General features: G+C 40.4%; 3 protein-coding genes, 1 long non-coding RNA gene and 1 pseudogene across 5 annotated transcripts in view; 2 read left to right on the forward strand and 3 right to left on the reverse strand.

Moving 5' to 3' along the window:
- The window catches only part of LOC115224247 (DNA topoisomerase 3-alpha), a 70,200-nt gene extending 54,721 nt beyond the window's left edge, over positions 1 to 15,479 (reverse strand). Inside the window, exons 1-6 of one of the 2 annotated variants that reach the window (XM_029795050.2) lie at positions 15,245 to 15,479; positions 12,079 to 12,212; positions 10,908 to 10,983; positions 10,011 to 10,119; positions 8,227 to 8,278; positions 4,162 to 4,253 (exon numbers count right to left, since the gene is read on the reverse strand). In XM_029795050.2, the coding sequence (XP_029650910.1) occupies positions 4,162 to 4,253; positions 8,227 to 8,278; positions 10,011 to 10,119; positions 10,908 to 10,983; positions 12,079 to 12,212; positions 15,245 to 15,370 (589 nt within the window). In that variant the 5' untranslated portion in view covers positions 15,371 to 15,479. Of the gene's footprint in view, positions 1 to 4,161; positions 4,254 to 8,226; positions 8,279 to 10,010; positions 10,120 to 10,907; positions 10,984 to 12,078; positions 12,213 to 15,244 lie in introns of those variants that run through there. The other variant, XM_036513371.1, reaches the window with a different exon arrangement.
- LOC115224582 lies at positions 12,903 to 13,021 on the forward strand (annotated as a pseudogene).
- A 12,584-nt stretch (positions 15,480 to 28,063) lies between the features above and the next one.
- LOC115224194 lies at positions 28,064 to 55,852 on the forward strand. The gene is made up of 2 exons (XM_029794951.2): positions 28,064 to 28,347; positions 55,443 to 55,852. Exons 1-2 carry the CDS (start codon positions 28,274 to 28,276, stop codon positions 55,831 to 55,833), a joined length of 465 nt encoding a protein of 154 aa, XP_029650811.1. The 5' UTR covers positions 28,064 to 28,273; the 3' UTR covers positions 55,834 to 55,852.
- Positions 55,853 to 56,145: 293 nt separating this feature from the next.
- Positions 56,146 to 59,948, reverse strand: LOC115224195 (histone H3.3A). Its single transcript, XM_029794952.2, has 3 exons — positions 59,791 to 59,948; positions 57,752 to 58,106; positions 56,146 to 57,161 (listed from the first exon to the last, which is right to left on the reverse strand). The coding sequence occupies exons 2-3, from the start codon at positions 58,031 to 58,033 to the stop codon at positions 57,033 to 57,035; spliced, it is 411 nt and encodes a 136-aa protein (XP_029650812.1). The 5' UTR covers positions 58,034 to 58,106; positions 59,791 to 59,948; the 3' UTR covers positions 56,146 to 57,032.
- A 6,355-nt stretch (positions 59,949 to 66,303) lies between these two features.
- The window catches only part of LOC118767846, a 23,071-nt gene continuing 17,285 nt past the window's right edge, over positions 66,304 to 72,089 (reverse strand). The window contains exon 3 of the long non-coding RNA XR_005003745.1: positions 66,304 to 66,400. This is a non-coding gene — a long non-coding RNA (uncharacterized LOC118767846). The remainder of the gene's footprint in view (positions 66,401 to 72,089) is intronic.

A 72,089-nucleotide genomic window follows, 5' to 3' on the forward strand; every position in this document is an offset into this window, starting at 1 on the left:
TTGGTAGACGGAAACTGAAAGAAGCCTGTCGTATATATGTATATATATGTATGTGTGTGTGTTTGTGTGTCTGTGTTTGTCCCCCTAGCATTGCTTGACAACCGATGCTGGTGTGTTTACGTCCCCGTTACTTAGCGGTTCAGCAAAAGAGACCGATAGAATAAGTACTGGGCTTACAAAAGAATAAGTCCCGGGGTCGAGTTGCTCAATTAAAGGCGGTGCTCCAGCATGGCCGCAGTCAAATGACTGAAATAAGTAAAAGAGTAAAGAGAGTAATTATCTGAGGCAGGATTTACCTGGTGGCACCAGTCGATACTGTGCTCTCCCCATACAATTATCAATACCACACCTTGCACAGATGAGGCAGCCTGTTACTTGGTAATGTCACTAGTGTCAGTGCCACCTAAAAATCATCCAGTATACACCGTAAAGGGGTTGGCATCAGGAAGGGCATCCAGCCATAGAAACTATGCCAAAGCAGACATTGGAGCTTGGTGCACTCCTTTGGCTCATTGGCCCCTGTAACCATCCAGCATGGAAAACAGATGTTAGCCCATTTGTTAACATATTTGGGCCGATGCCAGTGCCGCCCCGACTGGCTTCCGTGCAAGTAAAATGTCACGTAAAATGCACCAATCCGACCATGGCCACAGCCAGCCTCGCCTGGCACCTGTGCAGGTGGCACGTAAAAAGCACCCACTACACTCACGGAGTGGTTGGCGTTAGGAAGGGCATCCAGCTGTAAAAACATTGCCAGATAAGACTGGAGCCTGGTGCAGCCTTCTGGCTTCCCAGATCCCCGGTCGAACCGTCCAACCCACGCTAGCATGGAGAACGGACGTTAAACGATGATGATGATGATGATGATGATGATGATTTCTGTTGAGAAACTCTATCTTTATTTCAATTAATTTTAACCCTTTAGTATCCGGATTACTCTGTCAAATGTAATGTTTGTTTAATTATGGTGTTTTGAATTAACCATGCAATATCTTATAGCTTTGAGGTTTCAATGACATGATTGTTTAGTATTAGAATAACTTTGGAGGGTTGAGGAGAGACGCCAGATCTGGTCAGTTTCAACATAAAACTGTTTTGAATATTTTGGCCAGATACGACCAAAATGAAGAATTTAGTAAAATATTGGGTTGTCCGGAAAGTTTGTGCCGATTTTTAAAGGAAAGAAAAAGGTCAATAAATACTTGCCATTACATTTTTAATCAACCAAGTATGAACCATTTTGTTGCACAATGTGTCTCCATCTTTGCTTTAACTTGAAAATACCCTCTTCCCTGAACTGAGGTGGTTTCATGGCAAAGAATTCATCAAGGTATCTTTTTACATCATCCGAGGAATTGAAATTTTTACCATTAAGACTATTCTGCAGAGACCTGAATAAGTGGAAATCTGAAGGAGCAATATCTGGTGAATATGGAGGGTGGGGTAACACATCCCAGCCGAGCTGCAGCAATTTTTGTCTGGATCTCAAAGCATCAAGTGCCGAAAATGAACTTTCTTATCTTCCATTTTAAAGGGTTACAGAATTAACACAGGTTATAGGAACATAAACCTTCTTTCACGAAAAGATAGCTTAAACTGTGCTCTAAATGGAGGTGTAGTCAAATCCTATTTTATGGACTCAACTATGTCCTAAAATAAGTTGAAAGGTAAGCTACTATAAATTGGCACGAACTTTCCGGACAACCCAATATCTTTGTTAATATTCTGCTGGTGTTAGGAACATAAATTAAGACTAAGTTTTGGTGGAAGATTTTAATTCAGAACTTTTGAAAGCAAGACATTTGTACTACAGACCTGGGTTGGTCTCAGGCAGGTTGGTATCAAAAGGGTTAAACAATGATGATGGGATCAATAAGGGCCTATCCAGAACTTAGGTCTATCTGATAGCTTATACCCCTCCAAGAAAATTATCGGGTGGAGTCGGAGGCCAATAAAATATGTCCTAGTCAGCAACTGTTGAATCGATGAAACATTCCTGGTTTTGGGTAAAAGAAAATATAGGAGGATCAGTTAATTATGATTCTACTCAACATGTTCCCCCCTCAGATTCACACACTTGTAGCAGTCCTTCAGTTTTTCTAAGCCCTATAAAAGAGCTCCAACCAGGCCTTCCATGAAATCCTTAAAACCAGGAACTTTTCAGCACCCCCTTGTATCTAACCAATTATCCCCTTCCCATAAAATTCACTAGTTGTCAGTGTTAGACATCATGATCATTCAAAGTCTACCAAGGAGGACTTTGCCCTCCATTCTTTCGGTGGGGGTCAATAAAATAAATAGTCAAGCACTGTGAGCCAATGTGACACACTTGGCCTACTCCTAAAATTTCAGGCCTTATGCTTATAATCATCATCATTTAGCGTCCGCATTCCATGCTAGCATGGGTTGGACGGTTCAACTGGGGTCTGGGAGGCCAGAAGGCTACCACCAGGCCCAGTCTGATCTGGCAGTTTTTCTACGGCTGGATGCCCTTCCTAACGCCAACCACTCCGTGAGTGTAGTGGGTGCTTTTTACGTGCCAGACGAGGCTGGCAAACGGCCACGGTCGGATGGTGCTTTTTACGCGCCACCAGCACGGGGGCCAGGCGAGGCTGGCAATGGCCACGTTCGGATGGCTCGCTTACATGCCACCGGCACTGGTATCACAGCCACAATTTCCATTTATGTTGATCGATTTTGATTTTGATTCTGATTCTCACTTGCCTCAACAGGTCTTCACATGTAGAGTTTTGTGTCCCAAGAAGGAAAGGTATGCATAAGTGGACTGGCTACATCCCAGGTAGAGGCCATGGGTTATGGTCTCACTTGTCCTGCCAGGTCTTCTCACGCACAGCATACTTCCATAGGTCTCGGTCTCAAGTCATTTCCTCGGTGAGACCTAAAGTTCGAAGGTCGTGCTTCACCACCTCGTCCCAGGTTTTCCTGGGTCTACCTCTTCCACAGGTTCCCTCAACCGCTAGGGTGTGGCACTTTTTCACACAACTATCTTCATCCATTCTCGTCACATGACCATACCGAACTGGGGTTGATATAATCGACTTAATCCGTTTGTCTGTCCTTATTTGTCCTCTCTGTGTTTTAGCCCCTTGTGGGTAGTAAAGAAATAGGTATTTCATCTGTCTTCACGTTCAGAGTTCAAATTCTGCCACAGTCAACTTTGCCTTTTGAGGACCAATAAAATAAGCAGCAGTTGAGCACTGGGGTTGATGTAATCAACTTACCCCCTGGTAAGTTAATTACATGTTGGCCTTGTGCCAAAATTTGAAATCATTAAGATGACAGAGAAAATATCTACTTGCCTTAAATGGGGATTCTAGAACCAACATGGTGAAGGTCAGAGTCATATTCTAACAAATGGGGGAAAAAAAAAGTTATAGCCATTTTAACCCAGATTAACCCAGTCGAAATATTGAAAATAGTTATATAAATGGGGATAACAAACATATGGAAGCATCCAGTAAACCTCTATTGCAGTAAACAAACCAAATACAACTGTCCTAAATGAGGACAGTGGATTAAAATGGGTTAATAACATCTCTTTAAAAAATTCTAAATTATTTTAAAAATTGATTATCAGGCGCAGGAGTGGCTGTGTGGTAAGTAGCTTGCTAACCAACCACATGGTTCCGGGTTCAGTCCCACTGCGTGGCATCTTGGGCAAGTGTCTTCTGCTATAGCCTCGGGCCGACCAAAGCCTTGCGAGTGGATTTCGTAGACGGAAACTGAAAGAAGCCTGTCGTATATATATATATATATATATATATATATGTATGTGTGGGTATATGTTTGTGTGTCCGTGTTTGTCCCCCCAACATCGCTTGACAACCGATGCTGGTGTGTTTACGTCCCCGTCATTTAGCGGTTCGGCAAAAGAGACCGATAGAATAAGTACTGGGCTTACAAAGAATAAGTCCTGGGGTCGATATGCTCGACTAAAGGCGGTGCTCCAGCATGGCTGCAGTCAAATGACTGAAACAAGTAAAAGAGTAAGAGTATTATTAAAAAAAATAAGAATTTGAGGAACTACACATTCATGTTATATCTTAATGAATGCAAGAAGTTATTTTTCCAAAAAGCCCTTTCAAAATTCTACCAACTTTGCCAACCACTTTAGTTTTAAAGGCTAAAAGATTTACTAACCAATTCGAAGGTCAAGCTCCATTCTAGCATCAACAGCCATAGAAACATTTTCATCAGGAGCAGCAAGGTTCTGGCAAGCACGATTTACAGCTCTGTCAAAAAATGGAATTGTATTGAAAATTTATAGTTATCTATCAATCTGTATACATATATATACATATATATATATATATATATATATATATATATATATGGCACGTAAAAAGCACCCATCCGATCGTGACCGTCTGCCAGCCTCGTCTGGCACCTGTGCCGGTGGCACATAAAAAGCACCCACTACACTCACGGAGTGGTTGGCGTTAGGAAGGGCATCCAGCTGTAGAAACACTGCCCGATCAGACTGGGCCTGGTGCAGCCTTCTGGCTTCCCAGACCCCAGTTGAACTGTCCAACCCATGCCAGCATGGAAAGCCGACGTTAAATGATGATGATGATGATGAATATTAGGGAATATTATTCCAAACTTACAGGGGAAAATTCAATTTAGAATTATTAAATCAAATTTCACAAAATATATATATATATATATATATATATATATATATATATATATATATATATAAATTAGAAAAAACCACCTTTTATCAATTCAATAATGAAAAAATTAAATTATACCATATAGAAAAAAATTACATCCTATAGAAAAAATTAAATATAAGATAAAAACATATACCAATGATTAAGTAATGTGCAAATAATAAATAAAACACATATGTATATATATAGAGTCGTCTATATAGCAACCATATAGCTCTAGGGTAGGTCAGGAGAATTGTGAGAATATTTGGGCGTGTGTGTGTGTTTGTATATATATGAAAAAAGCACCCAGCTGGTCCATGCAAAAAGCACCTATGCTGGTGCCACATAAAAATCATCCAACACACTCTGTAGAGTGGTTGGCATTAGGAAGAGTATCCAGTCATAGAAACTAGAGGAAATCAGGCTGGAAGCTGGTACAGCTTGCCAGCTTTGATGAAACTGTCCAACCCATGTCAGCATGGAAAACAGACATTAAATGATGATGATGCCTGTATGTGTGTGTGTATGCATGCATGCATGTACATGTAAATATATTGAGTTGGTCAAAAAGTCCATTTGGATTTTTGCTGACATTAAACTTCAAGCACTCCAATAAGTAGCTAATTTCAGCCTGTCCCTTGCATATGTGTTTTAAGCTTAAAACACTGAATGGACTTTTTGGCCAACCCACTATGTATGTGTACGTGTGTGTGTGTGTGTGTGTGTGTGTGTGTGTATTCTTTTATTTGGCTCAGCCATGCAGCTGCAGTCATGGAGCACCACCATGGATACACACACAAATATATCCAGCTGTTGAAGGTGGACATCCACTACATCACTCTCAAGACCTGCAAATCACAGACACAGTTCTTTCGTCCCCAATTTCAAAGTCTCACCCTTTGTTATTATGGTCATCTTTAGTGCAGTGAACTGACAGAATTGACAGCATACCAGTCAAAATGCTTAGCAGCATTCTGTCTGTCCTTACATTCTGATTTCAAATGCAGCTGGGGTCAACTTTGCCTTTCTTCTTTTTGGGGTTGATGAAACAAGTACCAGTTGAGTACTGGGGTCAATGTAATCAACTCATCCACTCCCCAGAACTTGCTGGGCTTGTGCCAAAACTTAAAACCAATACGATAATTATTCTCAGAGGCAAAAGTGGCAGAGTTTCTTTGGAGCAGTGGGCCTCATGGAGGCAAAGTGGCCGAATCCTTTTTAAGTGTTAGGCCTCATGGAGGCAAAGTGGCCGAGTCCCTTTCAAGTGTTAGGCCTCATGGAGGCAAAGTGGCCGAGTCCCTTTCGAGTGTTAGGCCTCATAGAGGCAAAGTGGCTGAGTCCCTCTCGAGTGTTAGGCCTCATGGAGGCAAAGTGGCTGAGTCCCTCCTGAGTGTTAGGCCTCATGGAGGCAAAGTGGCTGAGTCCCTCTCGAGTGTTAGGCCTCATGGAGGCAAAGTGGCTGAGTCCCTTTTGAGTGTTAGGCCTCATGGAGGCAAAGTGGCTGAGTCCCTCTCGAGTGTTAGGCCTCATGGAGGCAAAGTGGCTGAGTCCCTCTCGAGTGTTAGGCCTCATGGAGGCAAAGTGGCTCGGTCCCTTTTGAGTGTTAGTCCTCATGGAGGCAAAGTGGCCGAGTCCCTTTCGAGTGTTAGGCCTCATAGAGGCAAAGTGGCTGAGTCCCTCTCGAGTGTTAGGCCTCATGGAGGCAAAGTGGCTGAGTCCCTCTTGAGTGTTAGGCCTCATGGAGGCAAAGTGGCTGAGTCCCTCTCGAGTGTTAGGCCTCATGGAGGCAAAGTGGCTGAGTCCCTTTTGAGTGTTAGGCCTCATGGAGGCAAAGTGGCTGAGTCCCTCTCGAGTGTTAGGCCTCATGGAGGCAAAGTGGCTGAGTCCCTCTCGAGTGTTAGGCCTCATGGAGGCAAAGTGGCTGAGTCCCTTTTGAGTGTTAGGCCTCATGGAGGCAAAGTGGCTGAGTCCCTCTCGAGTGTTAGGCCTCATGGAGGCAAAGTGGCCGAGTCCCTTTCGAGAGTTAGGCCTCATGGAGGCAAAGTGGCCGAGTCCCTTTCAAGTGTTAGGCCTCATGGAGGCAAAGTGGCCGAGTCCCTTTCGAGTGTTAGGCCTCATAGAGGCAAAGTGGCTGAGTCCCTCTCGAGTGTTAGGCCTCATGGAGGCAAAGTGGCTGAGTCCCTCTCGAGTGTTAGGCCTCATGGAGGCAAAGTGGCTCAGTCCCTCTCGAGTGTTAGGCCTCATGGAAGCAAAGTGGCTGAGTCCCTCTCGAGTGTTAGGCCTCATGGAGGCAAAGTGGCCGAGTCCCTTTCGAGAGTTAGGCCTCATGGAGGCAAAGTGGCCGAGTCCCTCTCAAGTGTTAGGCCTCATGGAGGCAAAGTGGCCGAGTCCCTTTCGAGTGTTAGGTCTCATAGAGGCAAAGTGGCTGAGTCCCTCTCGAGTGTTAGGCCTCATGGAGGCAAAGTGGCTGAGTCCCTCTCGAGTGTTAGGCCTCATGGAGGCAAAGTGGCTGAGTCCCTCTCGAGTGTTAGGCCTCATAGAGGCAAAGTGGCTGAGTCCCTCTCGAGTGTTAGGCCTCATGGAGGCAAAGAGGCTGAGTCCCTCTTGAGTGTTAGGCCTCATGGAGGCAAAGTGGCTGAGTCCCTCTCGAGTGTTAGGCCTCATGGAGGCAAAGTGGCTGAGTCCCTTTTGAGTGTTAGGCCTCATGGAGGCAAAGTGGCTGAGTCCCTCTCGAGTGTTAGGCCTCATGGAGGCAAAGTGGCTGAGTCCCTCTCGAGTGTTAGGCCTCATGGAGGCAAAGTGGCTGAGTCCCTCTCAAGTGTTAGGCCTCATGGAGGCAAAGTAGCTGAGTCCCTCTCGAGTGTTAGGCCTCATGGAGGCAAAGTGGCTGAGTCCCTTTTGAGTGTTAGGCCTCATGGAGGCAAAGTGGCTCAGTCCTTCTCGAGTGTTAGGCCTCATGGAGGCAAAGTGGCCGAGTCCCTTTCGAGTGTTAGGCCTCATGGAGGCAAAGTGGCTGAGTCCCTTTCGAGTGTTAGGCCTCCTGGAGGCAAAGTGGCTGAGTCCCTCTCGAGTGTTAGGCCTCATGGAGGCAAAGTGGCTGAGTCCCTCTAGTGTGTTAGGCCTCATGGAGGCAAAGTGGCTGAGTCCCTCTAGAGTGTTAGGCCTCATGGAGGCAAAGTGGCTCAGTCCCTTTTAAGTGTTGGGCTTCACAGAGGCAATGAACGAGACCTTTGGCATTAGGTCGTGCTTGAGAAGACTCATCAAGCAGAGTAAAATTGCAATCGTGGCAAATACCGGTGTCATGCAAATGGCACCCATGCCAGTGGCACATAAAAGCACACATTACACTCTCAGAGTGGTTGGCATTAGGAAGAGCATCAAGCTGTAGAAAACCATGCCAAATCAGTCTGGAGTTTTGTGCAGCCCTTCAGCTTACCAGCCCTGGTCAAAGTGTCCAACCCATGCCAGCATGGACAACAGGCGCTAAATGATGATGATAATAAAAGAGACAGAAATGAGGAAATACAAGTTAGATTTGTGTACTTACTGTGGGGTTATTTCTGAAAACCTTGCCCGGTAGATGTTTATGTTAGGTTTCACTGTTAAAACAAAAGACATAAAAAGCATTTGACAATGTTGCAGAGGAGATAACGTAAATGTAAACGTCGCCCTTTTCAAGCCTTGCCAGGCTCATGGGCCCGGTTTCTGTGGCGTATGTGTTCCCCACAGCAGGACGGGATGCCAGTCCATCGCAGTGTTACTCTCAAGAAACAGGAAGAGAGAATGAGAGAAAGTTGTGGCAAAAGAGTACAACAGGGATCGCCACTACTCCCTGCCGAAGCCTCGTGGTGCTTTTAGGTGTTTTCGCTCAATAAACACACACAACGCCTGGTCTGGGAATTGGAACTGCGATCCTCCGACCGCGAGTTCGCTGCCCTAACCACAGGGCCATAGCGCCTCCACGCAGAGGAGATAACTCTGTTAGAAAATATTTCAGCAACTTTGAAGATCATTAAGATGAAATTTTAAATTTTAAAGGGATAATGAATTAACTGCTGAGACTTAACTGCAAATGATGTAGCTGCTTGGTTAAGACACTTGATTTTCAACCATATCAAGGTTCACCTATCGCGGTTTATTATTTTAGCTTACGTCGATTCCTCTGTTGTGTTGTTGTGCATTTATAATAAAATAAATTCTTTTATTTGTTTCAGTCAATTGACTGCAGCCATGCTGGAGCACTGCCTTTAGTCGAACAACTCAACCCCAGGACTTATTCTTTATAAGCCTAGTACTTATTCTATCAGTCTCTTTTGCCGAACCACTAAATTACGGGGACATAAACACCAATGTCGGTTGTCAAGCAATGGTGACAGAACAAACACAGACACACGCAAACATATATACAAGAGGCTTCTTTCAGTTTCCATCTACCAAATCCACTCACAAGGCTTTGGTCGGCCCGTGGCTATCATAGAAGACACTTCCCAAGGTGCCATGCATGTGGTTGGTATGCAAGCTACTTACCACATAAAATATATACAAATTACAAAAATAATTTTTAAAAATATACAGTACAGTACTGTTTCTACTTTTGCGAATTTGCAGGGGGTTTTGGAACATAACACCTGCGATAGTCAAGGGATTAATATAGTGTTAAGGCACTAGGATATTTTGTTACTTTTCTTAACATGAAACCAATGGTAGCTTTAATTCACAAATAAAGAAATTATATCCACCAATGCCGTCTGCCAGCCTCGTCTGGCACCTGTGTCGGTGGCACATAAAAAACACCATCCAAGCGTGGCCGTTTGCCAGCCTTGTCTGGCACCTGTGTCGGTGGCACATAAAATCACCCACTACACTCTCGGAGTGGTTGGCGTTAGGAAGGGCATCCAGCTGTAGAAACACTGCCAGATCTGACTGGCCTGGTGCAGCCTTCGGGCTCCCCAGGCCCCAGTTGAACCGTCCAACCCATGCTAGCATGGAAAGCGGACGTTAAACGATGATGATGATGATGAATGCAGTGTTGAGCACTCATTTTCATCATTTGACATTTATGTGTGTGTGTATACTCTTTACTCTTTTACTTGTTTCAGTCATTTGACTGCAGCCATGCTGGAGCACCACCTTTAGCAGAGCAAATCGACCCCAGGACTTATTCTTTGTAAGCCTAGTACTTATTCTATCGGTCTCTTTTGATATGTCCAGTTTGAACCTAAAACAAGTAAAATATCTGGGCCAGATATGGCCAGTTTAAATGTTAAGTTTGCTCCTTGCGAGAGAAAAAAAAAAAAGAAAACTGTTTTAAAATAGTAATTAAAAATTTACCTGCCTGACAGACTTGAATAATTTCAAAGCCTATGTTTTCACCTTCTCGATCACAATCAGTCCAGATAATCAATACCTGAGATTTACGTATCTCTTCTTCCAGGGTTTTCTAGGAGAATGGGGAAAAAAAATAAAGAATTGTAGAGCAATAAGAATTAAGTTTTAAATTAACAGAATAAATAGTGATCGTGGCCGTTGCCAGCCTCGCCTGGCCCCTGTGCCGGTGGCATATAAAAAGCACCATCCGACCGTGGTCGTTGCCAGCCTCGCCTGGCCCCCGTGCCGGTGGCATGTAAAAAGCACCAACCGATCATGGCCGTTTGCCAGCCTCGCCTGGCCCCCATGCCGGTGGCATGTAAAAAGCACCATCCGATCGTGGCCGTTTGCCAGCCTTGCCTGGCCCCCATGCCAGTGGCATGTAAAAAGCACCATCCGATCGTGGCCATTTGCCAGCCTCGCCTGGCCCCCATGCCAGTGGCACGTAAAAAGCACCATCCGACCATGGTCGTTTGCCAGCCCCGTCTGGCACGTAAAAAGCACCCACTACACTCACGGAGTGGTTGGCGTTAGGAAGGGCATCCAGCCGTAGAAACATTGCCAGATCAGACTGGGCCTGGTGCAGCCTTCTGGCTTCCCAGACCCCAGCTGAATCGTCCAACCTATGCTATATATATATATATATATATATATATATATATAAATTATGTTTGAAGAATAAGGAAGACATGTCACAACTGGATTATAAGCAGGACGGCTTATTCATGTAGAACCTAGGGTTAAACAACATCATGTACCCTGCCACCCAACCAAGATTCAAACTTTGTGGGCGTGGAGAGTTGAGTAAAGAATCAGTAATAATAGAAGAGGTTTTTTGTGTAAGGAAATATCAAAACATACCTTTATATTGAGAAAATCTGGAGGACAGTACTTCTGAATTGTGGCCTCAAATAAACTGACAGGGTTACACATAGTCCTGAAATAAACAACAACAATGACATCATCATCATCATCATCGTCATGATTACCATCATCACCACCACCATCACATCACAATCATCATCATCTTTACCTTCCTCCTCACCGCTGTCACTGCCACCACCACAAAACGGGTAATACAGTTTAGCATGTCACATGGGTGAGACAGAATTTGCTGAGGCAGATTTTCTACATCCAGATGCTCTTCCTGTGTCCCATCTTCACCTGTTTCCAAGCTTACAACTATCACACGATGTCAAAATAAGGAGACACAAACACAAACATATATGCAATGGGCTTCTTTCAGTTTCCGTCTACCAAATCCACTCACAAGGCTTTGGTCGGCCCGGGGCTATAGTAGAAGACACTTGCCCAAGGTGCCACACAGTGGGACTGAACCCGGAACCATGTGGTTTGGCAGTCATTAGCATGGCAAGCAAAATGCTTAGTGGTGAGCTGGCAGAATCGTTAGCACCCCGGGCGAAATACTAAGCGGTATTTCGTCTCTCTTTACGTTCTGAGTTCAAATTCCGCCGAAGTCGACTTTGCCTTTCATCCTTTCGGGGTCGATTAAATAAGTACCAGTTACGCACTGGGGTCGATATAATCGGCTTAATACCTATGTCTGTCCTTGTTTGTCTCCTCTATGTTTAGCCCCTTGTGGGTAATAAAGAAATAGGTATTTCATCCGTCTTTACATTTTGAGTTCCAATTCCACTGACTTAGCCTTTCACCCTTTTGGGGGTCAATAAAATGAGTACCAGTTGAGCACAGGAGTTGGGGATCAATCTAATCGACTTATCTCCTGTTCAAACTCACTGAGCTTGTGCCAAAATTTGAAACCAATAAATGGGTTGATCTCAAAAGTGTTATGCAAGCTCTTGCTCTGAATAATACTTGCTAGAGGATTAAAGTAGGGCATGTAAGGGGAAGGGCTCATGCAAGAAAAAAGGGGACAATGACATACAGGAAAAGGGTAATAGGGATGAATTTATAGAAGCAAGAGAGACTAGAGGCATGCAATAGAAAAAAAAAATCTGTCACGCCAGTGCATAAAATGGTAATGATCGAAGGAATGGAATTGTCAACTTACCATTTTTTATACAAACCAGTAAATTCCATGCCTAAAAGATGACCTGACACCGAGGTCATGCTCATTATGCAATTCTTGTTGAAAAGATGGTACTCAAATTCATAAATTTTGTTGTACACAGAACGTCCTTCTCTCTAAAATAATAAATAAAGAAATTGAAATAATTACTGCATTTTCTAGCATACAAGATGACATAGTATATAATGTAAACATTCAATCTTCATTACTATCTTTCCATATCCTGATGCATTTCACATGAGATTTTTGGTCCTCCAAAGTTATCTCTAGGTCTATAGGTTGACCTACCTTTAAATTTTGGCAGTAAATTTGGCTCTAAAACATTTGACATCATCATCATCATCACCATCATTTAACGTCCGCTTTCCATGCTGGCATGGGTTGGACGGTTCAACTGGGGGTCTGGGAAGCCAGAAGGCTGCACCAGGCCCAGTCTGATCTGGCAATGTTTCTACAGCTGGATGCCCTTCCTAACCCCTTCCTAAGTTTAAAATTTTTTAGTTGCCTAGAAATTATGTTAAAAACTGCCGTTCAAACCAAAATGATCCGGAACATTAAACAATGTTGCCTTAATACACCTTCGATATTGGTATATGATGTCATTCACCCACACAACCCTCCCTCATGAAGCAAGACATAGAGGCTGGGCTAAAAAAAAAGAGGGTGAAAGACGTTTCCTCATACAGACAGTCTAGACCAATATCAAAGGGATGCTTGTAGGAATACCCTTTGCTGACACAACATATAATTGAGGGAGTGTGATTTCTTTTTTTTTTTATGGCTCATTTTTTTTTTCTCACCGTCTTCTTTTTCACAAAATCACGTTGAAAGCACCGGTTCTCGTCTGATCACCGAAGTTAAGCAACATCGAGCCTAGTTAGTACTTAGATGGGTGACCGCTTGGGAAACCTAGGTGCAGTAAGCATTCCATTCCTTAGTTGTGATACCAATGCCAGCGCCGCCTCGACTGGCTTCCATGCCGGTGGCAAATAAAAAGCACCATCCGAATGTGGCCGATGCCAGTGCCGCTTCGACTGGCTTCTGTGCCGGTGGCACATAAAAAGCACCATCCAAACGTGGCCGATTCCAGCACCGCCATGACTGGCTTCCATGCTGGTGGCGCGTTAAAAGCACCAACCGATCGTGGCCGATGCCAGACTCTCCTGGCACCTATGAAGGAGGCACGTAAAAGGCACCCACTACACTCGCGGTGTGGTTGGCATTAGGAAGGGCATCCAGCTGTAGAAACACTGCCAGATCAGATTGGAGCCAAACACTGCCAGATCAGACTGGAGCCTGGTGCAGCCCCTGGCTTCCCAGACCCCGGTCGAACCGTCCAGCCCGTGCTAGCATGGAGAACGGACGTTAAACGATGATGATTACATATTTTCTTTAACCCTCAAAGGATTTTCTGTGACTGAGATTGACAAGACCCCCTTCAAAGTAAGACAAACTAAAGGTGGCGGGGGGACTATTCGGAAACTACGCTAACACACTAGGTGAATTCTAATGTAAACTGAAAAACCACAAATTGAAGGCGACTAAAATCGGGCCCCAACAGTTATTCCATCGATCATAAAGGGTGAAACCCGAAGTGGATTTCAGCGAGATTTTAGTTGAGGCAAGGGAGCCTCACTAAACATTGCACATCATTTGTTCCGATTTTGCATTTTACAACCCTAACAAGCAAAATGAGAGCATTTATTTTTGTCATTTGTTGACAGTGAGTCAAGGAGAGAGACTATACAATGAAGGGTATTCGACATGCCAAAAATATTAGCCAATTTTCCCTCAGGATAATTACAGTTGGCATACTTTTAACCATAGGCGTAGGAGTGGCTGTGTGGTAAGTAGCTTGCTTACCAACCACATAGTTCCAGGTTCAGTCCCACTGCATGGAACCTTGGGCAAGTGTCTTCTACTATAGCCTTGGGTCAACTAAAGCCTTGTGAGTAGATCTGGTAGACGGAAACTGAAAGAAGCCCGTCGTATATATGTATATGTATATATATATATATATGTGTGTGTGTGTGTGTGTGTGTGTGTGTGTGTGTGTGTGTTTGTCCCCCCAATATCATTTGACAACCGATGCTGGTGTGTTTACGTCCCCGTAACTTAGCGGTTCGACAAAAGAGACCGATAGAATAAGTACTGGGCTTACAAAGAATAAGTCCTGGGGTCGATTTGCTCGACTAAATGCGGTGCTCCAGCATGGCCACAGTCAAATGACTGAAACGAGTAAAAGAGTATATGTCGATCAGAGCTGACCATGTGTAGTTACGCAATGACAACTAAACATCTACAAGCCATTAGAAGAAAGCCTTTACATAATCGATCTGTTAGACATGGCAGCCAAATCTCACTTCAATCACATCAACCGTTTTGGAAAAGAGCAAGTTAGACAATGTAATTTTGGGTTGCCTGCACAGATGAAACAGATGCGATAATCACGAGTGGAATCGGTCATTTTAGCATCATTATGAGTCCTAATCTACCTGACCCGTGAGCCCCTCTCCCTCGGGCAACAGCCTAGTGTGCTCATACCCCAAGACGGCACTAGCCGGAATACCTATTTCTTTATTGCCCACAAGGGAATAAATATAGAAGGGACAAACAAAGACAGACAAACGGATTAAGTCGATTACATCGACCCCAGTGGTACTTAATTTATTGATCCCGAAAGGATGAAAGGTAAAGTCGTGCTAACGATTCTGCCAGCTCACCGCCTTAATACCTATTTCTTTACTACCCAGAAGGGGCCAAACACAGAGAGGACAAACAAGGACAGACAAACGGATTAAGTCGATTACATCGACCCCTGTGCATAACTGGTACTTATTTAATCGACCCCGAAAGGATGAAAGGCAAAGTCAACCTCGACGGAATTTGAACTGAGAACACAGCGGCAGACGAAATACTGCTAAGCATTTCGCCCGGCGTGCTAACGATTCTGCCAGCTCGAATCGAAGATGACGACTAGGGTTGATCTGATCTGTCACAAATAATAACACATGAACCGTAGATTTTCCGATCTAGGCATAAAAAAGATCGTGAATGCAACCCTTCCTCGCCCAACTAAGCCATAGTTTAAAAAAGATAGATGTACATCATCGCTGATCTCAGGTGGAATCGAACTACTTTCACTTACCCGTCGAAAGTTGCCTCTCGACAACACTTCTGCCAAGGATTTAGCTGCATCGTTCTTTTCAGCGACATTTAATATTCTTGTCATTGTTGAAACTGCGTTACGTAAACTGGCAGATAGATTTACCATTTTCTTCGAGTCATCATTTTTTGAGGTTTATTCCCTTTTTTGTGTGTTTTCCTTCCAAAATCTTAATTTCTTGACACCTTTGGCGCCATTTTGGCAATTTACGCAAAGCTAGTCTCAGGACGACGTACGTAAAAAGAATATTCTGTTATCACTTGATAAAATTAAGTGATAAATTCAATCATATTGTCTCGGCTAAGAATAATAATAATTCTTATTTAATGTCTTGAATGATCTAGGTTTGTGTTTTTCTTTCTTTCTTTTGCAAGAATGTTTACGAAAACTTCGTCAAATGTTATTTTAGTAAATTTTAGTTTTATTAGTAAACACACCTGTTCATTCATTCCTTGTAACTCCGGCCGTCTGTAATTTAATTATGGCAAATTTATATTTTAAAGGTGTAAAATCTTATGTATCGCCTTTCAGGTTTTCGTTGTAGGGTTTTGTTTTGTGCGAACCTAGTCAGATGTGCCATTTTTCCACTTTGTTTCTCATAACTTTTAGAAAAATGGATATTTTTTCTTTTTTTTTGTTTCAGTCATTAGACTACAGCCACGCTGGACAGCACATTGAAGAATTTTTTTATCGAATGAATCAACCCCAGTACTTTTTTTAAGGCTGGTACTTATTTTATCGGTTTCTTTTGTTGAGCCGCCAAGTTACTGGGACGTAAACACACCAGAACCAGTTTTCATTCGGTGGTGGGAGACAAATACACAGACACACACATATATATCTTTATATATAAAAGTCAAGTTGTGTGTCTGTCTCCTACGATTTAGATTCCTAACTACTCCCACATTTTGCGGTGCAGTGTAACCAAAACCGGGTATCTTATAGTCGTCATTCATATCGAGCCCTTCTGGGTATTAGCGCGCGTCTACGATTTAAAAAAAAAATTACCATCATTTTTTCCCATTTTTAATGCATTTTTTTTCTATTATATAAGGGAAGTAACTCTCTAAAAATGTATTATTAAATCTCAGAACGTAAAAAGCTATAGTAACACCCCCCCCCCTTTGAGGTTAGCCATATTGAGATGGCTATTATACTTTACATCTCTAAAAATGCTTATATAGTTATTTCCCTTACAAACCCGAGCAACGCCGGGCGATACTGCTAGTATATATATAAAACAGCCGTGCGGGCACAATATAAGAAGCATCCGTGCTCAGGCTACATAAGAAGCCCATGTGCTCGCACCACGTGAAAAGCACTTATGCTGGCATCACATAAAAAGCACTTGTGCCTGTTGTACCATGTAAAAACCACCGACTACACCCTATGAAGTGGTTGGCATTATGAAGGGCATCCAGCCATAGAAACTATGCTAAAACAAACAATTGAAGTGTGATGCAGCTTTCTGGTCTGCTAGCTCCTGTCAAACCATTCATCCCATGCTAGCATAGAAAATGGATGTTAAATGATGATAATTGCGCCGGTATGGTCATGTGGCGAGAATGGATGAGGATAGCTTTGTCAAAAAGTGCCACATCCTAGTGGTTAAGGGAACTTGTGGAAGAGGGAGACCCAGGAAGACCTGGGATGAGGTGGTGAAGCATTACCTGCAAATGTTAGGCCTCACCGAGGCAATGACTAGTGACCGAGACCTTTGGAGATTTGCTGTGCTTGAGAAGACCCGGCAAGCCAAGTGAGACCATAACCTCGTGGCCTATGCTAGGGGTGTAACCAGCCCACTTATGTGCACTTTCCCTTCATTGGACACTAAACTCTGCTTGTGAAGACCTGTTGAGGCAAGTGAAATTGAAATCGAAATCAAATTCGATGACTGGCATCCGTGTTAGTGGAGCACTAAGAGCACCATTCGAGTGTGATCATTACCAGTGTCACCTTACTGGCACTTGTTCTGGTGGCACAGGAAAAGACATTCGAGTGAGGTCGTTGCCAGTGCCGCTGGACTGGCTCCTGTGCAGGGGGCACATAAAAAGCACCATTTGAGCATGGCCGTTGCCAGTATCGCCTGACTGGCCCTCGGGCCGGTGACACGTAAAAACAGCCATTACACTCTCGGAGTGGTTGGCATTAGGAAGGGCATCAAGCTGTAGAAACTCTGCCAAATCAGATTGGAGCCTGGTGCAGCCATCTGGTTCGCCAGTCCTCAGTCAAATCGTCCAGCCCATGCTAGCATGGAAAGTGGACGTTAAACGATGATGATGATGATAGTCATTTAAGAATCCATAAGTCAGAAAAAATAGGCACTCATACATAGGTCAACAGAGTGAATACATTAATTAAAGTATACAGTATTATAGATCCATTACAGCCAATCATACTAATCAGTTTCACACCAGACATTAGATAACATTGAATATCTAATACATGTGCTCTTCAGGGAAAGCATGTATGGGTAAGATCAGCTGTAATGGGTCTATAATGCTGTATACTTTGATTAACGCTTGTGACACCACACCACCTGAGATCACCCTTATGTCTTTACAATCTGAGTTCAAATTCCATCAAATTGGCTTTGCCTTTCATCCTTTCAGGGGCCAATGAAATACCAGTTGAGTACTGGGGTTGATGTAATCAACTTAATTCTTCTTCCCAAATTGCTGGCCTTGTGCCAAAATTTGAAACTAGCATATGTTTCAAACATCAGCTTTATAATGACACAGCTATTTTAATATAGTACTAACTGAAAAAAAAATTGTATTTTGTCAGATATATGATAACAAAAGGGATAATATTCTTTTACTTGTTTCAGTCATTTGGCTGCAGCCATGCTGGAGCACCACCTTGAAGGAATTTAGTCAAACAAATCGACCCCAGGACTTATTTTTTAAGCCTAGCACTTATTCTATTGGCATCTTTTGCTGAACCACTAGTTACGAAGATGTAAACACACAAACACCGGTTGTCAAGTGGTGATGGAAGGACAATTACAGACACACAGGCACCCACATGTAGATATATACATATACAAATATATATATATACATATACAAATATATATATATATATATACATACATACATATATACATACATATATATGTATGTATGTATATGATAATAATAATAATAAGGATTATTATGAAGTAGCATTAGCATTATTTTTATTTCCTTTATATATATATATATATATATATGCACAGCTTCAAATAGACTGACACATGATTCAACTGCATCAATTAGTAACCATTGCAATTGGAACCATAATATTTCCCTAGATTCGAACACGTTTTTTTTCCTGGAAGACTGGAAATGAACAACCCCACTTGCATAACAATGAGGCTCACTTACGACCATCACATAATGTTTAGATACATGCAAGCAAATACACAGACATACATTGATACATACATATACAGATATATATATATGTATGTGTATATATATATATATATATATATATATATATATCAAAATGAGCAACAAGAATGACTCCGGTAATTTGGTACGATCGTTTCGTGCTACATCATTTTATTAAGTGTTGTAAGTATTACAACAGTTTTAAAATGCTGAGCACTCATCAGCCAATTATAGAGGTTTTCCATTAATACAAAAATTTTCATATCAAGTGGCAACATTATAGAGAAGGTAGATACATAGACAAAGATGTGGATTTAAATTTTAAGAACATTTGAGGTAGTGGAGCCCATCAACTGACTGACTAAGATTCAGTTGTTCCAGACTACTGTAAGGTTCTGAAAATGAAGAACAATATATATATATATATATACATATACATATACATGCACAAACATACATATTGATTTTGGACCAGGTTGTGTGTTCTGTTCTTGAGCAAGATACTTTATTTATTGCTCTGGTTCACTCAGCTCTAGAAATGAGTAGCAACTTCACTGGTGCCAAGTTGTATTCGCTTTTGCCTTTCCCTTGCATAACATTGGTGGTGTAGAGAGGGGAGTCTGGTATGCACGGGCAACTGCTGGTCTTCCAGAAACAACCATGCACAGACTTAAGGCAGCAAGCTGGCAGAATTGTTATAGTGCCGGGCGAAATGCTTAGCGGTATTTCGTCTGTCTTTACGTTCTGAGTTCAAATTCCACCAAGGTCAACTTTGCCTTTCATCCTTTCGGGGTCGATAAATTAAGTACCAGTTATGCACTGGGGTCGATGTAATCGACTTAATCTGTTTGTCTGTCCTTGTTTGTCCTCTCTGTGTTTAGCCCCTTGTGTGTAATAAAGGAATAGGTATTTCGTCTGTCTTTACGTTCTGAGTTCAAATTCCACCGAGGTCGACTTTGCCTTTCATCCTTTCGGGGTCGATAAATTAAGTACCAGTTACGAACTGGGATTGATATAATCGACTTAATCTGTTTGTCTGTCCTTGTTTGTCCCCTCTGTGTTTAGCCCTTTGTGGGTAGTAAAGGAATAAGAAACAACCATGCACAGACTTGTGCCTCAGAGAGTAACTTTCTAAGTGCAATCCCATAGTCATACATGACCAAAGGGTGTCTTTTTACCCTAAAATATGACTGGTATTTTTTCAGTTTCCATCTACCAAATCTATTCACAAGGCTCTGGTTGGCATACGGCCATACTAGAATATTTGATCAAGGTGTCACAGTGGTATATACATATGTATATACACACACACACATATATCCATGCATGCGTATGTGTGCATGTGTGTGTGTTTGTGAGACAGTGTATTTATAACACTGTAGATGTAATTATATTTGCCCATTTGCATTCAGAATTAATTTTGACCAAACAAAATGGGTGAACCATGGATCCAGCAGACAGGAAAAAGATTATGAAAAAAATACATGCAGCAAACCATGATTAGTCATGTAGCAACAATGTAGGAATGGAAAGTATTGTTGGGACAGACAGACAGACAAACAGGCAGCCAGACAGCCAGACTTATTAGACAAATAGACGGACAGATAGATGGAAAAACAGTTGGATGAATATAGGGATGAGAGTATAGGAAGATGGATGGATGGATGGATGGATAAGTAGAAAGACAGGTAAATGTGTGTGTGTGTGTGTGTATGTGTGTATGCATGTGTGTGTCTGTGTATGAACAGATGGATGCATGGATGGATACGTGGATCAATGGTTAGATAAATAACTGGGTAAATCAATTCATCAACTGATGGCTAGATGAATGGATCAATGAATGGGTGGATGGATGTATATATGCATAAAGGGATGGGTGGATGCATGGATGGACGGATAGACAGGTGGAAAAGATGGATGCCATGCAGCAGCCGCACCACCACCACGGTGCTCTGATTTTATCCACCCACCTTGCCTTGGTTCTCGGTGCTCCTCCCTTGTCTGATACCATTAACACCCCTAACCATCCAGGCCTACTTCTAACCCCACCCTCAACTAGTGGGTACCACCCATTTTCAAAAAGATGATGATGATGGAGGGATAGTGGTGGTAGTGATGATGATGATGATGGTGATGGTGGTGATGATGGTGCTGATAGTGATAGTGATGGTGCTGATGATAATAGCAGTGGTGGTGGTGATGATGGTGGTGGTAGTGATGATGATGATGGTGGTGCTGATGATAATCGCAGTGGTGGTGGTGGTAATGGTGGTGGTGGCCATTGAGGTTGTGACAGTGGTGTTAATGATGATAAAGATGATGATGGTGTTGGTGGCGATAATAATGGTGGTGGGGTGGTGGGGTGGTAGTGGTGGCAGTTGAGGTTGTGATAGTGGGGGTAGTGATGATGATGATGATGATGATGATGATGATGATGATGGTGATGAAGGTTGTGGTGAGGCATGACCATGATGATGACAAGAACGATGAGGTCGATAATAAAGAAGAAGAACAACAAGAACAAGAAGGACAAGCAGCAGCAGCAGCAGCAGCAGCAGCAGCAATGTTCCAGATAATATCTTACAAGGCATTTAGAGAAAAATTCCTTGATATTATTTTTATTTTGTTGCTGATAAAAAAAAAATCAAAGTATTGATTTTATTTTTCAAGAAGGTATTAATAGAAATACTAGATTGATGCAAAACAGCAATGAATTTCAAATTTTTTTTTATTGATGTTCTTTTTTTTTTTTGTTAATTAAAATTTTCTTTTAATAATGAATATTAAATATTTTATGTATTTTATAGAGAATAAAAACAAATTTTTTTTAGGATTAAAAATTTCACCAAAACAAGGAGAAAACACCTATAAACCAAAAAAAAGCAAGCCAATAAAATAATATCAAGCAAAATAAATCAACAAAGAGCATCTCCAAAATATTACTGAAAAATCCCCAAACAACAAAGAGAAGGAGACAGAGATAGATAGATAGGTAGTCAGACAAACAGACAGATAGAAAGGTAGATAGATAGATAGATAGATAGGTAGATAGATAGATAGATAGATAGATAGATAGATAGATAGACAGACAGATAGATAGATAGATAGATAGATAGATAGATAGATAGATAGATAGATAGATAGATAGATAGATAGATAGACAGACAGACAGGCAGATAGATAGATAGATAGATAGATAGATAGATGGATGGATGGATGGATGGATAGATAGATAGATAGATAGACAGACAGACAGACAGAGAGATAGGTAGATAGATGGATGGATAGACAGACAGACAGACAGATAGATAGATAGATAGATAGATAGATAGATAGATAGACAGGCAGATAGATAGACAGACAGACAGATAGATAGATAGAAAGATAGACAAACGGAGATAGATAGATAGATAAAGTGAGTGAGAGAAAGGGAGACAATGTTAAAAAATATTTCTCGTGCACACCTTTCTCTATCTGTCTGTCTGTCTCTCTCTCTCTCTCTTTCTATCCATCTATCTATCTATCTTTCTCTCTATTCTCATTCTCTCTCCCCCTTATCTAATCGGTTTCGTATCTAGTGCAGACCAATTCCACTTGATGACGGACTGACTGACAAGAACTAACAACCAACCACCTAGGGAACCAATAGACAGAGAGAGAGATAGAGTGTTTGTGTGTGAGTGAGCATCAACATTCTTCGTATGACTCATGTGAGAAGGAAGATAACACGAGAAGGAAGATAACACAACAAGAAGAATAATAAAACAGGCTGCTCCTTGTATTGCCATGCCTACGTAACATCTCTTAATCAATACGTAAAGGAAGAACAATAAAAGAGATATTATCACCATCATTCTTCGAACTCAGATCTAATTAAATGCCTTCGATTACGTCTCGCACGGGATTTTGGTGGGGAAAAGCTGAAGAGGGCACGCTTGAAATTTAAATACATTCTTCAAACTGTAATTTATTTATTTACATTCATAAGTAGAGCTACCACGTTTCTGGGTATCCAAACAATGAAAATCAGTGTGTGTATGTGTGTTGATGGTTATTTTTGAGGATTTTCACTGCATCATTTATATTTCATCAAGTTTTGTATACATACAAATACATATATACAAGCAAGCATGCATTCATACATGTATACACGCATACCCGAAAAACATAATATATGATTTATATACATACATATCATCATCATCATCGTCTAACGTCCGCTTTCCATGCTAGCATGGGTTGGACGATTTTGACTGAGGGCTGGCGAACCAGATGGCTGCACCAGCCTCCAATCTTGATCTGACAGAGTTTCTACAGCTGGATGCCCTTCCTAACGCCAACCACTCCGAGAGTGTAGTGGATGCTTTTTATGTGTCATCGGCACCAGGGCCAGTCAGGCGGTACTGGCAATGACCTCGCTCGAATCTTTTTACACATGCCACCAGCACAGGTGCTAGTATGGCGCCGCTGGTAACGGTCAAACTTGAATGGTGCCCCTTTTACGTGCCACTTGCACGGAAGCCAGTTAGCCGCTCTGGCAACGATCACGCTCGGATGGTGCTCTTGGCACCCTACTAGCACGGACACAAGTGCCAGTAAGGCGACGCTGGTAATGATCACACTCGAATTTTGCCTTTTATGTGCCACTGGCACGGAAGCAGGTTAGCCGCTCTGTCAACGATCACACTCGTATGGCGCTCTTTGCACCCCACTAGCATAGATGCCAGTCATCGAATTTGATTTTCATTTTGATTTCACTTGCCTCAACAGGTCTTTGCAAGCAGAGTTTAGTGTCCAAAGAAGGAAAAGGTATGCATAAGTGGGCTTGTTACACTCCTGGCATAGGCCACAGGTTATGATCTCATTTGGCTTGCCGGGTCTTCTCAAGCACAACATATTTCCAAAAGTCTCGGTCACTAGTCATTTCCTGGGTGGGGCCTAAAGTTCGAAGGTCATGCTTCACCACTTCATCCCAGGTCTTCCTGGGTCTACCTTTTCCACAGGTTCCCTCAACCGCTAGGATGTGGCACTTTTTCACACAGCTATCCTCATCCATTCTCACCACATGACCATACCAGCGCAGTCGTCTCTCTTGCACACCACATCTGATGCTTCTTAAGTCCAACTTTTCTCTCAAGGTACTTACACTCTGTCGAGCATGCACACTGACATTACATATCCATCGGATTATACTGGCTTCATTCCTTGCGAGCTTACACATGTCCTCAGCAGTCACAGCCCATGTTTCACTGCCATGTAGCATGGCTGTTCGTACACAAGCGTCATACAGTCTACCTTTTGCTCTGAGCGAGAGGCCCTTTGTCCCCAGCAGAGGTAAGAGCTCTCTGAACTTTGCCCAAGCTATTCTTATTCTAGCAGCTACACTTTCAGCGCACCCTCCTCCCGCTACTGACTTGGCCACCTTGGTAACAGAAGCTATCAACTACTTTTAGTTTTTCTCCCTGGAATGTGGTGGAAGTTGTTCTCTGTGCATTTTCAGTGTTTATTGCTCCCGAGTATCTGCCACATATAAAAACTATCTTCCCAGTTTGCCTTCCTTTGATATTACTGCACCTCTTATGTGTCCATAGCTTACACTGGGTACATATTATAGAATTTCTACCTACACCTCTACTACAGATTGGGCAGGGCCATCTACCTGAAGGGATTTGTGGTTTGCCTGCCTTCCTACTTATTAGGACTTTGGTTTTAGCTAGGTTGATTCTAAGGCCCTTCAGTTCTAATCCTTGTTTCCACACTTGAAACTTCTCCTCAAGTTCTGATAGTGACTCAGCAATTAGAGCAAGGTCACCAGCATAGAGGAGCTCCCAGGGGCATCCTATCTTGAATTCCTCCATTATTGCCTGGAGGACTATGATAAATAGGAGGGAGCTGAGGACTGAACCTTGGTGGACCCCTACCTCCACCCTGAATTCTTCAGCATCCCTGTACATGGCTTGCACAGCTCTCACTAATCATTCATCTATCCCTAGTTTCCTCATTGATCACCAGATAAGGGATCGGAGGACCCTGTCAAAGGCTTTCTCCATGTCAACGAAAGCCAGGTACAGGGGCTTATCTTTGGCTAGGTATTTCTCCTGCAGCTGTCTTGCCAGAAATATGGCATCAGTGGTGCTTTTCCCTGGCACGAATCCAAACTGCATCTCATCCAAGCTGACTCTCTCCCTAATCAGTTGGGCTATGACCCTCTCTGTAACCTTCATTACCTGATCCAGCAGATAAATTTCCTCTATTTACATAATATTGAGGTCTCTTTCTTTCTTTTGTTATCTTCCCATTTTTACCAATATATATATATATATATATATATAGATAGATAGATAGATAGATAGATAGATAGATAAAGTGAGTGAGAGAGAGGGAGACAATGTTAAAAAATATTTCTCATGCACACCTTTCTCTTACTGTCTCTCTCTCTCTCTCTCTCTCTCTCTCTCTCTCTCTCTCTCTCTCTCTCTCTCTCTGTGTGAGTGGTAGCTGGAAGAGAAGCTAGGTGGCACATGTAAGTAGGAAAGGAGGAAGCAGAAAAGTAAGAAGCATGTCAGTGTTCTACAGCAGGAGAATCAGAAACACGAGTTGTTCTGTATTGCAAAAGAGTGTACCAAAGGGTATTGAGATGTTGAGGGTGAGGACATGTGTGCAGATGGACAGAGGTAGATCCAGGAAGACATGGGATGAGGTGGTCAAGTATGACCTTCGAACGCTAGGCCTCACAGAGGCAATGACGAAAGACTGAGACCTCTGGAGATATGCTGTGACTGTGAAGACCCGACAAAAGAAGTGAGTTCATGGCTCGCAGGATGGCCTGCTGTGCTTACCTTGGATCGTAGGGTGACCTGATGTGCTTGAGGTGACCTATTGAGTCAAGTACATCAACATCAAAATAAAAATCAAATGGAAATTGTAGTTGTGAGACCCGTGCCGGTGGCATGTAAAAAGCACCATCCAAACATGGCTGATGCCAGCACTGCCTTGACTAGCGTCTGTACCCGTGGCACATAAAAAGCACCAACCAATTGTGGATGTTGCAGCCTCCCCTGGCCCCTGTGCTGGTAGCACATAAAAAGCACCCACTATACTCACAGAGTGGTTGGCATTAAGAAGGGCATCCAGCTGTATAAACACTGCCAGAACAGACTGGAGTCTAGTGCAGCCTCCTGGCTTCCCAGACCCTGGTTGAACCGTCCAACCGATGCTAGCATGGAAAACGGATGTTAAACGATGATGATGATGATACACTTAGTGATTCTGAAAAGAAAGAGGCATAGTATTATAAAGATTACTAAATGTAGAGAATGTATGAGAAGAAGAGGGTTTTCCCAACTTAGATACAAAAGAGTGGCCAGTTATCCTTGCTGGCAGCAGTATTTCAGATGAAGTAATTAAAAATATGAAGGCTGGGAAAGACCATGGCCCATCAGGAATCACAGCTGAAATGCTTGAAATATTTGTTGAAATAGGATATGGCCTAGTCACCCATATAGGTAATTAGGTTGTACAATAAAGGTTTTACATGCCCGATGACCGATATAAGAACGTTATAGTTAATTGTTATAAGAGTAAAGGAGATCTGTTAGATAGAAGTAGTTACAGAGATAACAAATTGTTAGACCAAGTCTTAAAAGTTATGGAAAGAGTTATAGCTTGATTAATTTGACAGAGAATTAGTCTAGATAAGAGATGCAGTTTGGTAAAACTTTCGAAAAAGAAAAGAAATTTCGGTGGGTCGCTTATTTCAAAATTTTTTAACATTTTCTTAGAATTTTCATTAATAACAGTTAAAAAAACAGGCTTGGCAGTACAATTTTTTGTTAATGTGACCTTGTCATAAGGCAATAAACTTCGGCGCAGCCTTCAAACAAAAAAGTTTCCCACCTCTTACAATTTAAAAAAGTATTTTATAGTTTTTTAATTTATATCTTTATATATAAAAGTGAAGTTGTGTGTCTGTCTCCTACGATTTAGATTCTTAACTACTCCCACATTTTGCGGTGCAGTTTAACCAAAAGCGGGTATCTTATAGTCGTGATTCATATCGAGCCCTTCTGGGTATTAGGGCGCATCTACGATGAATCTATGATTTTTAAAAAATTTACCATCATTTTTTCCCATTTTTAATGCATTTTTTTGCTATTATATAAGGGAAGTAACTCTCTAAAAATGCTTATATAGTTATTTCCCTTACAAACCCGAGTAACGCCGGGCGATACTGCTAGTCAGAATATAAAGTGTGAAACTATTTTGAAATCTATGTGAAAAATGGCACAGGGATATAAATTTAGAGAAAACTGGAACTGAGAATCCGTGACATCGATAAAATTATGATCCAAAGGTTAAGTATATTGATATGGTTCTGGGTCGGCGGGGATCATAACAGGAGTAAATGAGAAAAATATATTTAAATATTTCTATATGATTAAACACGGGAAGACAAACAACAATTTGAGTCAGTCACTTTCTCGGGATCTTTTCGGTTTGAACGGCAGTTTTTTCTAGTGGTGTCATATGAAATTGTCACCCATAATTATGACCCTAGTATCGATCTATTGCATTTCAATCTGTTTTAGGGTTAGGGTTAGGGGTGGGGGGAAGGGCATCTTTTTTCTTCACAATTGTAAATAAACCCAATCTGTTTCTTAAACGAGGGACAAATTCATACGGCACAGAATGTTTTTTTTACCTCAATGGACGTCATTGATTGGTTGAAATTGCAGAAATTGAAGAAGAAGAAAAACAAATATCTTACAAACTATAGAATTTTCTCAAGAAAGCCAAGAGAAAAAGATGTTTTATAAACACATTCTACCAGTATACGAAGTTTAAAATTTTTTAGTTACCTAGAAATTATGTTAAAAACTGCCGTTCAAACCGAAAAGATCCCTTTCTCGTATTTATAATTCAATGACACATTTAATAAAAACGGTAAAAAATAGTTTTTCAAAAAGCATGAAAAGAGAAAAACGGGAAAATCCAGATTTTTTAGTTTTTGACAAATTAAATGAAGCAAACAATAATTACTTCCCCTTAGATTACGGATTTTAAACTTTGATTGAAACTAATTTATATATAGATATATATTATCAATATATAAGTATATATATTATAAAATATCTCGACTGTTTTTATTTTATTGTTGAGTTTATTTTCAAATTTTTAAAAAATCGACGTGAATGCAAATCGAATTGTTCACAAATCCAGACTTTGCAAGGTGGACGGGGTAATATGAAAAAACGGAAACATGTAATTCATTTATCCAACACTGCTAACATGTTAATGTCTGTAGCACCTGGGTCATCGTATTAAAAACCAATTTGCTTTTGTCCTATGTAAATTATTATAGATTAATAAATTGAGAGTTTTTAAAACGATTGTTAGTTGCTAAATATTACTTTTGAAACAAACGTAGGCAAGTGTGTCCATTCGTACCTTCCGTAGTTGCTTCCGCTGGCTGGACTTTTATTACAAGTTATATAAGACTTTCGTCCTTGGTCTGCATTGAAAAAAAAAAACGATAGAGAGAGAAAAACCAAGTTCTTCGAAAGATCCCGTTTGATCTTAATTATTTCGCTGTTTGTTCGCTTTATAGTCGAAGTGCATCCAAGGTGTAGTTGCCATGAATCGTGTAGTTACCACATTCGTCGTGTTGCCGAGATTGCTACAGAGACAAACATGTGCGGTTTCAATGAGGTAGGAGACAAAAAAGTGAACCTTAACAATGTTTTCTATTTAATATACAGCTTTCTCTGTTTTGATAACTCTTTGATATTCTCAATTTCTTGTTAAATGCCAAGGCTTGTCTTCTTTTTAAAACCAATTAAGTTTTTTTTCTCCTTCTTTCATCATAGCATGATCGTCCATAGAATATATAATACAGTGACGCACTTACCTGGGTTTTGTTTTATAAATATTTAACTATGTTAACTATATTTTCTTTTCGAAATTGCGTTGGAAAAAATAATAATTTCTCTATTCTTATATTTTATTCTAAACGTCTTCGTAAAATTCTCATTGTTTAAATATAATAGTTAAAGCTGTTCTAAGAGTTAGGATTCATTTCTCTTCATATTCAATACCTTTCTTTGCACACTAAATTTATTTTCTCATTTAGTAAACATTCCGAAATTATTAGTTGTGGGAAAGAAGGGAAGCGGCGATATTCATGCCTTTTCCGGGCAATTAGCGAAACCCGTTTTCTTATTTCTCTTGCTATGGTACCCCACACATCTTTTTGCCGTATTTAACTTCATACCACTTAGAAGTTTATAACATTCCCCCTCAAATTTGGCGGGTCCTTTTTTTGAAGCAGTACTTAACCGTAACTTAAAAACCCTGACATTGAATTGTATATATATAAGACGTGGGAAGATTTTCTGGGACAGTTTTTATTTTTAGTGTCCCTTAAAAGCCCGTCAAGTGCGATGTGTTCAGTCGGTAATGCGAATTTCTCTGTGTGTGTGTATATATATATATATATATATATATATATATATAATGTTTGTGTGTGTATATATATACACGTTTGTATCTATATATGTATATATATATATATATATATATATATATATATATATGTATGTGTGTGTGTGTATAATATGCCTATGTATAAGCATGCAAATAAGGCACAGGAGCTAACTTAGGGATCCTCTAAGTGACCGCTCGACTGACCAAGGATAATAAAAATAAATCGGTCAAAATTAAATCACATTGACTGAAACAAAAGAACCACTCTGTAAACAAAAGACGGGGATGGAACACCTATGATAATTAAGGGCTAATTTGGGGTTAAAACCAGCTTCATTAACAAGAAACACACGAGTAAGGTCATGATGTGACCTCAACTTCGGTACTTATATAAACTGACACACTGAAACGGTATATCTAACAACCCCTCTCTCTCTCTCTCTCTCTCTCTCTCTCTCCCTCATTCCCATATGCAACCTGGATTCCTTTCCCTTCTATCGTTTCGTTAACCATTTCACCCTTGATTGGTATTGTCATCGTTTAAGCTGATATCGACCTTGATTCAACAGACATACCTATAAACAAACACATCCCTGAAAGATCTACATTTTTTTCTAATGTGATTTTCTGTTTTTAAGGCGGCACGATATCATTCCGGGGGGATTTTGTTGCCATTTCTAGCAAGTCGAATAACCGTGTAGAGACGCCATCTAAGCAATAACGCACAAACACATACAAATCCGTCTCGGTTATAAATCCTTTTGACCCCTAGTTTTTTTTTCTTTTTCCTTTACTGAAAAGTTTTGGACCTGTAAACAAGTGTTCAAACCGTGGCCTTACCGCCTGTCTAGTCTTTTTATAGACACAGTGTATCTAGGACTACTCTATTCAATGTATTCTTTCTAATAAGATGATGATGGTATCTCGATTACATCAGGCCCCAATGCTCACTGGTAACTTATTTTATTGACCCTCAAAAAGATGAAAGGCAAAGCCTCTCAAGCTTCTTTGATAATATCCAGGTTTCTGAGCCATATAGTAGAACTGGTTCGACTGTGGCTTTGAAGGTACCTCCTCCCCTAAAAATTGCTGGTCTTGTGTGAAAATTTGAAGCTGCTTTTCATGAGGCACTGGCACAGGCCGGCCTGCAAGAGTCCTGCACAAGTGCCACGTAAAAAGCACTTCTGCCAATGTTGTGTAGTAGCATTTGTGCCAGTCCATGTTAAAAGCACCGAGCATCCAACTGTAAAGTGGTTGGTCTTAGGGAGAGCATCCAACTGTAGAAATGAAGCGAAATCAAAGTGGAACCTGGTGCAGTTCTTCTGCTTGCTAGCTCTAATGAAAACATCCAACCCATACCAGCATGGAAAACAGACACTAAATGATGATATATTGTTTTACAACCAAATGCCCTTCCTGTTGCAGTCCTTTGCTTGTTTTCAAAGTAAATGATATCTTTTTCTCACACATTTTTAATTACACAAAACCAGCTGAAGATTTGTTGACAGGAGAAGCAAGAGCAGTGTCACTGTTGAGCAATTTTTGGTGAAACACTAATGCAAAGAAATATAGACACACACATATACATACTTGCATGTGTATCAAATCAAATCAGATATCAGAAAGCAGAACCAAAATCGAAGTTGATCAACATCAATGGAAATTGCAGCTGTGATACCAGTGCTGGTGACAAGTAAGCGAACCATCCGATCGTGGCCATTGCCAGCGCCGCCCCGACTGGCCTCCGTGCTGGTGGCACATAAAAAGCACCATCCGATCGTGGCTGTTGCCAGCCCCACCTGGCCCCCGTGCCGGTGGCACGCAAAAAGCACCATGTGTCCATGGCTGTTTGCCAGCTCCGTCTGGCACCTGTGCGGGTGGCACGTAAAAAGCACCCACTACACTCACGGAGTGGTTGGCGTTAGGAAGGGCATCCAGCCGTAGAAACACTGCCAGATCAGACTGGGCCTGATGCAGCCTTCTGGCTTCACAGATCCCAGTTGAACCGTCCAACCCATGCTAGCATGGAAAGCGGACGCTAAATGATGATGTGTGTATGTGTATAGGTATATAGTCCGCTCAGCTGTAAATGAGTAACCTATGATAAACTGGATGGATGTTGGCCTGCCCATTTTGCCAGCAAGGTGACATCATTTGAAGGCTTCAAGAATCTGATGAACTGCGTTGTGAAAAGTAGTATACCGAAACCCAACAGCCTGATGAATACAATGTTATACACACACACATACAGGGTTTCTTTTGGTTTTCCTCTTCTGAATCCACTCACAAAATCTTTGTTTAGTCAGGTTATGGCTGAAAACCCTTGTCTTCTAAGATGGCACAGAAGTTAGATTAAAACCTAAAAGCTTGTGGCTGACAAGCAAACCTCTTAACCTCATGGCTATGTCTGTACCTTGCAAAATACCCCAAAATGAATTCAGGAAAAATCGATCAACTTTTGGAGTTTTCTTAACAGTCAGAAAAATCATTGAAAGAGTTGGGGTAAAAAAAATATGTAAGAAATCTTATTGTTTATTCACTTCTCAAAAGCTTTCAACTGTACACTCAAGCAAGAGGAGGTTTTTTTTTGTTTGTTTATATGATGTACTTCACAAAGTAATTGCACTGGTACTAAGGCTTTTGAAGAACTGAAGCACTGTTACCTAATGGAGATACTGATTTCTTCAACATCTATGCAAGGTGTTATGCTTGTACTATTATCTATTATCTGCCTGGACTACATCCTTCACTCTTCTTATTGACAAAATTAACGACCGCACTTTGTCACATCACTCAATCAGCAACACTAACAGATGCAGCTTGTGTTGATGGCTTTGCTCTCTTTGCAGACATCATCTCAGAAGCTACCACCTTTCTACATGACATTGGAAAAGCACCAGCAGATTGTGGTCTAAATGTTAATGTCTCAAAGACTGAATATGTTTGCTGCAATCTTGCAAAACTCTCTAAGAATTAGATGCGAAAATATATTTCGCATATTTGTTCCTGTCAGTAGATTGTGGCTATGCTGGAGCATTACTTTGGAAGAGTTAGTCAAACAAATCACTCCTGGTACTTATTTTCTATAAGTCTGGTATTGGTACTTATTGTTCTTATCTCTTTTGCCAAATTTGTTAAGTTACAGGGACATAAACAAACCAACACTGGTTGTCAAATGCTGGTGATGGGGTAACAAACACAAAGACATGCATATATACATATAAATATTTGTGTATAGAGTCAACAGATGAGATCTGGAAATTCTCAGCATAGGAAACACTCAGTAGTGCTTCAATGATTTGAACTTACACTGTAAAACCTTTATTGAGGACTATATTTATGTGTGTGTACACAACACACTTTCAGTTTCCATCTACCAGGTATACTCACAAATCTTTGGTTGGCCTGGAGCTATAGTAGAAGTCACTTGCCCTTGATGCTGTACAATGAGGCTGAAAACTCCTTACCTCACATCAATGCCTGCTATATATATATACATTGTGGAGGCACAATGGCCCAGTGGTTAGGGCAGCGGACTTGCGGTCGTAGGATCGCAGTTTCAATTCCCAGATCGGGCGTTGTGAGTGTTTATTGAGTGAAAACACCTAAAGCTCCACGAGGCTCTGGCAGAGGGTGGTGGCGGTCCCTGCTGTACTCTTTCGCCACAACTTTCACTCTTTCTTCTGTTGGCCTGCTTGCTTAGCCAGCGGGGTGGCGTCATTTGAAGGCTAAAACGATGCGAAGCGCATTGTGACCAGCGATGTGTAGCAACATCTGATAGCCTGGTCAGTCACGGTGATCACAGTGATATATATATATAAGGGTGATGCAAAATAACTTATTTCAAAAACTTGAAGACACCCTCTAATTTTATTTAATTTAGTGCAAAAACTCAACATGCAAAATTTCAGCACAATTGGGCACTTTTTAGGGGTTGCTACCGTCCACTGAACATTTTGTATATTGTTATTTTTCAGAACGACCTGCTGTGCTTACCTTGGATCATAAGGTGACCTGCTGTGTTTACCGTGGATCGCAAGGTGACCTGCTGTGCTTGAGGAGACCTATTGGGTCAAGTACATCAATATCAGTATCAAAACAAATATCAAATGGAAATTTTAGTTACGCGATACCTGTGCTATCAGCACGTAAAAAGCACCATCTGAACATGGCTGAAGCCAGCGTTGCCTTCACTGGCTTCTGTGCCGGTGCACATGACCTGGTGTGCTTGAGGAGACCTATTGAGTCAAGTACATCAACATCAAAATAAATATCAAATGGAAATTATAGCTGTGATACCTGTGCCGGTGGCACATAAAAAGCACCATCCAAACGTGGCCGATGCCAACACTTGACTGGCTTCTGTGCCGGTGGCATGTAAAAAGCACCATCCGAACGTGGGTGATGCCAGCGCCGCCTTGACTGGCTTCTGTGCCAGTGGCACGTAAAAAGCACCATCCGAATGTGGCTGATGCCGGTGCCGCCTTGACTGGCTTCTGTGCCGGTGGCACATAAAAAAACACCATCCGAACGTGGCTGATGCCAGCACCGCCTTGACTGGCTTCTGTGCCGGTGGCATGTAAAAAGCACCAACCGATCATGGCCACTGCCAGCCTCCCCTGGTGCCGGTGACATGTTAAAAGCACCCGTTACTCCCACGGAGTGGTTGGCGTTAGGAAGGGCATCCAGCTGTAGAAACACTGCCAGATCAGATTGGAGCCTGGTGCAACCTCCTGGCTTCCCAGACCCCGGTCGAACCATCCAACCCGGGCTAGCGCGGAAAACGGACGTTAAACGACGATGATGATGATATATGTAAATGTGGCACAGAAGGATGACAAAAGAACATATAGAAAACAAGGAAAGACATGCGATGGATGTGGACAAACTCATTTCCTCATCGCAATTTTGTTGCCTTGTCAGTAATATTGCTAGGTCTTGTTGAATCAGCACTGTAAGCTGCATGAAAGATAAGCATCAAGAAGAAAAAAATAAGACAAGTACAAAAAAAGGATATCTCAACTGAACAGAAAAGGATAAGTCTTCAATGAAAGATGCTTCAACATCAAGTCAAAAACATTTGGCACTCTTGTCTGAGAGCTCATTTATGCTGAGCGTTCTTGTAGCTCACTCAGTAGAGAACATGCAAAATGGTAGTGGACATTTTCTCTGATGCATGCACCGCATTTGGGCAAGGGGTCCAAATGAAGTTGTGAGTGTCACATCAGGGTTTTCATTCTTGAGAAATGTCCAAACAAACTTTAAGGGTCTCTCACTTCTGGCTGTTTGATGGCTGTTGACCCCGAGTTCATTGATTTTGTTACAGGTTTTGTCTTTTGTCTTACAGAGTGTTCTAACATAAAACAATCTTCCTTACCAAGCAAGCTTAATAGATTACCACCAGTTCATTTGCCGACGATCTGATCATATAACAGGTTGTACTGGCCTGCATGTTACCTGTAGCAAATACTAAGAATGACCTGACATATATATATACATATATTTATGTATAGTTCACAGATGAGATCCAGATGTTGTCTGTATAGAAGACACTGAGTAGTTCTCAAAAGATTCAAACCTAGACACTGATGTTTTTACAAAGGATCATTCCAAAAGGTAAAGGAAGGCTATAAGAAGGATCAAGTTGAGCGCGTATGGAAGCAATTATGCAATTTGCTTCTATATATATGTATGTATATGCATACAAGTATTTATGGTGATATTTTATACATTTGAGTGCATTGAGATAGTTATGCAGCAGCAGGTCTCCTCACATCCAAATGTACTTGAATGTGCCATTGCACAAATATATTTCACTTAACATTGCTTTGTGTGACAAAAAGCACCCAGTACTCTTTGTAACATTGTTGCCATTAGGAAGAACATCTAGCCATAGCAACCATGCCAAAGCTGACCGTTGAAATTGGTGCAATCCTCTAGCTTGCCAGCTGTTGTGAAGCCATTGTACACACGCCTGCAAGGAGATCATGATGATTAATATGTATATATTGATCAATCAAACAGGCATCCTATCGGTTACCATGACGAGTGTTTCAGTTGATCTGATCAACAGAATAGACATACAAGTAGCTGAGCACACCTATTTCCTTACTACCCACAAGGGGTTAAACACAGAGAGGACAGACAAACGGATTAAGTTGACTACATCGACCCTAGTGCATAACTGGTACTTATTTAATTGACCCCGAAATGATGAAAGGCAAAGTCGACCTCGGCGGAATTTGAACTGAGAACGTAACAGCAGACGAAATACGGCTACGCATTTCGCCCGACATGCTAACGTTTCTGCCAGCTCGCCGCCTCACCACAGACACGCATACCCTTAACGTAGTTTTCAGTGATAGTGTGACACAGAATCAGACAAGGACGGCCCTTTGGAATACAAGTACTATTCGTTTTTGCCAGCTGAGTAGACTGGAACAGCGTGAAATAAAGTATCTTGCTTAAGGACACCACACGCTGCCGGGTTTCGAAGTCGTGACCTTACGATCATGAGCCAAATACCCTAACCACTAAACCACGCACCTTCATTATATAAATAGATAATGTATATATGGGAGGATGTCGACCTAAGACTTAATGTCAAGAAACCCGACTTCAAATAGCCGAAAACTTAAAATGATGTATTCTGGGATCTTTTCAGTTTGAACGGCAGTTTTTTCAAGCGGTGTCATATGAGATTGTCACCCATAATTATGACCCTAGTATCAATCTATTGCATTTCAATCTATTTTAGATTTAGGGTTAGGGATGGGGGAAGGGTATCTTTTTTTCTTCACAAATGTAAATAAACTCAATCTGTTTCTTAAACGAGGGACATATTCATACGGCACAGAATGTTTTCACCTCAATAGACGTCATTGATTGGTTGAAATTGAAGAAAAAAAAGTAACAAATATCTTACAAACTATAGAATTTTCTCAATAAAGCCAAGAGAAAAAGATGTTTTATAAACACATTTTACCAGTATAAGAAGTTTAAAAGTGTTTAGTTACGTGGAAATTATTTTAAAAAACTGCCGTTCAAACCGAAAAGATCCCACTTTTGTTATGTTATGTTTGAAAGATAAAAATAAAACGAAGACAGAACGAGATACGGTGTTTATATTTGTGAAAAAAAAAATCGTAATACAAATGGATTACAGAGTTTTTTTATATTAAAGACACAAGCGGTAATTGAAATTAATTTATTTATTGAATAAATATTTTTTAACAAATTAAAACGATTGGAAAACAAAATTTTTGTTTTTACGGAGCGAAAGAGTGGCCGTAAAGGGAAATAAGCATGCGTCAATTAGTTTGTTGGTTTGTGTTTGTATGGAAGGTAAAGAAAAATATTTTTATAATCATAGAGTTTAAAGGACGAAGTATTCGATGAATAAACCATTTGTTTTCGATATCGTATTCCTACTGTCTACTTTATTATCTGGTTGCTAAAAGCGGCAAGCTAGCAGAGTCGTTTGGACGCCAGACGAAATGATTAGCATCAGTTTTCCGACTCTTTACGCTCCGAGTTCAAATATCGCCGAGGTCAAAGATCGATAAAATAAAGTACCTGTCAAGTACTCGGATCGATGTAATCGACTTAATACATTCCTAAGAATGCTGACCGTGTGCCAAAATTTGAAACCATTATTTGGTAACTAAATATGATCGCCTACCTTTTCTTTCGTTAACGTACCTTAAAAAAAATGTTAGACTTCGTTTCTCAAATATATTCCGGGCGATCTTTCGTCTCTAGTAGACCTTTCCGTCGATTTTCGTAAAATTTTTTTTTTTTTACATATGGGCTTGCGGGAACTTTTGAAGTAATGAGAGCGAAAGAGACTAAGAGAAAGCGATTGTATGACGAGGGAAGTTCTTTTGAAGTTACCGTGCACACCCCATCAAACACACACATGTACATCAATGCTTCCCATGCACGGTAACTTCAAAAGAACTTCCCTCGTCCTACAATCGCTTTCTCTTAGTCTCTTTCGCTCTCATTACTTCAAAAGTTCCCGCAAGCCCATATGTGAAAAAAAAATTTTTTTACGGAAATCGACGGAAAGGTCTACTAGAGACGAAAGATCGCCATATTCCGTTTTAAAACTATATATAGACACCAGGGTAATTTTTCTTATTTTCCCCTAAAGTAGTTGTTTGTTCCTTCTCGAGCCATGCCTGGCTCATAGGTCCCTCACCTGGACTGTGGGGCTGGTCCGTCGCAGGTGAGCTGCAAGATGCAGGAGGAAAGTTGCGGCGAAAGAGTCAGTAGAAGTTCGCCATTACCTTCTGCCGGAGCCGCGTGTAGCTTAGGTGTTTCGCTCATAAGCGCACACATCACCCGGTCTCAGTTTCGAACCCGCAATCCCTAGACCGCGAGTCCGCTGCAGTAACCACTAGGCCATGTGCCTACACCTAAAGTAGTTACACTAAACTCCTTAAAACTTGATTTTTTTCTTTCTTTCTTTCTAAAACAGTTATTCTTACATAGTAGAATAAGAAGGTATGAGAAACTCCTTTTTAAAACTGTAAATATGTGTTTTGAAGACCGTTTTTCTATTTCTCCCTAAACTATTTCGAAATTCGTTCTGAATATTCGATCTTTTGAGCTTTCGATATTCTGATGTTTAGGTAGTTTGAATTCGGCATTCTAACGTTCTGTCTTGTGTCTGTAATAGAGCAGAAAGATAGAGTGCTCCAACTTTGCCATTATAGGAGCAGGCTTCCCAATCATGCAGTCTTGAGTTCAGTCTCACTGCGCAGCATCTTGGGCGAAGGCCTTCTATTATAGGTATTGGGCCAGATTACAACATATTTATATAAAACAGAGGGGGGTGGGTGCATGAACGAGATTCTTTATAGTTGCTATGTAAACAGGTAGACTCCAGGAAGAGGAAGAAGATAAATCTGTAGCCTTGATGTAATATAATTTGGTTGGTAAAAGAAAGTCATCACAGGGAAAACCTTGTAACTGAAAGAGGGAAAAAGGTGCACGTATTATCTTTACACCTGTTTCGGGAATAGTTACTTAAGCAGTGCAGTTCTCTGCACGCTACTAGATTCAAAATTTTTGTAGCAACCTATACTGTCTTCGGAAGGAAAAAGTGGGATTTAGCCACAAAATCGCCCTGATCACTAATTGCATACACCTTAGGTCATTTTATGTGTGTGTATGATATATATATATATAAACCTTTGACTCTACAACACTGTGTATAAATTCTGTACATGGAAGACCAATTTTAAATACTGTTGGATTTTACTCATAAGGTATTGGAATCTTACATTGTGTATAAACTCTGTACTTGGAATGAACGATTTTAAATACCTTTGGATTTTTCTCATAAAGTATTGAAATCTTACATATATACCATTCTGCCTAAAAAAATCGATCTGCAAATTCAATATCCCTACATATTTCACATCTATTTTCTCTCCTCCACCTCACTCTTTATTTTGTATCCTATCTAAATTAATTATTACTTAACCATCCTCTCACACTGTCTCTGATGAAGGGATATAATTAATAAATATCCTGGAAACAGCTGTAAGACCTATCTATAAATGTTCTATCTACACAGCTTTGGTTTTTTTTATCTCATTATGCAAAAAATTCTTATATATATATATATATATATATATATATATATATATATATATATATATATAGTACTATACTTATTCATATATATGAGCTATGGAATCGTTTGGCAGCTTGTAGTTCTTGTGATTTGTAATACTTTTAATTCTGTATTTTCCTTAGTTCATCAACCCCGAAAGAATGAAAGGGAAAGACAACTTCAGCTGATAGTGAAGTAATTTTAATAATTGTGTGTTCATATATGTGTTCACATACTCTTCCAAACATGTGGTTTTGAGTTCAGTCCCATTGCGTGGCATCTTGGGCAAGTGTTCTCTACTACAGCCCCTGTGACAGGCCCCAAACCCTTGCGATTTGATTTGGTAGATGGAAACTTTAAAAAGTCTTACACATAGAAATGTAACCACATGTGGACTGTTGGCAATTTTCCTTCTTTGGATTCTCCCTTTCTCCTTTCCGGCGAAGAGCCATGCTCGAAACGTTAAAAGGTCTCCTTTCACCAAGCATCAAACTAATATATATATATATTTATATATATCGATAATAATTATTCACTCTTTTACTTGTTTCAGTCATTTGACTGCAGCCATGCTGGAGCACCGCCTTTAATCGAGCAACTCGACCCCAGGACTTATTCTATCGGTCTCTTTTGCCGAACTGCTAAGTTACGGGGGACATAAACACACCAGCATCGGTTGTCAAGTGATGTTGCGGGGGACAAACACACACACACCCACATATACATATATACGATGGGCTTCTTTCAGTTTCCGTCTACCAAACACACTCACAAGGCTTTGGTCTGCCCGAGGCTATAGCAGAAGACACTTGCCCAAGGTGCCACGCAGTGGGACTGAACCTGGAACCATGTGGTTGGTAAACAAGCTACTTACCACAAATATGTTCTTAACATATCTAGGCAGGTTCAAATGAAAAATATGCTGGTTGTTGAAGTGTACATCATACGAGAAAAACAGCAATGGATTCAACACGTTTGGCTCATTAACACACAGCATTCTGGGACACTGGTGTTTCCTGTGTCACTATCCAGAAGTAGCTAGAACAATTGTGTGTGTCTTTCTGTTTACTGCACTGTAACTTGGCAGTTTGGCAAAAGAGATCGATAGCCTAAGTATCAGGCTTCGAAATAAGTACTAGGGTCGATTTATACGACAAAACCCTTCAAGGCAGCGACATAGCATGGCTGCTGTTCGAAAGATTGAAACTTGTAAACAGCAAAAAATAGTAAATATTAAATATCATTGTGTCGGATTGCTGGAATTGCTAGAGCGTTGAACAAAACTGCATCGCGGTTTTCATTTACGGCCCTCTATGTTTTGAGTTCAAATGCCACTGATACTCTTTACTCTTTTACTTGTTTCAGTCATTTTACTGTGGCCATGCTGGAGCGCCGCCTTTAATCGAGCAACTCGACCCCGGGACTTATTCTTTTGTAAGCCCAGTACTTATTCTATCGATCTCTTTTGCCGAACCGCTAAGTAACGGGGACATAAACACACCAGCATCGGTTGTCAAGCAATGCTAGGGGGACAAACACAGACACACACGCATATATATATATACATATATACGACGGGCTTCTTTCAGTTTCCGTCTACCAAATCCACTCACAAGGCTTTGGTCGGCCCAAGGCTACAGTAGAAGACACTTGCCCAAGGTGCCACGCAGTGGGACTGAACCTGGAACCATGTGGTTGGTAATCAAGCTACTTACCACACAGCCACTCCTGATGTCAACTTTTCATTATTCCAGTGTCAATAATTCTGTCTATACCCCCACCCCTACCGCAATTATAGCTTTGCGCCCATATACGACTTAAACATGCAGCTTATCTCAAGTGAAGTACAGCTGCACTCGATTTAATCGACTGTCCCACCTTTTGAATTTCTGACCTTGTACCTCTGCTAGAAATTATTATTAATGATCCTGTGTTATATATTGTATTTGAGTATAGACGTAGGAGTGGCTGTGTGGGTAGTAGCTTGTTTACCAACCACATGGTTCCGAGTTCAGTCCCACTGCGTGGTACCTTGGGCAAGTGTCTTCTACTATAGCCTCAGGTCGACCAAAGCCTTGTGAGTGGATCTGAAAGAGGGAAACTGAAAGAAGTCCGTCGTATATATGCGTATATATATATATATATATATATATATATATATATATATATGCGTATATATATATATATATATATATATATATATATATGTGTGTGTGTGTTTGTCCCCCCAGCATAGCTTGACAACCGATGCTGGTGTGTTTACGTCACCGTAACTTAGCGGCTCGGCACAGAGACCGATAGAATAAGTACTAGGCTTGCAAAGAATAAGTCGTGGGGTCGATTTGCTCGACTAAAGGCGGTGCTCCAGCATGGCCACAGTCAAATGTCTGAAACAAGTAAAAAGAGTAAGTGAGCCTTCCCGATTCCGTATTATTCATTCACTCCTCGACTCTTACAACTTTAGCGACAGCACAGTAGAGAGGCAAAGTCGACCTCAGGGGAATATCTGAACTCAAAAATAATTCTTTCTACTGAAATTTTGGAGGAGGGACAATCGATTATATCGACCTCAATACTTGACAGGTCCTTAGTTCATCAACCCCGAAAGAATGGAAAGGAAAGACAACTTCGATATAATTTGAACTGAGAGCGTAAAATGCCACAAGAAATGCTGCTAAGCTTTTCGTACAGCATACTAAGATTCTGCCAGCTTGCCGCCTTGTTAATTTAATAATTCATATCTTAGATGAAAAAAAAAATGTCATTAATTCAGCTAATTGAAGTTTGGCTGTGATTTTCTTCCTGGCTTCAATTCTTGTCTCCAAAGATTGGTTTTGCAGACATCTCACAATTGATGTTGTATAGCCAGCCCTAAGGCAGCTCCAATCGAGCAGTTAGTATCTTCTATGATCAAAGACGTTCCAACTGTGACCATACTATATTTATATTTTGAAATAATAGTTCCTGAGCAATACAAACCTCATCCAATGTATCCTTCCTCTCCACCCCCACTTTTGTTGTTGTTTTTTTTTGCTTTGAAAAACAGGTGCGCGTGAGTTAAAGAATAATTTGACTGCTATTTCTAGCAGATAAAACGACTCTGTTGCGGTTCCCTTGTTGATGTTAATTTGGTGCAGTAATTAAATGCATGGTGGTAGTGGCTGGATCTCATTCAGAGCCAACATAAGGCTATGGTGAAGATGATGTTGATGATGATGACATTAATTAAGGGAAAATAATTGACAAATATGACGGCAGGGCGAGAGCTAGGATCATACCAACGAACTGTATTTAACGAAACCACTATCACTGACAACCAATTGCCCCATTTAGTGTGTGTATGTATAAACACAGGTCAATGTATCTATGTATGTGTGTGTGTGTTGAGATTATGAGTCATAATTCGGAATTAGGTGTTTCGATCCTCTGAGTAGTGACACGCACGGATTTTAACGATTCATTGCTATTCAACCTCTCCAATACTAAATATTCCGCGTTTTGCCAAATTGAATTTTTTGAATTTCTCTGTGGAATTGCTAATCCTTTATACGCACAGATATACATACAACATATATATATATATATATATATATATATAGGTGATGCAATAAGGAAATTCTCAGCCCACTATATATATATATATATATATATATATATATATATATACGTGACGCAATGAGGAAATTCTCAGCCCACTATATATATATGTATGTATATGTATACACATCTATGTATATATTCACATACAATTACATAGAGTATATGATGTGGTGTGTGTGTGTATATATACATACATATAGTGTGTTTGTGTATGTATAAATAGTGTGTATACACATACATATACACAGTTACACACGCACATATATATATATATATATATATATATACACATAGGGGCAGAGAGGGAGGAGGGTATTTACAGCGTGTTCAAATACTGGGAAAGACAACCATTATGCTACTTTTAGCTATCTATAAATCACTTTCATTTCATCAAAACTCGCCATAAATTCCCTGCAACTCTCCGTTGTTTTCCATAATTGCGTTGCCATAGTGTGTGTGTGTGTAATGTGAGTATGTCTACTGTTGTGTGTGTCTGTGTCTGTGTGTACTGGTGTGTGTGTATGTGTGTGGATATGTGTACTGCAGTATGTGTATGTGTGCGCCTTTGTCCGTCCGTCTGTATGTATGTATGCGCGCGGTTATGCTTATTTTCGCGCAAAATTTTTGAAGATGGACACTTTTACTCCATATCCACGTCTGACATTAAAAAAAACTTGTTCTTTCTTTCCAGATATTGTCGCTCACTATTTTTAAGGTTTTATTTCCATAGCCAATTGTTCAAATCCACCTGACTGTGGTTTTGTTTGTTTATTTTTTTGCCACTAACAACACGCTCCATATTTCCTTCTCCGTTTTTCCCCCATCAGAATATCTTGTCTTTTATAATAAAAATACACTCAGTTACTAAGGTCCCGATTAACAAAAATTAAACACAAGGCCCAAATACATACATATATAGGCACGAACATTATATATATAATATATATGATGTTGCATTTAATTTATCTTAGTGAAAATAGGAAAATATTTTTATCCATTAATAGTCGAATTTTTGTTAATGACCTACTTGCAGTTTTAATCACTCTCCCCCCTCTCTCTCTCTCTCTTTCATACACGCACCACGCGCGCGCGTGCATATATACACATCAACCGGGAGCTAACGAAGGAGCTGCTATACATGGTTACTCGACATTCTAGAAATAGCAGCCAAATCACGCCCTACCGTTAAAAAAAACAAAAAAACACGCGTTGTGCAGTATAGCGTTAAGTTCTTTTGCACAGAAAAAAAAAAAAAACGGGCGGAAGTCTTTCAATACGGGATGGGTATAAGTGGAGTGCCTTTGATCAGTTTTCTAAACCAAGATTTAACTGAGTTTCCACGTGAACGTTCGTTCTGTTAAAAATAGTTGCCGAATCTAACCTCACTTTACTGTTTACGTCTTAAATTAAATAAAGAAAAAGGTTACTGATAATTCTTTGACATACAATGTCCGAGAGTAAGTCATGGCTAGAATGTCTTCCTTAGTAAGTCTGTTTCGTCACAACTGACCTAGGGTTAAACAAATAAACTAAACATTGCTTTCTTAAGCAAATACACACGCACACGCACTCTGCCTGTCCGGCCGCGTCTTTCCAACCTTCTCTTTCTCTCTGTCCGGCCGCCTTTCCAACCTCCACCTCTGTGTGTGTGTGTGATTTTATATATATATATATATATATATATATATATATATATATATATATATATATATATATATATATATAAAATTCACATAATACAAAGATTCGCTCCACTAATAAGTTGCGCACGAGAACCAAAGCTATGAATAAACCCTTTCGTCTTATATAAGGCAAAAAAAAAGGCAAAAAATTAGATAATGCAGTCTGCTTAAAAATTGGGATGGTCACGGAATATTTTTGATCAAAGTTGATTGCTATCCTTAGTAGGTCAAGCGACCATAGAGACGACATCTTGGTGGGACACTCTCTTGCAATGGCCTCTCTTCGTCGGTGACCTTACACAAACGATCCAGCGAGAGAACCTCTGTACAGTCGCTCGATCGCCTAGAAATAGCAATGAAAATTTTCTCGCAACATCCCTGCTGTTTTAAAGGACACCGTCGGTAATTACCGTCCCATGGACAAAAATTACCGAGAAAAAAAAACGAGCTAGTTACAGCTGAAACGATTATACGACTGTTCTGGGACGACCTTGAACTGAAACAAACAGCCTTGCACAAAACGATGTCCTAAAAGCTAAGCTTCCTCTTGCAAAGTTTAAGCGTAACGATCACAATAGAGTGCTCTCCACGTATCTGGGAGATCCCTAAACGACAAAACGTTGCCAAATTAGTGTTTAACATATCGTAGGTCGTGTGACATATTGGATTTAATTATGTTTCTAGGTCAACTAGAAGCCTAGATAGCGTTTGTTATGTATTTTGTGGCAGCCATTTTGAATTTCGGCTTTTCAAAATGGCGGCCATTTAGGTAGTTATGCCAATGTCGACATTAATTTGAGGATTCTCCATGCTCTGATTAATTTTTAAAACCATTGTTTCTTTAATCTGTAAAATTTTTCACCGTAAAACATACTTTGTTGATCATTTCCAAATAACTTGATTGAATTTTTTCTCATGGTATTTAATGCTAATTAAAAATGGCTAATTAAATAGCTAATTACAAATGCCATTCTGCAGATCGAAAAGAACTCCTCGCTGACGCTTCTGGCTTCTGTATGGTCCTTTAGCCTGCTAGAAAGAACAGCTAATCCTCCTCAACTCATTTTACAAGGGATAATTTGAAAAATGTACTACAAGGTTATCTGAACATAGGGAAAAAGGTGAGGTCATGATAGGAATAACTTTGATCATCAGGCTTGAATTGGGGTTAAATAACAACCACAAGGTCACATCTGTAGTCTTGTTGTTGTTACCAATACTACAACTGTTTCTATTCTTTTGTAGAGTTTTGTATATCATTAATAATTTAGCCAGGTTTGTAAATTGTATGCCATGTTCTGCATTCAATGCATTTCAATGCTAATGAGAGAACCTCTTTGTAGTTGGCTAACATGCTAGAAATAGCAGCAAAATCTTCATCAAAACACACAACATTGTCTTCAAGCAAAAAACACTTTGGGTATGATTCTCATTTCTCTGCACCCCTTCCCCCACTGAGAAATGATAGAATGTGGGTGAAGAGAGGACCAAATACCTAACGGAAAGCAGCACTATTCTAAAATTCACAGAATGTAACTCTAGAATACTGTTGATGGTCTTACTTTGTTCATGGTTTCACCTTGAATCCATTTATGATCTTTTTTTTTTTTATCACTCTATATCTCAATTGTTAATATACAGCAGAGAGGCCATGGAAACGGAGTGGTGTCAAGTATAGTTCTGCATATTTCTCTTTTACTTGTTTCAGTCATTTGACTGCAGCCATGCTGGAGCATCACCTTTAGTCGAGCAAATCGACCCCAGGACTTATTCTTTGGAAGCCTAGTACTTATTCTATCGGTCTCTTTTGCCAAACTGCTAAGTTACAAGGACGTAAACACACCAGCATCGGTTGTCAAGCGATGTTGGGGGGACAAACACAGACACCCACATATATATATATATGACGGGCTTCTTTCATTTTCCGTCTCCCAAATCCAAGGCTTTGGTTGGGGTAAGGCTATAGTAGAAGACACTTGCCCAAGGTGCCACGCAGTGGGACTGAACCCGGAACCATGTGGTTGGTAAGCAAGCTACTTACCACACAGCCACTCCTGCATCTATAAACCCTAAATTCTAACCTTAAACCCTAAATCAGATCAGGTACAGTGTAGCCTACAGGTACTGTGGTAGACTGTAACCTAAATATTTCTTGCCTTATATTTTTAGTTCAGGTATGCAATCGAATTTTGAAAAGAATATAAGTGTACTGCAAGTGAAAAAAGGCTGCACAGCATTGCTGTAGTGACAGTTAAAGGAGTAACAAGAATCAAACATGAAATATTGGATGTGTTTTTACACTTGTCTTGGGTTGATTCAAGGATTCTAGTTGGTCTTCAGTGAAAATTAGCTGAAAGAAGCTCTTTGGGTGAATTCTACTTGTAATTTACTGATTTAGTTGCAATACTCTGTAAAATGCACAACCACATGGTTGTGGGTTTAGTTGTAATACATGGCATCTTATGTTGGTTTGTTTATGTCCATGTCACTTAACTGCTCAGTAAAAGAGGCAGATACGAGTATCAAGCTTTGAAAAGTAAGTATTGGGGTTGATTCATTTGACCAAAGCCCTTCAAGGCTGTTCCCCAGCAAGGCTACAGTTCAATGACAAACAAGCAAAAGATAAAAAATATATATATATATATAACCCTCCTTCTTGGGCGTCCAATAATACTATATTTGTTCCATGTCCTTGCGTTGTGTTTTCTCTTTCTGTTTTTATGTTTGGATTAACTATATATATATATATATACCGGAGTGAACACACAAATGTGAAACAAGGTGGAAAAAAGAGTACTCAAATACCAGTGGTAGTGCTTTAAAGTATATATATATATATATATGAATCGCCATGATAGATCGTTAGCCACTACACATATTTTTTTCTCTTTTTTCTTTCCTTGGTTTTTCTGTGTCCCTTTCTGTAGAAGAGCGTAGGCTTGAAACCTAAAAGATATCTGTTTGTTTTGTACACCACCTGTCTTTCTCTTGTTTTTTTCGTAAACTCTCCCTATATATGCATGATGGGCTTCTATCAATTTCCATCTACTAAATAGACTCACAGTGGAGGTTTGTGGCTTAGTGGTTAGGATGTCGGACTCATGATCCTAAGATTGTGGTTTCGATTCCTGGATCAGGCGGCATGTTGTGTTCTTGAGCAAAGCACTTCATTTCACATTGCTCCATTCCACTCAGCTGGCAAAAATGAGTAATCCTGCAACAGATCATTGTCCCATCCAGGTGGGGAGTATATATGCCACTAAAACCGGGAAACCAACCCTTATGAGCCTGGCATGGCTCCAGAAGGAAACATTTATTTTATTATTGAAATAGTCACAGGGCTTTAGCTGTCTTAGGGTTTATGGTAGAAGACACTTGCCTCAGTTTTCCCATGTTTTTGCTTCATACTATGTTTATCTAGACCAGTGCTTTTCAAACTTTTTGCTGAGGCGGAACCCCAAGGAAACATTCCACTGGCTCGAGAAACCCCTGTGCAATAATTTAATAGTCTTATGCACACATATCTGCATAGGAGAATTAAAAATTACTGCTGATTTTAGCAGTTTTGTAACTTCTTGCGGAACCCTGGACTGTACTGGCGGAACCCTGGTTGAAAACCACTGATCTAGACCATCATATTTTGTCACCATACAATACCTTACCTGATTGACAAGCATCACTGATTCTTAATTTTCACTTGTAAAAGAGAATTGGGGAGGCGCAATGGCCCAGTGGTTAGGGCAGCAGACCCGCATTCGTACGATTGCGTTTCGATTCCCAGACCAGGCGTTGTGAGTGTTTATTGAGTGAAAACATCTAAAGCTTCACGAGGCTCTGGCAGGGGTTGGTGACGATCCCTGCTGTACTCTTTTGCCACAACTTTCTCTCACTCTTTCTTCTGTTGGCCTGCTCACTTAGCCAGCAGGGTGGCGTCATTTGAAGGCTTAGTTTAAGTGTCACACCTAGTTTCTTTAGCAACCACCAAACTATATGGTTCCCTAACAAAGGCCTTTTCCTTGTGAATGTGAAGAATAGTGGCTGGTCTTTAGCTTATCTATATATATTCTTTTACTTTTTTCAGTCATGCTGGAGCACTACCCTTTAGTCAAATAAAATCGACATCAGAACTTATTGTTTGTAAGCCTAATACTTATTCTATCAGTCTCTTTTTGCTGAACCGCTAAATGACAGGGACATAGACACACCAGAATCGGTTGTCAAGCGATGGTGGAGGGGACAAACACATACATACATATATATATATACGACAGGCTTCTTTCAGTTTCTGTCTACCAAATCCGCTCACAAGGCATTGGTCGGCCTGAGGCTACAGCAGAAGACACTTGCCCAAGGTGCCACGCAGTAGGACTGAACCCAGAACCATGCGGTTGGGAAGCAAGCTTCTTACTGCCCTGCCACTCCTACGCTCATAAATATGCACACACACACACATATTTCTTTACTACCCACAAGGGGCTAAACATAGAGGGGACAAACAAGGACAGACGAAAGGACTAGTCGATTACATCGACCCCAGTGCGAAACTGGTACTTTATTTATCGACCTCGAAAGGATGAAAGGCATAGTTGACCTCGGCGGAATTTGAACTCAGAATATAACGACAGACGAAATACCGCTAAGCATTTCCCCCAGTGCGCTAACGCTTCTGCCAGGTTGCCACCTTACATACATACATATATATGTCATCCCTGATCCACTGTAAGGGTATCTTTGTTTTGCTTTCACCTATATATATATGATGTTGATATATGTAGCCATCACAAAAAGATACCCTTATGCTGGATCAGGGATGACTTTAGGCTAAACAAACATGTTAGGGAAGCCCCTACATCAACCATGGGCAATCCAGCAGTCTGCCATTCAGGTCTTGACATGGTTCATCAAAAATTACCTTGTATTTTCTTACTTGTGTGGCCTGCCTGATGACAAACCATGTCTCATGCAGCCCACTTCTCAAAAAAGGTTGCCTGTGCCTGCTCTATTTCAGTCTGCTTAAAATAGCCAGCAAATGTCCTTCAAATCATACCCTATCATCTTAAAAACTAAAGGGAAGGACACGTTTAATAATGTGACCCTAAATACTCCCAGTTTCAATAAAAGATGGTTGATAATAGCTGGAAATTTCTTTTTATTTGATAATTTAGTTTACTTGTTCAGGATGTACATGTGTCTAAACAGCAGCAGCAAGTAAAGACAGGAAGGCTGTTTTGCTGATGAAATCAGAACAAGACTGAAACAATATATGCAGTTGTCTCCCTTATCTGCTAGGCAAAGGATAAAAATGTTAAATCATTGACTAATATATTTTTTTTACATTACTATTTGTTTCTTGTTAAGCTTTTTAGCGTTTTATATCTTAAATACATTATAAAACTAACTCAACTATTATTTTTCATGCAGATGATATCCCTGATAGATTTCATCTTTAAACAATTCTATTTATCTACGTCTGCAAATGTACAGCTCTTGCAACTATAGGCGCAGGAGTGGCTGTGTGGTAAGTAGCTTGTTTACCAACCACATGGTTCTGGCTTCAGTCCCACTGCGTGGCACCTTGGGCAAGTGTCTCCTACTATAGCCTCGGGCCGACCAACGCCCTGAGTGGATTTGGTAGACGGAAACTGAAAGCCCGTCGTATATACATATGCGTGTGTGTGTTTGTTTGTCCCCGTAGCATTGCTTGACAACCGATGCTGGTGTGTTTATGTCCCCGTTACTTAGCGGTTCGGCAAAAGAGACCGATAGAATAAGTACTGGGCTTACAAAAGAATAAGTCCCGGGGTCGAGTTGATCGATTAAAGGCGGTGCTCCAGCATGGCCGCAGTCAAATGACTGAAACAAGTAAAAGAGAGTAAAGAGTATTTCACCATTACTTCTATGAGTACAACGAAGGCTATAGTTTGCTGATGGCGTCTGAATAATGTCGAAACATTTTCTCATGACAGCAGGCTTGTTCCTCTTTAACGGGCACGTCTTCTTTCAATCATCATCTGCTCAGAAAATCCCTTTATTACAAGCGAAGTAACCTAGCTTCCAAAATTCGCTCCAGTCGTTATTACCCCGCTACACCTACTTTCCTTCTTGGTTTTCTATATAATTAAACTCTTCGCCTGACCAAAGCATTTTCATGTCTTAAATGTCCGTACTTATTTACAGGCCTTTGGTTTAGCTCGTTTCCTACGTTCTGAGTAATGTAAAGCTTTCCTTTCATAAGTCTCAAGTTGCTCTGATGGTTAAAAAAAAAAAATGAGGGCAATCTTTCGTCTCTAGTAGACCTTTCCGTCGATTTCCGTAATGAGAGCGAAAGAGACTAAGAGAAAGCGATTGTATGACGAGGGAAATTCTTTTGAAGTTACCGTGCATGGGAGCATTAATGGACATGTGTGTGTGTGTGTGTGTTTGATGGGGTGTGGGAGACAGACAGTATGTTGTGTAAGTGAAGTGCTTCTGTTAGTGTGTGTAAAGAGACAGAGTAATGTGTGAAAGAGAGAGATAACTGAAATTTTTTACTCGGTGTATGTGTATGTATCTATGTATGTGTGTGTGTATGTATGTGTATATGTATGTATATTACTTCAAAAGTTCCCGCAAGCCCATATGTAAAAAAAAAAAAAAAATTTTTACGGAAATCGACGGAAATGTCTACTAGAGACGAAAGATTGCCAAAATGAGAATGTGTACCATATATGATTATGGAGGCCAGGACAGGCAATAACTAACAATAACTAAATATTTCAAAATATTTAGCGCAGAGTCCGTCATGATCTTCGCCACTAAAAAAATTCACGTTCGTATTTTCACCTTGATTCTCAAACGTTATCTTTCAAAAAATGTGTCTTGTTATAAAACCCCAGGTCAGAATGGAGTAGGACTATGAACAAAGGTATTCCGCCAATGACTATCTCGTCTTCTTTTGTGTCCTTTTTAGATTGTAAAGAAGGTATGTGGAGGGAGATCTGACTAGTCGAGTAACTGAGTCACCATTTGTATGCATTTATTAGCGTCATAATCCTTCGCCGGCACATATTACAGGTATTACTCCCATTTGTATATTACACCCGTGCCCCCCACCGCAAAAAAAAAAACTAGAAAAACAACAAATAAACCAACAAAAAAACTGAATTGAAACAAGACACGTTTATTCCGCAGTTATCTAACCTGAATACTTATACACACACACACACATACATACACTCACGCATACGTAAACACAATTGCGACTGACACAACGCACACGCATACACAACTGCTCGCGCGCGCCCGCACTCAAGCACACGTAAACATAATTACATCTGCAACTGACAACATGCGCGCACACGCACACCCACCACTGACAGCACGTTGAACAACACAGCGATGCGCAAACCCTTCCCTCTGCTATGATTTCCCATTTAGCAGCACACACATACATTTCAATATATATATATATATATACACACACACACACTCACGTATACATTATACACACGCAGTTTATTTTAAGAACACTTCCTTTCTGCTGTCAAGTTGTCTCTCTTGTCCCGAATTATCCTTTCCCTCCGTGCAACATTGCTTATATTATACAGATATATGTATGTGTGTATATATATATATATACACACACTCACGTATATATACGCACAGTTTATTTTAAGAACACTTCCTTTCTTCTGTCAAGTTGTCTTTCTTGTCCCGAATTATCCTTTCCCTTCGTGCAACATTGCTTATATTATATATGTGTATATATATATATATATACACACACACATTTTAAACAATAACTGGTGTATATTCCTCCATTCGTTTTAGCTTCATCGGCCAATTCTATGCTGGGTCATAGTTAATATTTTTTTAGTATATATTTACACAAGTATCTGCTACACAGAAAACACTAAAATATCCAGTGTGTATATGTGTACATAAATTAAAAACTGTAATACACGTTAGACACAACCCATTCTTTAATTATGTGGATACACTATACGCACTCAAGCGCAGTATATACATATTAATATACACGCTCGCACATTGTGCTTCGACTAGAACTCCGCCGTTTATGATATATACACACACATTCATTAAACTTATTGCATACTCAGGCAGACAGTATATATAATATACACACGCTACCTGTGTCACTACATATATATATATACACTAAAACGTTGGTTGGGAAGTTTCGTGAACTTTATATATATATTCTCTTCTCACAACGGAACCAAGACCCAGCAGCCATTTTGTCTTGAAGACAAGAATATCTTCTCTATACACACAAAAAAAGAGAGAAAAACCTATCAAATTGCCTTTGGAAAATAAATTTTCTCACGTCTGTAAATCCTTCCCGACATTATAATGTCTGTTTATATTCTAATTTTTTTAATATAATCTAAATGGTAATTAAAAACCTTTTAAAATTTTAGTTAATGAAGCTATTTTAATAAATATGGTGTCAGATGCAATCGATCTTTAGACAGTTCGCAGCAATCAGTTCAATGACCGATTCATTATCGATTTCTTTTACAAGACCACGTACACAACAAGAAAGCCCTCATATATTTATTTATACAAACAATTGTGGGAATTCATAGCTTCTTGTTTCATTTTATTTCCTCGAGCAAGCAAGATCAACCTGTGCTGCGAGCCAGAATCGAAACCGGCTCCATATAATGTTTTCTATTAATCCTCATTATACTATAGACATTTTTTAAATATTTGTCCTCCATTTCGGCCGCAGATTGTTTACATTTTCAGAACTAGTCACGAAACTCTATTTCCGTTTGCTTTTAATTAAGATTTCACCCCCTTTCCCTCTAATTATTTTAATTAGAGCATCCGCCAACGAACTTGTTGAAATAGCAGTCCACTGTTTGTTTTATAAATAGTATTCGTGGCCCAAAATATATATACTTACTGCTGTTTAGAGAAAGAAATAAAAAATTTTTTAAATGGTCATGTTTGGAACTCCTTTAATTGTAAAGTCTGCTGGATCAGGTCTGACCGGAGGCTAAAAAAAGAAAACCCTACCCAACTCTTACTAGGGGAAAGATTGAAGGCCACCACATCACGTTGCAATCGCCCTAAGAATAGTGTCAATAATTCAGCTAATTTCGCAAATCCTGGAAAATTAATTTTATGCAAGAAATAAAGTAAAATTAACCCCGAAGACAATAGGATTTAACGAACCTACATAGTCGCTAGAAATAGCAGTTAAATTGAGACTCCTCAAAATCTTGTAAATATATCCTTTTATTCAAGGTCTGACTGACCTAGGGCTAAATAACAGTTATTAATTAAATCAATGCGCTAATGATAATCGATTAACCTCCCATTATCAAAGGCATCCCAGCCGTGACCATTTTATTTTTTTAGATCTGGCTGGTGTTTCTAGCAAGTCGTTACGTGGGTATGTTAGAGGCATATTAACCCACCACCACCGCTTTTTGCCTGCCTCGCCGCAGAGCAACTCAGCGAACTGGGTCACCATAATAAGTAAGCTATGCTGGTTGTTGCTGCCAATAAGGTCAGTCTAGTAGTATTCATCTTTAATATAAAAAGTCTTATGAACTAAAATACATATATAATGATGGCTATGTCTCAGCATGGCCCCAAATAGCGAAGTGGGCGCGCGCGCGTGTGTGTATGTATGTATATATATATATACATACATACATATACACACACACACTAGTATGGAGTCAGAAGCCCAGCATTACTAAAAATAGCAGCTAAATCTCTTCTTGCAAATCGTTACTCTTTAAATGAAGGTGAGGAGACGAGACAGCAAATGTAGTCCATAATAATGGTAAAAATAAAGACAGGATGGATGGTCACAATTGAAACGTCTATGAAAAGGGTGACAGTAGGGGCTTAAAACAACCACAATTCATAAAGCTTTAGAAAATGAACGAAACGCCAAGTTTTCGTACAAACCCCCCACCACCACCAGCGGTTACTATATCTTAAGGAAAAGAGGTAGAGGTGCATTAAAATGTCCAAGGCTTTATTGTTGCCATGCTAGCTAAACTCGACTATTTGGATGGGTTGGGGGGAGAGAATCCACACCAACTGGCTTTAATAGCTACTTCTCTCATTCATTTTCTTCCTCTTCCCACCCCTCTCTAAGCCTTCATTTATATATATACTCTCTACACGATACAGTGCTATATACTTTCCTCTTGTCATCATAGCAGCAGTAGCCTTAGTCAGTTGCTATGTTGTTTGTTAGTTGGCAACTGGGGGGCTTCTTTCTACTGAAGAAGCACAATAACATCCAGACATCATTTAAAGAAGCAACCAACCTCACCTCCATTCAGTCGGCTTTCGCTCATCTCCTCCCCACCGCAACCACCAACATCACTGCTACTAATTTCTCCTCATTAACACATTCACTTAGTTCAAGCACACCATTATACTAATAAAAATCCACCATATCTCCTTGGCTGTGATCCAGTCGACCTGTGACTAGAAATACGTGCCACCCGTGACTATACCGAGACATCCATGCTCCCTCGTCGTCGAGGGAGATTATCTTCGTAGCTCAAGCCCGTGACCGTTATGGTAGATCACAGAAAAACAATTGAATTTAATGTTATATATACATATATATATACCTACACTAACTTGAATCTAGCCCTCTCTCCTTCCATGATCCGGTTTATCCAGTACTCAGCGACATGTCTATATATACTCACACCTTCCTACTCTCCCTTCAACTCCTGGCATTATTGCTGCTGCTACCATCTGCCAATTCACATTTTAGCAACTCCCACTCCAGTGGATCCAAGGTTTTTAGTCCAGACCATTCATTCACCCCATACCATTACGCCCCCCCCCCATAAAATCCTATTTTGTCTTGCGTGACGTCACCACCAACCATTCTGCTACGTAAACCAACATGTAAAGGCCCCACCTCCAATGCACAAGACACTCCTATTAGGAGCATGTACACAAAACTACTGCAACCAGCTATGAGGGGAAGCCTTCTACGGTGGTCACTCGACGTGCAGAAAATAACAGCTGATTCCTACGTAAACTTCCAGTTATGCCCTCACGCAGATAGTCGTGATCGGGCTTTGGAAAATACGGGAAACCGAAATGTAGCTTAGATGTATTTTAATCAAGCCATCGCTACAGCTGCAGTCATTTACCACTAATCTAACCTTAAACCGACGTTCCTGTCGTGGCAAACACGGCTGTTACTCGCCTTAAAGATTCGAATATATACGGCTGGGTTGAATGACTTACGAATGCCTTTATGGTTAATCAATAATGGATCGGTCAGTATCAAACCAAAATATTTGACTGGTACTTGTCTGCGATAAATGCTTCCCAAAGCAAAATACTAACCCAAACCCTTTGTCTCATCTCGTCATCCAGCCAAATAATCCGCTTTCTCCTTCTGTCAACCAAAACAGGTTTGCAGCCATGTCAACAGCAAAGAAAACAGCAGCAGCAGACAGTCTTACGGAACCAGTGAAATTCTCGCAGAGTAAAGCTGCCTCCTGGAAATCTTTGGACACATTCAAGAAGCCACACGGCGACCGACTCAAAATCGAACCCTTCGTCGTGTCGTTCAGCATCTCCGTGCTCCTCATATATTTCGCTTTCTTAAGGGAAGAGAACGATCTGGACTTGGAAATGGACAAGACCCTGTACGAGAGGATCCCTGCCTTGGAGAAGACTCAGTTGCAGATGCAGATCCAACAGAACAAAAAGCAGGGCATAGAGAGTGCAGCATTACAGAAACGACTGCAAGAAGTAGAAGCAGTAATTAAGAAACGAAAGTCATTATCACCCAACCAATAAATTGTTTAAACTTACCACATCCGTGTTTTGGTTTATTCATTATTTAGGGCCTTTACCTCAACAGTTAGTCTAGGGCGACACTCTAACCCTAGGAATTTGAATCAACGGCCCAGTCACTGGAAAAAGGAGGGTCGGGGGTTATATAGCTAGTAATGAATGAAATTAGCTCCTGGGCCATGTCATATCTCCCGACTGCTAGCACACGGGTTTTGTTAAAAGACGGTGGGAAAAAGTGACAACGTTCAGGGTGAAATCCTTACAAAAGCAATATTTTAGAAATTGGCAGTAAAAACACAATCCAAGACTTATATGTACAGTGTATGGACCAAAAAACTTTTATTATGAAGCTATAGTGAGATGCAGTACAGTGAATGTAAAGAGACAAGGACAAAAAAGTGGGGTGTACAATTTTAAATTAGTTGTGGAGAGAGGGAGAGAGCGAGCAAGGTTGGATGGGATAATAGTGTGTAAAGATGATGGTGGAGTCTAGAGACTCCTTTCGGGGGGGAAAAGGATGTAACTTTTTCCTTAGAGAAAAAAATGTAGACTAACTTAAAATAGGTTGCTCTTATTTGGGGGAGAGGGTCTAAAATGGAGCGGGGGGAAGGGATTAGCAAAAAGGGCGTAGTCAAGGGAGGGCTGTTTGTAAACAAGACCCCAAGACATATTACACACTAAGTTGGAATGGGGGAGGTACATTAAAATGATAGGAAAATATAAAAACAAAAATAAACGACTCCAATGGAATAAATAAAACCCCAAGTTTCCTTTGACCCTCAAATTTTTTCTTCCAATGTAAATTTCAAAACACTGATGGAGGTTTTTTTTTTACGTGAAGAGTGAAGGAGGAGGAAAGAGGAAAACAAACCTCATGGGACACGGGGGGTGGAGAGGGGGAAGATGGCGGCGACAGAGGAAGCTTGGACAAAAAAGAAACGAAAATACATCTTTCCAAAATAATTATACCAATGGTCTACATGGTCTTTATAAAAAAGTTTTATGTCCTAATATGAAATATTACAAAATGATGACATGAAAATGGTACTTGTATTCATATTATTATTATTAATGGTCAGTAATATATGAGAGAGAAAGATAGAGTTGTGTGAAGAGTGGCGTTTTTTTTTGTATTTTTCTTGTATACAATTGGTGTGATTAAGTGGTGTGTTGGTTGGGGCAAAGGTAGTAGTGTGGTGTTTTTATGCCCGTTCTCCTCGAATTCTTCTGGCCAGCTGAATGTCCTTGGGCATAATTGTTACCCGTTTGGCGTGAATGGCACACAAGTTGGTATCTTCAAACAAGCCGACCAAGTAAGCTTCACTGGCTTCCTGTATACGAGCACAAAAAGGAAAAAAATTAGTTTCAGTTTTAATTATCACAAGTTCTTGGGTTGAAATGCATAAAAAGAAAATGTGAAACCCTAACTAAAGACTTCACAATTTACTAAACAAGACATCACATTCGTTTCCTCTCCCTCCAGCAAACTATCGCAAATAATAATTACACAACGAATCAGGCAGAAGAAAGTTAGCATTAAAAAGGAACAAATGTAATTAAATCTAAACAATATGTAGACATACAGTCTACACCACGACTTTCTTCTTGAAATGTTATGTTTTCGTTCATTAAACCAACGGCAAAATGTAGTCACACCAAAATTGCATCTTGATAATTACATCTCGCAAGCAACGAAAAATATTTTTAAAAGCCGTCGGAATTCATCTTTAATAGTTTATAATTGTTCGAAACCCGATTCACATCAGTCGTATGTATACCGATGTCGCTACAATTTCCACGTTAAATTTCACACCTGATTTTACCTGTGATTGCGTGTGCGTACGTATGTGCATACACACACGCACATATATATATACGTGTATATACATCATACACAATAACAAAAAGCCGTCCGCCTTACCTGTAGAGCACCGATGGCAGCACTCTGGAAACGCAGATCCGTTTTGAAATCCTGTGCGATTTCTCGAACCAAACGCTGGAATGGCAACTTCCTGATGAGCAACTCGGTGGACTTCTGGTAACGTCTGATCTCTCTCAGAGCGACGGTACCAGGCCTGTAACGATGGGGCTTCTTCACGCCACCTGTAGACGGCGCACTCTTTCTGGCAGCCTTGGTGGCCAGCTGCTTCCTCGGAGCTTTACCTCCGGTAGACTTACGAGCGGTCTGCTTTGTACGAGCCATTAGTGATTATCCTTTTTTTTTTTGTGTATTTCTTTATTAATCGTCGTCGTCCCTTTCAGAAGAACTGCTGCGGCTGCAATGAAACAAACACATACACTGACTCGTTGCGCGCACAGCGTGGCGGGTTTATATAGCAACTGGTCCTCGGCGCATGCGCACTGGACAGACTAAACAATGGCAAAGAGGAAAGACAAGGATACTAAACCATAACTAGCTTCGATATATATATATTCTTATCTATTAATATACATACATATAATATATACACCATCATATACACATATTTATACTTGATGTTCAATCATCAACGTTTAATATACACAATTTTCAACCTTCAGATACCATTTTTTTGTTTTAAATTAATAAATCGTCAGCCCATTAGGAATATTTATAATAATCCACGAATTGAAATGTAACATGGAGCAATGGCGATTTCAAAATGGTTATCAAGTCTTCTTAGGTTCATTCGATTTTCAAAGGAGCCATTATTTCCCCCAAACCATGCAACACATCAAGTAACCAAAATTTTGCGTTTTACATTAAAATTTTAAAATTCACGCAATTACAAAAAAAAAAAAAAAAAATAAAAAAATTTTTTTTTTTTAAATTCTATTTTTCAATTTATAAATTAATATAATTTAAAATTGTGTCGAGAACTATGATTATGATATATGATAAAAAGCCCCTAAATAAAAACTACAAAATCCTTTGCTAAAAAATAGCTCTAAACCTAAGAGCATAAAAAAAAAAAATGCTTGAAAGGACGAAAAGGAAAAAATATTAGACAATATGGCTTCGGTTTATTATAGTGGGAGGTCGAGCAAAAGGAGAGAAAAAAATCGTTAGGACTTAAGAGAAGGAAAAAAGAAATTCCTAATTTCACATCTGGCTCGTCGATTTTCTAACAAACTAAGTCAAAATTCAGAAATTCTGCCTAAAAAAATATATATATATATATATATATGCTTAATCTCTAAGAAATCTCTTACATATGACTCGATAATTATACATGACATGGGGCTTTTATTTAATTACAAGAGACGAAAGCGTTTCTCAGATATTTTCTTCGTGGAAACGCTTTTATTTTTCCTCGAAGAAATGATAAAAATATTAGAATTATAATATAATAAACATTGTGGAGAAAGGCAAGAGGGGAATTGAAAAAATATTAAGGTGAACAACAAGAACGGAGGAGATATTGAGCGACGACCGACCTAGTTTTATGAAAAAGGCTTGCTTTTTTTTTTTTTATATATAAAAGAAAGAAAGGAATATCTTCGACTTCTTCTATAAATAGTCAACAACAACGACTGCTGCAGCAGCAAGCAGGCACCATTTCTCTCTCACCAAAAGATATTCTATGGAGAAATTGGTCAGAGAAATATATATATATAGAGAGGTCTGGTTAAAGAGTTAGGAAAAAATACACCATGATGTTAACTATAGATAAATAAATATTGGCTTTTTTTTTTTATTGCTAGTGTGGAGTGGGTTAAATAAAAATAATAATAATAATAAAGAAGCGAGTGGAGCGAGGAGAAACTGACTGCAGCGGTTCTCCTGACTATAAACAACAATCAATATGGCGGGAGTCGCACGGAAAGCACCAACTCTTGAGCTTCAACAACAATATTTCTCAACTTTGGGCCGATTTTTTCTTACGAAGAAAGAATTAAAAAATGACCGTGACCCCAGGGGAGCAATTTTCGGACATTCTACATGGCGAAACGAAGTAAATACAAACAAAAGCTACTTACATTATTTCCTGGGATAGAAATTATAGATTCAAAGTCAAAGTACAACCTCGAAGAATACAACCTTAATAGATAGAATAGCTCATTAGCGTTAAGACCATGTGATGTTACGTAGGAGAACGTCATTGGATAAGCTATTCGGCTTCCGATTGGTTATCAAGCGGCCCATTTCATTGGACAGTTTAAGAAATAACACGCATTGACGATTGGATAGAAATTGGCGCTTTTCATTGGTGGAGTATATTGGCAGCCGCTTGAGCCGATATTTCTTAATTTTTTAAAACAGTAGACGTCAAAATACTTTATTTCTAAGAAGTGAATCCATCTGCTACCTTGAGCATTTCATAAATGTCTTCAGAAACGAACATTTATTTACAGAAAAGTTTTTTTTTTCAATAAGAGACAATTAGCCATACTTACTCATTTCCCTAAGTTTTTTATTTATTCTCAACATACGTAAATCTCTGAACAACATTTGTTACAGCAGGAAATTTGTTATGTAAAGAAACATATTTTCGGTAAAGATAAATCAGATACCAAATATGCTAGAGAACCGGTCACACATTTGAAAATAAATTACAGATCCGGAAATATTAATTATATAATGATATTAAATATTTCCCAAAATAACTATCTTTAAACAGTATAATTTATTGGTTTTCACACACTATCTGTAAACTAAAAGTTTTTCAAAGTTTAAATTTGTTGCAATATACAACCCACATGCTTTTGCAAATAGGCGATCGGTCGACCAAATTTCACACCAATTACACAGAAAAGATAAATGATACAAAGAAAGATAAATGATATCCTGAATACACTTTTATGCTATTTTATTAGTTTCGGGCTCTGGGCTGTAGTCTTATTGGAACACAAAAATGTCGAAGGCAAGAGTTGGATTTAAGATCCTGGGCCAGGTTGATCACAGCTGACTTGAACTCAAGCTACACAAGCCTCTACATGGTGGGTCACATTACCTGCTGTAAATAACTGAATCTCCCTTAAATCACATCCCTTTATCTTAAAATAGGAAGGTCATATTAGATAAAGTAATCATAAATATACTATGTCCGAATATAGACGAGATGGTCACAGTTAGAAGGACTCGAGGTTAAACAAGAACCCATAAGAGTTTGAGCCAATGAGAGCAACTAAGTGGTCATCTGACTTGCTATAAATAGAAGCCAAGTCTCTGACAATTACACCATGCCTTAAAAACAAGAAAAGTGTTTTATAAATACTTTAATACATTTCCTGTTTTAAGCAAGTGGAATTGTTGTTTGGAGACTTAACGTCTCTTGAAAATAAATACATTTAAAACTTCACACACTGCTATTTTTGCTAGACATACAAATGCCAACCAGCTGGTGGTCAATTAAGTCACCCACCTAATAGAGCTCGTCCAATGTTTGCTGGCAAATTTCACTGACGATGACTAAGTTTGACCAGAAACATGCAGTAAGATCAAACTTGGAACTATAAGACTGCAAATCAAATTTCTTAATCCCACGACCGCGCCTGCTGTGAAGATTTGTTTAAAAACTATTTTGCGAGGGGAATTAGGAAATTCCAGGCATAGAAGCTCAACCTTGAAGTGAGAGCTCTTAAGAAATACTTAGAAAAGACAAAGGATTTTATAAGTAAAAAGGGAAGAGGCTCATGGTATCAAAGAAAAGGCCTTGCTCAATATGTATAAAATGAATACGTATAAATTGCATGTGTTGTTCCGATTGTAAGCTATGGACACACATGTGGTGGAATCATAGGCAGGCTAACAGAGAACATAAACTGCGTGGCATCTTGGGCAAGTGTCTTCTACTATAGCCTCGGGCCGACCAAAGCCTTGTGAGTGGATTTGGTAGACGGAAACTGAAAGAAGCCCGTCGTATATATGTAGATGAACATCAATGGAATTTGTATCTTTGTGGTACCAGTGCCGGTGGCACATGGCACACAAGAAAACCATCCGAACGTGGCCGTAGCCAGTACCGCATCGACTGGCCTCCGTGCTGTGGGCACGTAACAAACACCATCCGATCGTGGCCGTTTGCCAGCCTCATCTGGCACCTGTGTCGGTGGCACATAAAAACACCATCCGAGCGTGGCCCTCTGCCAGCCTCGTCTGGCACCTGTGTCGGTGGCACATAAAAAACACCATCCGAGCGTGGCCGTTTGCCAGCCTCGTCTGGCACCTGTGTCGGTGGCACATAAAATCACCCACTACACTCTCAGAGTGGTTGGCGTTAGGAAGGGCATCCAGCTGTAGAAACACTGCCAGATCAGACTGGACTGGTGCAGCTTTCGGCTCCCCAGACCCCAGTTGAACCGTCCAACCCATGCTAGCATGGAAAGCGGACGTTAAATGATGATGATGATATATATATATATGTGTGTGTGTGTTTGACAACCGATGCTGGTGTGTTTACGTCCCCGTCACTTAGCGGTTCGGCAAAAGAGACCGATAGAATAAGTACTGGGCTTACAAAGAATAAGTCCCGGGGTTGATTTGCTCGACTAAAGGTGGTGCTCCAGCATGGCTGCAGTCAAATGACTGAAACAAGTAAAAGAGTAAATTAAGAAAAGGTTGGAGAAAGTTCAGGGACCGACTACCACTGTTGGCAACAGAGATCTTTTCCCTCGGAGTGAAAAAGCAGATTGTAAGATGCTTGTATTAGAACTGCAATGCAACATGATAGTGAGGCAGGCCTTGAATGTTGAGGACTTGAGAAAACTGGGAAGAAATGAACCCAGTGTGCTCCACTGAATGTGAATGAGCCTGACCGACATATTACAAATGTGCTGGTAGAAAAATTGGCAAAAGAGAAATCAGATGCAGTGTGCAAAAAAGAAGGCTGCACTGGTATGGATATATGATGCTATGGATGAGGACAACTGTATAAAGAAATGCCACTAACCAAAGTACAAATATATGGGAAATTACACCTGTGTCATCTCTTGTGAAAGGTAGGAGAGTCCAGTTTGCTGGACATTGTTGTAGAGCTGAAAACGAGGTAATTTCTACTCTTCTCCTCTGGAAGCCATCTGCTCGCGATACCAGAGGGCACACACTCTCCTACCCTGATGTAATCTCCAGGGATACAGGCATCCAGCAACAGGACCTCCGTAATGCTATGGTGGACCGTGAAGTCTGGCCTAGCATAGTAAATTCCATTGTCTCGACCACTGTCGAACAATGATGATGTATGTATGTATGTTATCAAAGAAGCTTGAGAGGCGGTTGGATGGAACCTACACTCGCCTCCTTATGAGAGCTCAAAATCTCTCGTGGAAGCGTCATCCAACCAAAGTACAAATATATGGGAAACTACCACCTGTGTCATCTCTTGTGAAAGGTAGAAGAGTCCAGTTTGCTGGACGTTGTTGCAGAGCTGAAAACGAGGTAATTTCTACTCTTCTCCTCTGGAAGCCATCTGCTCGCAATACCAGAGGGCGCACACTCTCCTACCCTCGTGTAATCTCCAGGGATACAGGCATCCAGCAACAAGACCTCGTAATGCTATGATGGACCGTGAGGTCTGGCGTAACAGTAAATTTCATTGTCTTGACCACAGTCGAACAATGATGATGAATATGGATAGAGCTTGCAGAAGAGGAAGACCTAGAAAGACATGAGATGAAGAGGTGAAGTCTGGTCCCATGAGTTTGAGCTTCACAGAAAAGATGACTGGTGATATGCGGTTCTCAAGAAGACTCAACTAAACCAAGTTCAGGGAAGCATTGTGTATACTCTTTTACTTGTTTCAGTCATTTGACTGCGGTCATGCTGGAGCACCGCCTTCAATCAAGCAAATTGACTAAGTACTTATTCTATCGGTCTCTTTTGCCGAACCGCTAAGTGACGGGGACGTAAACACACCAGCATCAGTTGTCAAGCAATGCTAGGGGGACAAACACGCACACATACATACATATACATATATACGACAGGCTTCTTTCAGTTTCCGTCTACCAAATCCACTCACAAGGCATTGGTCGGCCCGGGGCTATAGCAGAAGACACTTGCCCAAGATGCCACGCAGCGGGACTGAACCCGGAACCATGTGGTTGGTAAACAAGCTACTTACCACACAGCCACTCCTGCGCCTATGTGCGTGTTTATGCATAACTGGGCCCTTTGCCCTTTCCTCCTCAAGACACCTCCCCATCACTTCTATAACAGCAGCTTTTCCTTGACACCAATAATCTTTCTCACTACATGGAACAGTTTCACTTGATATCCATCTCTCATGCTTAATACTGCCCCACTCCACACTGATCAACCCCTTTGGCCACCAGATTATCTCTCCTCCTTCTCTACCACCATAGATCTCATTCTTCCCATGCACTACACCTGCCTCTCTCTCTCTCTCTCTCCTCCCACTCTTAAAACTTACCCAACCACATTTCATCTCTCCTCTATCTACTGTATCATCATTATTATTCTGCTGCTCTTCCTCTCCATTCATCATCTGTCAACCATACCACTTATCCACCATTCCACTGTGTCTAATCTCTACAATTTTCACCTACTCTTCCTTATTTATCATACCTCAATAGCTGTTCTTCATTCATTACGTTCACCCTTTCACCCATTCCCATCTCTCACTCTACCCACACACACTCCTATTTCTTCTGTCCCACTCACTTTTTACCTTGCACGTCCACCCAGACATCTCATCACCACTATCTTCATCACTTCCCAGCTAGACCCCCAGTTACCTGCGCCTTCTCTTCTAAAACAGAGTAGCCACGTAACTCTTCTACAGCGAAAAAAAACAAAAAAAACCCTAATCTCTACTGAGCCCTTCTCTTGTATTTTGACCCCCATTCCTTGGGGGTCATAGTCTTTCCAGCTGAATGGTAACCTCACTTGTGCTGGTGACAAAAAAAAAAGAACCCTTCCCTGTACATGCTGTACAGTGGTTGGCATTAGGAAGAGCATCCAACTAGAGAAATCATACCAAAGTAGACAGTGTAGTATGTCACAGTCCTTGAGCTCCTCATGGATCCTATCACACAATGCAACCCAAATGGAACATCATCGTCATTTGATATCCACTTTTCCATGCTTGCATGGGTTGGAGAGAATTTGTTGAGACCAAAACTTTCTGTGGCTGGATTCACTTTCTGTTGCCAACCCTCACCTGTTTCCAGGTAAGGTGAGGTAATATTCCCCATAACATGACATGCTTTCACAGAAGATTGGAATCAAAGGACACTACTTTACCACTATCACATGATTTCAAGGCAAGGAGACAGTATCATACACACTTGTTTACATATATGGTAAAAGACACTTGCCCAGGGTGCCAGGAAAGTTGGACTGAAACTGAAAACATGTGGTTGGGAAGCAAACCTCTTACCACAAAGCAACACCTGTTTGAATTTCAACTTAAGAAGTGCTGTGCAGACCTTGCTATTACCATCATCGAAATCGAAAACACATTCACCGACAGGCATCCATGCTAGTGAAGTGCTAAGAGTACCTATTTCTTTACTACCCACAAGGGGCTAAACACAGAGGGGACAGACATAGGTATTAAGTCGATTACATCGACCTCAGTGCGTAACTGGTACTTATTTAATCGACCCCGAAAGGATGAAAGGCAAGGTCAACCTCGGTGGAATTTGAAAACGTAAAGGCAGATGAAATACTGCTAAGCATTCCACCCGGCGCGCTAACGTTTCTGCCAGCTCGCCGCTTTAGAGTGCTAAGAGTACCATCCAAATGTGATCGTTGCCAGAGCAACAAACTGACTTCCGTGCCAGTGGTACATAAAAAGCACCATTCGAGCGTGATCGTTACCTGCGTGGCACATGAAAAAACATTCAAGCAAAATCATTGCCAGTACCACCTGACTGGGCTTCATGCCGGTGGTACGTAAAAGCACCCACTACACTCTCGGAGTGTTTCTACAGCTGGATGCCCTTCCTAACACCAACCACTCCATGAGTATAGTGGGTGCTTTTTACGTGCCACCTGCACAGAGGCCAAGGGAGGCTGGCAACGACCACAATTTGTTGGTGCTTTTTATGTGCCGCCAGCACGGAAGCCAGTCAAGGCTGTGCTGGCATCGGCCACATTCGGATGGTACTTTTTACGTGCCACCAGCACGGGTATCACAACTACAATTTCCAATGCATTTGTATTATTGTTGGACAGCAAAAAGAATTTTTCTCTTTCCCCACAAAATAAACAAACAAATAAAAAAAAAGAAACATGAATTCAACCAGGTTTTGTGTGCCAGAAGTGTGATACTCCATGGAACTACGACGCTAAGATAACATAGAGAGAGGCAAAGAATATTCCTAGCATCGAACAAGAAATAAGTTGGTTACCCTGTTGTGTAGCAAAGTTGTTGCCTAATTTTCCGAAGTAAGCTTGGGTTTAGCAAATCTGTGACCAAAGATATTCCAACCATGACCATCCAGTCTCATCTTCTAACACTGTATCCATGACTACATTGCCCAATGTAGCCTTCCTTTTCTGTTATTTTTTAAAGGATTTGGCTCCTATTTCTAATTGGTCAAGCAACCACAAAGAAGTTTGGTGGTCTGTTGTTGTCTTGTGTCATAAAGCTTTGTGATCGATGGTAGCCAGGAAAGAGATGGGCTAAGAAAGATACAGAAGAGAGTCATTAGGTAGAACCTTGGAGTGGCAATAACAACCTCAGGAAACTCAACAAATAAATGACAAAAACAAATTCTGTGATACTTTGAAATGACTTAACCCTTTGGCATTTAAACCTAAACCGGCCCAAATATTCTACCCATTTTATGCTCAAACTGGTTAGATCTGGCCTCTCACACCTACCTTACAATGTCGTTCTAAAAAGGTCAGAAGGGAGTACAATTCCAGGAGAAAAGGGCATAATAACATTATTTAGATAGGCACACTTCTTTTCTAGAGGGGCACATGCCTCTCAGCCCCCCCCCCCCCGGTCCACCCTGGGCTTGGCAGATTAATCTGAATGCTAAAAGGTTAATCTTCAGTTACCAAAAACTAACAAAGAATTTCTGGCTTACTTTAGCATAGAATAACAGATAATGATAATAATTTCCATCATCATAGGCGCAGGAGTGGCTGTGTGGTAAGTAGCTTGCTAACCAACCACATGGTTCCGGGTTCAGTCCCACTGCGTGGCACCTTGGGCAAGTGTCTTCTGCTATAGCCTCGGGCCGACCAAAGCCTTGTGAGTGGATTTGGTAGACGGAAACTGAAGGAAGCCCGTTTGCTGGACATTGTTGTAGAGCTGAAAACGAGGCAATTTCTACACTTCTCCTCTGGAAGCCATCTACTCGCGATACCAGAGGGCGCACACTCTCCTACCCTGATGTAATCTCCAGGGATACAGGCATCCAGCAACAGGACCTCCGTAATGCAATGATGGACCGTGAAGTCTGGCGTAGCATGGTAAATTCCACTGTCTCGACTACAGTCGAACAATGATGGTGATGATGGTTGGTTGGTTGGTAGATATTAAAAAAGAAATCAAATAATAACCTTCATTCTATCTATCTATGATCAAGGAGATGTTAACTTTGTCATTATTTATGTTAATGTATGGATCATAAATTAACATGAAATTTTGATGAGAAGTTTTAAATAAGACCACTTTATGAGAGGTTGTGAAAAGTTCCTGGTTTTGGGTAAAAGAAAATACAGAAGAATCAGTTAATTATGATTTTATTGAACATATTCCCCTCTCAGATATTGATACACTTATTGCAGTGGTCCTTCAGTTTTTCTAAGACCTGTAAAAGAACTCGGAAGGTTAGGCCTCCAACGAGGCTTTTCATGAAACCCTCAAAGCCAGGAACCTTTCAGCACCCCCTTGTAAAACAAGAACCTGTACCATAGAATCAATGGCAGTCACAGAAGGTTTGATATCAAAAGGGTTAAACTGGGAAAACAATTAAGCCTATTACTCAAGAATTTGCAAGTGAGAGGTGTCAACTAACTCAACAAACGAAACAGGAACGGTGTCAGTCTTCGAAAACTGAAGAAGCTAAAATAACCAGTTAAACTTGTTCTGGTTTGTATTTAACAGTGAATAATGTAAATAGAAATGAGATGATTTTAAAGATTAGAGCCTAATTAGTAAGGTAAATTAACACAGTCACGTTATGTAGTAATGATTAGTGTCTCCTGGGGAGTCACTTGTCATATGTTCAGATTATATGTAAGACCAGCTTCTTCAGATATGACTATTGCTCTACTTAGAAAGCTTCTAGATGGCTGCTAGAAATAGCAGCCAAATCTCCATCAAATCACACTCTACTGATTTAAATAAGGGAAGAACATGTTAGATAATGTAGTCTTAACCCCTAAAAAAAGATGGGATGATCAAGGGTTGAATGTGCTTGACCATAAATCTGTCTGTTTATAAAGAGTTGATTTAGGATTAAACAACTTATTCCAGCAAAGAGACCTCTATGTGGCTGCTCGATCTGCTATAAACAGCAGCCAAAATCCACTTGAAATCACACCTTACTGCCTTGCATAAAGAAAAGACTGTTGGATCATAATTTTTATGTATCCCTAAAAAGGCAAGATGGCCAAGGCTGGATCACAGGTCTGCTTAAGCAGGGTTGATTTGAATCTAAACAACTGTTTGATCATCTGACCTCCTAGAAACTGCAGCCACAAATTGCATCCTGCTGCTTTAACCCTTTTGTTACCATTTTTCAGTTGAAAACCACACAACCTTTGTTTGAATTAACTTAGAAAATAATGAAGAATTTAGTATAATGACTGTCATATTAAGTTAGTGTTTGGAACATAATTTAATCTGTAATATTAGTTCTTAATTTTGGCACAAGGCCAGCAATTTCAGGAGAGGGTTACGTCAATTACATCAACCCCAGCGCTCAACTGGTACCTATTTTACTGATTCCAGCAGAATTTCAACTAAGAATGTAAAAACAAATGTAAGAAATGTGGCTAAACATTTCACCCAGCATGCTAATGGTTCTGCCAACTCACTGCCTTAACCCTTTAGCATTCAAACCGGCCATATCCGGCCAAAATATTTAACCTGTTTTATATTGAAACTGACCAGATCTCGCCTCTCACCTCAGCCCTACCATGTCATTCTAAAACTGAAAAATCACATCACTGAAATCTCTAAACTACAAGATAATGCATGATTGATTCAAACCATTTTAAATAAACAAACTTCACATTTGACAGAATAATCTGAACACTAAAGGGTTAATTTAATATGAAATATTAATGGAAAGTCTTAAATGAATATCACTTTAGAACAGGAATTTTGTATCATAGAAACAAGGGCAGGGACAGGCATGTTAGCATCAAAATGGTTAAAAAGAAAGAGGGGACATTGGACAATGTAGTCCTAGATAGACGAAAAGCTGTGATGGTGGGATGGTCGAGGTTGGTATGATTTGGATCATAGGTAGGTCTGCTCAAACACAGCAGACCTGAGGCTAAATGAAACAAACAACTTGTTCCAATTTGCACCAAAATAATAACTAATAATTCAACATGATAAACGGTTACAGTGAAGAACCTGTTGAGAAGGTAGAGAGACTTCTAAAAGATTAGAACTTCCATAGGTGCAGGCAATGGCGTGTGGTAAGAAGCTTGGTTCCCAACACATGGTTTTGGGTTCAGTCCCAATGCATGGCACCTTGGGCAAGTATCTTCTACATCTGACCTACTAGAAACTGCAGCCATAAATTGCATCCTACTGCTTTAACCCTACCAGTGATGTTGCAACTCATTTCTACAGCTGAGTGGACTGGAGCAATATGAAATAAAGTGTCTTGCTCAAGAGCACAACACACAGCCAGGTCTAGGAATCAAACTCACTACCTCATGACTGTGAGTGCAGTGCTCTAACCACTGAGCCATGCACCTTCTTATATATGTCTGAATAAAAGGCAGAATTATTTCAAGCTGACCGAAGCCTTGAGTGGAATTAGTAGATGGAAACGGAAATAACCCTGTTGTGTGTGTGTGTGTTTTCATGTTAGTCCCCACCACGATTTGAAAACCACTGCCACTTAGCAGTTGGGCCAATAGAACAAGCACTAGGATTTAAAAAGTAAGTATGGGCGCAGGAGTGGCTGTGTGGTAAGTAGCTTGCTAACCAACCACATGGTTCCGGGTTCAGTCCCACTGCTATAGCCCCGGGCCTTGTGAGTGGATTTGGTAGACGGAAACTGAAAGAAGCCTGTCGTATATATGTGTGTGTGTGTATTTGTCCCCCTAGCATTGCTTGACAACCGATGCTAGTGTGTTTACGTCCCCGTCACGTAGCGGTTCGGCAAAAAGAGACCGATAGAATAAGTACTGAGCTTACAAAGAATAAGTCCCGGGGTCGATTTGCTCGACTAAAGGCGATGCTCCAGCATGGCCGCAGTCAAATGACTGAAACAAGCACAAGGGGTCGATTTGTTCGGCTAAATCCCTTCAAGGAGATGCCCCAGTATGGCCACAGTTTAATGACTCAAACAAGTAAAGGATAAAACCCTGTAATTCAACCTGATAAACCTAATGGGTAGAGAGGAAGGAGAACCAGCCGTGAAGGTAACACAAACTTCAAAAGATTTAGACTTTCACAACAGTTCAGCTACTGTTATTATAGAAAAAAATAAATAAGTGGATTTAAAAAAATTTATTATCAGAATTCACATTCCACAACAATGTCCATGTACTAATTTCTTATCTGGCCAGATAAAACTAGTTCAATAATTCTTTTGACTATATACTAGGTGGAAAGCATTTTAAAAAAGGTCAGAAGTTTGTTACACTTAGAAATGTCTTGAATGAACTGTTTTGAATACTGCATGAACTTAGCATTGATTTAATGTTCTTTGTGATTGTGTAACAAGCAAATATTTGCCATGTGTACGGTCATACGCTCAAACTTGGATCAAACCTTCAGTCAATCATCATCGTTTAGCGTCTGCTTTCCATGCTAGCATGGGTTGGACGGTTCGACCGGGGTCTGGGAAACCAGGAGGCTGCACCAGGCTCCATTCTGATCTGGCAGTGTTTCTACAGCTGGATGCCCTTCCTAACGCCAACCACTCCGAGAGTGTAGTGGGTGCTTTTTACGTGCTACCAGCACTGGTGCCAGGGGATATTCTACATATGATTTTCTAAGGGGTGGAGGCACATGGCTTAGTGATTAAGGGCGTTGCATTCATGATTGCAGTTTCAATTCCTGGATCAGGCAACTCATTGTTATTGAGCAAAATACTTTATTTCACATTGTTTCAGTTCACTCAGCTGGAAAAAAATGAGTAATCCTGCAATGGACTGGTGCCCTGTCCAGGTGGGGAACATATAAACCAGGAAACCATGAAACTAGCCCTATGGGTCTACATGACTTGGCAATGAACTTTACTTCTTAATTTTACTTTCTGAGGGACTGTGGTCTATTGGATAAAACAAATTAAGCATGTTCCCTTTTAACTACCAATTGCTGTTCATTTCACAGACTTCTACACAGAGTGAACTTTGCTAAAGAGACCCAAAAGCTAAGTAGTTTGATGTTAAACCAGGTAAGATTGACTCTACTACAGACACAGCCTGTCTCATGGAGTTCCACATAGCACATGTTTAACCCTTTTGTTACCATATTTCTGTAAAATAACTGAGTTATCATAAAGCTGGTGCTTAAAATAATGTGGAAGGTTTAAATTTAGACCACTTGAAAATAGGAAGGTTGTATTAGAAAATCAGGGCTGCTCCCAAACGGGGTTGATATAGAAAGAGGCCAAACTAGGATTTGGTAGAAGACACTGGAATCAGACTTGGATCTACACAACCATGCTTGTATAGGAATATGTATTTTCCTTAGTGATATAATAACACTTTATACAGATTTCGCTCTGCTTTATAAAACAACAACAAGCAGATATTAAAGGATGATGATAAAGCAGATAACATTCTATAGAAAGAGTTATTACATCACTAGTAAAAATACACATTGCTAAACAGGCATGGCTATGTAAGTAATAGCCAAATCTGATTCCAGTGTCTTCTAGCATACTCTCAATTCCATTCAAGAATTGTGAAGGAAACTCGTTTGACCCTTTCGATACCAACCTTCCCGAGACCACTCCTGATTTTCTGATACGAAACAAACTTCCTGTTTTAAAAGTGATTTTAATAAAAACCTTCCCTCAATGTTCCAAACACCATTTCAATAACCCTTTAGCAATTTAATCCAATGACTCTCAACCGGGGTCCATATGACATTTAAGGGCTCATATAAGATTTTGTTGTTAAAATCTATAAACAATAAATTAGTTATACTTCTACACTA

Source organism: Octopus sinensis, linkage group LG25, assembly GCF_006345805.1.
Source record: "Octopus sinensis linkage group LG25, ASM634580v1, whole genome shotgun sequence".
NCBI classification, from domain to species: domain Eukaryota; kingdom Metazoa; phylum Mollusca; class Cephalopoda; order Octopoda; family Octopodidae; genus Octopus; species Octopus sinensis.

Excerpts from the sequence above, each read along its gene's own strand:
- LOC115224194 (XM_029794951.2), top strand. The coding sequence starts at position 28,274 with ATGAATCGTGTAGTTACCACATTCGTCGTGTTGCCGAGATTGCTACAG. Across the intron at positions 28,348-55,442 it reads ACATGTGCGGTTTCAATGAG|GTTTGCAGCCATGTCAACAG; the intron begins GTAGGAGACAAA and ends CAACCAAAACAG.
- LOC115224195 (XM_029794952.2), bottom strand. The coding sequence starts at position 58,033 with ATGGCTCGTACAAAGCAGACCGCTCGTAAGTCTACCGGAGGTAAAGCT. Across the intron at positions 57,162-57,751 it reads CTGCCATCGGTGCTCTACAG|GAAGCCAGTGAAGCTTACTT; the intron begins GTAAGGCGGACG and ends GCTCGTATACAG.